Source organism: Eurosta solidaginis, chromosome 1 (genome assembly GCF_040869045.1).
Source record: "Eurosta solidaginis isolate ZX-2024a chromosome 1, ASM4086904v1, whole genome shotgun sequence".
NCBI classification, from domain to species: domain Eukaryota; kingdom Metazoa; phylum Arthropoda; class Insecta; order Diptera; family Tephritidae; genus Eurosta; species Eurosta solidaginis.
Genome location: NC_090319.1, coordinates 337,650,454 through 337,713,686, shown reverse-complemented (window position 1 = coordinate 337,713,686; position 63,233 = coordinate 337,650,454). Strand labels below are relative to the sequence as shown.

Genomic DNA, 63,233 nt, shown 5'->3' with positions numbered 1-63,233 from the left:
TGAAATCGTGATTGCATTTGAAGATATTGTTTGTTATAAAAAAAAAAAAACATAAAATAGTAGTTGTATACATATTTTAGACGTCTCTTATTAGCACAACCTGGACAGTTAGTTATTTTAATATTTCTCTCATGGTTTCGAAACAATAATCTCCAAAAAATAACAAGCACAAAGAAATTGGGATGCAGAATTTATATTTAAATTACAGATAACATTAATTATCATAAAATAATAACGATAATTACATATAACACCTACAAGTATGTTTGTGTATTACAAATTATATTAGCAAAAAACTTATATGGTAAACGATGAAACCGGTTAATTATTCACAATTATTTTACAGATCAAAAAGCGTGCGAACAATTATATATATTATTTATCGTTGGTGCATATGCAATACCACCTATCTACCAACTGCAAAACCTCCCAACTGACGAAAGTGGCAAAAATGAGATTTGGTAACCCTTCATTCCAGGGATCGAGTTTCATCTATAAAAATAAAAAATTTCGTATTCCAACAGAAAATTCCATAAAAAAAACGGTAAATGCAAAACCGCATGTAAAGTGTGTAGTCAAATTTTATTTGCAAAACCAACCATCATTTAGTTCTGCTCAGCAAGTTGATCAACCAAGTGTCAATACTACGGACATGGAGTAGGCTAATTTCTTTTTGTTCTTTGCTTTTCAATTTTCTTCAAATTTTAACTTTTTGTGAATATAATATGTGTACACACATACCAAAAATGGCTTGAAATGAAGGATCTGATATAATTATGGAAAAGTTTTTGAAAGGTAACGAAAAAAGAGATAATGTGCTTTATATACATATATAATATCAAAGTGTTTGCATGTATGTACATTAAAATATAAATTTAGATGTTTGGGCGACTCCACCAAGTTCCCCTGGAACTTCCTATTCAGAGTTGGAATTGTCGCCGTACACGTATGGGATACGCATCTCAATAGAGAATGATGAGGAATTTTTCAATTTTCCCAGTATGTTCAATTCTCCTGTTAAAAAAGGTATAAGCAAAACCAAAACTATTTGCAAAGAGGCCAGAATATACATAAGAGGAACCTACGCAATTCAGAAGGTCGTGGGTAAGGAATTCACCGCGTTGTAAGGAAATTCCTCCAACTCCATAAGAAACACACTATGCGGCGAATTCCTTACCCGCGAGGTGCTAAGTTGCGCTGGATCCTCTTATATTCTAGCCTCTTTGCTATTTGGTTACATGTAAAGAAATGTTGTATGTGTTTCTTTCCGCTACGGCAAGAGCGAAGAGCGACACAGATAACAATGCGGCGGAATCAAAAAAACACAGCAACGATTCTATCAAAGGTGACTGTGATATTCATACTTCCCCCAGCAATGAACACCTTCCAGAAATAAAAATTTTGGAAGAAAACAAAAATAAAAGACGAAAACGGAACACAGACAATTAGAAAAGAGAGATCAACAAAAAGAAAAGAATGCTTGGAGAAGAGTACATAGGGTTTCGCAAAACACAAAACAAAATAGTCCAAGATGTGCCACGAATGAAGAGAGTGCTTAATAAGACAACTTGTGCTAAAGCTTGCAAAAAGAGTAAACCATTTGATTGTAAAAGGTTTAGTGAGCAGCAAAGAGAACACATTTTTGCAAACTTTTGGAAAACCATTAATTGGCAGCAGAAACAAAAATATGTTTGCTCGTTGGTTCACGTTCAAAATACAAAAGCAACTAAGCGCAGCAAATTAAAGAAATCAAATTCTTTCGCGTATTTTCTCAAAGATGGTACCGAAAGGCGAAGGGTTTGCAAAAATATGTTTTTATCGACCTTAGGACTAAAGGCATGGATTGTACGTTCGTGGCTCACTAATACACAGGTTTCGTGCAGCTCTAGAAAGAAACGTAATTCCACGAAAAATTCCAAAAAAAAACTTGTAAAAAATGTATTGGCATCTTTGCCAAAGCTACCGTCACATTACTGCAGGTCAACATCAAGCAAACTCTATTTAGATCCAGTCATTTAAACAAAATCACAGTTGTACTCTCTTTATAAGGATTACGCTCTCGAACTTTCTCCACCCGTAAACTCAAGATGTTATTTTGATAATATCTTCTCCGAAGAAAATATATCTCTTTTTAAACCTAAAAAAGATGAGTGCGATATTTGAATTGCTTTTAAGACCGGAAATATATCCGAAGTGGAATATAAATGTCACATCGACCTCAAAAATTCAGCACGATTAGAAAAAAAATAATGATACCATTCTTGCCAATTCTGGAGAAATTCATTTAATTAGCGTTGACCTACAGGCTGTTAAACTATGCCCAAAATTAAACGCCAGCGCTACTTATTATAGAACTAAGCTTTCTGTGCATAACTTCACAGCTTACAACTTAGTTACTAAAGAAGTTGTTTGCTATTGGTTTGATGAAACCATAGCCAACTTAAAGTCTTTAACGTTTGCCAACTTTTGTGTGTACTATATATGATCAATTCTACGTAAAGACGTAAAACCTGTGGTGATTTATTCCTATGGTTGCACATATCAGAATCGAAATTCTGTTGTCGCCAATGCACTCCTAAGGCTTGCCATTGAATACAATCTTGACATAACTCAAACATTTTTAGTAAAGGGGCATACACAGATGGAGGTAGATTCGGTTCACTCTGTAATTGAGCGGAAATTAAAGAATCGGCAAATGTATTTACCTAGCCAATATATTTCGGCAACACAGGAATCCAGATGCAATCCCTTTCCATATATCGCACGAGAGTTGGCCTAAACATTTTTTCAAAACTATGATAATAAAGTATATCAATTATATGAATCCATACGCCCAGGTCGCAAAAAAGGGGATAAAGTCGTTCTCGATTTACGTGTCTTGAAATACTCTTCCGATGCATCAATCAATTATAAGTTGGCTTTCGAAAGCACTTTTCTAGAGCTTCCACACCGACCTAAACGTAAATGGAATAAAAACACTCCTCACGCTCTTTATTTGTCTCGTATACCAATATAAAAATTTAATACCAGCACTTACAAGAATTGAAACATGTAATTCCTTCAGACTGTCACTACTTTTATGACAATTTACCTTACAACCAATAGATACTAAGATTTATGTCTGTAAAGCTAATTATAAAACGATAAAAAGAAAGAATTTGTTTTTTATGCGATATGCGGGTTGGAAATATTTACGTGTAAAAATAAGAGGAAAATTTATTTGCAAAACCATCTAAAAAAAATAAAACTTACAGAAACACACAATTATGATAAACTTCAGTTCAATACTGGTTTACTGAGGTAAGTTGCACCTAAGTTGCACCTAAAAAAAGATTTCAGTCCCAACTTTATAATTAAGATTAAAAGAAAACTCGTTTTTTTCATCTCCTGTAAAATTTGGTTGCCGTCAGATAGGTGGTTTTCAGTTGGTAGATAGGTGGTATTGCATATGCATCAACGTTATTATATACTATATTAATATTTAACAAATTTATTTAAACTGCAGCAAGTTATTATCATGTTTGGTAGGTCATTCAAAGTTAACAACAATACAATAGATAAGTGGTAGGTACATTAGACCAGACGCTTGTCATCAAATGAATTATTCCATTATACTGAAAAAGAGAAGATTTGTTTTTGAGATGCGAATAAACTTTTGATCTCTTGAAAAGTGAAGTTATGAATATAGATATTTTCGGTGCTGATATCAGCCCTCAAGACTAATATTGTGACCTCGTTGACTGGCTCAATTCAGGCTGGTGAAGTACTGTTTGCTGTAGTTCATAAATTGATCGATTTGATTTCACGCTTTTTCATCACGAGAAAATCAGGTATATTTGTTTATTTACTTATGCTGCTCATTATTTTATTAATCAACTTGCCACACTTTTCTCACTTCCCAAAATATAAGTCTTATCTAAAAATATTAGAAAAGTAATCAAAACTCTAGCATTGTTTCACTTTCTTCCCCTTTTTTTGCCCAGCGCGTATTTTTACACAAGGTAGCAGCACAGTGATGAACCGAAATCCTAATATTTGCCACAGTATGGTTCTTGGTATTATATATATGGCACCAAGCTCACTTAAAAAAATTGCTTAAAGGTTTAACGTAAAAAAATTTGCAATATATTAATAGTACGTAGCCACATAATCAGTAGTGATATGCTAGTGCGAAGTAACAATTTAAAAAAATTAAAAACAAGTAAGGAAGGCTAAGTTCGGGTGTAACCGAACATAACATACTCAGTTGAGAGCTATGGAGACAAAATAAGGAAAATCAATCTGGGGTAACCCTGGAATGTGGTTGTATAACATGTGTATCAAATGAAAGGTATTAAAGAGTATTTTAAGAGAGAGTAGGCCATAGTTCTATGGATGAACGCCATTTAGGGATATCGCCATAAAGGTAGACCAGGGCTGACTCTAGAATGTGTTTGTACGATATGTGCATCAAACGAAAGGTGTTACTGAGCATTTTAAGAGGGAGTGGGCATTAGGTCTATAGGTGGACGCCCTTTCGAGATATCGCCATTAGGGTGGGCCAGGGGTGACTCTAGAATGTTTGTACGATATGGGTATCAAACGAAAGGTGTTACTGAGCATTTTAAGAGGGAGTGGGCATTAGGTCTATAGGTGGACGCCTTTTCGAGATATCGCCATTAGGGTGGGCCAGGGGTGACTCTAGAATGTGTTTGTACGATATGGGTATCAAATGAAAGGTGGTTAGGAGTATTTTAAAAGAGAGTAATCCTTAGTTCTATAGGTGGACGCCTTTTCGAGATATCGCCATAAAGGTGGACCAAGGGTGACTCTAGAATGTTTGTACGATATGGGTATCAAACGAAAGGTGTTACTGAGCATTTTAAGAGGGAGTGGGCATTAGGTCTATAGGTGGACGCCTTTTCGAGATATCGCCATTAGGGTGGGCCAGGGGTGACTCTAGAATGTTTGTACGATATGGGTATCAAACGAAATTTGTTACTGAGCATTTTAAGAGGGAGTGGACATTAGATCTATAGGTGGACGCCTTTTCGAGATATCGCCATTAGGGTGGGCCAGGGGTGACTCTAGAATGTTTGTACGATATGGGTATCAAACGAAAGGTGTTACTGAGCATTTTAAGAGGGAGTGGACATTAGGTCTATAGGTGGACGCCTTTTCGAGATATCGCCATTAGGGTGGGCCAGGGTGACTCTAGAATGTGTTTGTACGATATGGGTATCAAATGAAAGGTGGTAATGAGTATTTTAAAAGGGAGTAATCCTTAGTTCTATAGGTGGACGCCTTTTCGAAATATCGCCATTAGGGTGGGCCAGGTGTGACTCTAGAATGTTTGTACGATATGGGTATCAAACGAAAGCTGTTACTGAGCATTTTAAGAGGGAGTGGGCATTAGGTCTATAGGTGGACGCCTTTTCGAGATATCGCCATTAGGGTGGGCCAGGGGTGACTCTAGAATGTTTGTACGATATGGGTATCAAACGAAAGGTGTTACTGAGCATTTTAAGAGGGAGTGGACATTAGGTCTATAGGTGGACGCCTTTTCGAGATATCGCCATTAGGGTGGGCCAGGGTGACTCTAGAATGTGTTTGTACGATATGGGTATCAAATGAAAGGTGGTAATGAGTATTTTAAAAGGAAGTAATCCTTAGTTCTATAGGTGGACGCCTTTTCGAGATATCGCCATTAGGGTGGGCCAGGTGTGACTCTAGAATGTTTGTACGATATGGTTATCAAACGAAAGGTGTTACTGAGCATTTTAAGAGGGAGTGGGCATTAGGTCTATAGGTGGACGCCTTTTCGAGATATCGCCATTAGGGTGGGACAGGGGTGACTCTAGAATGTTTGTACGATATGGGTATCAAACGAAAGGTGTTACTGAGCATTTTAAGAGGGAGTGGACATTAGGTCTATAGGTGGACGCCTTTTCGAGATATCGCCATTAGGGTGGGCCAGGGGTGACTCTAGAATGTTTGTACGATATGGGTATCAAACGAAAGGTGTTACTGAGCATTTTAAGAGGGAGTGTACATTAGGTCTATAGGTGGACGCCTTTTCGAGATATCGCCATTAGGGTGGGCCAGGGTGACTCTAGAATGTGTTTGTACGATATGGGTATCAAATGAAAGGTGGTAATGAGTATTTTAAAAGGGAGTAATCCTTAGTTCTATAGGTGGACGCCTTTTCGAAATATCGCCATTAGGGTGGGCCAGGTGTGACTCTAGAATGTTTGTACGATATGGGTATCAAACGAAAGCTGTTACTGAGCATTTTAAGAGGGAGTGGGCATTAGGTCTATAGGTGGGCGCCTTTTCGAGATATCGCCATTAGGGTGGGCCAGGGGTGAATCTAGAATGTTTGTACGATATGGGTATCAAACGAAAGGTGTTACTGAGCATTTTAAGAGGGAGTGGGCATTAGGTCTATAGGTGCACGCCTTTTCGAGATATCGCCATTAGGGTGGGCCAGGGTGACTCTAGAATGTGTTTGTACGATATGGGTATCAAATGAAAGGTGGTAATGAGTATTTTAAAAGGGAGTAATCCTTAGTTCTATAGGTGGACGCCTTTTCGAAATATCGCCATTAGGGTGGGCCAGGTGTGACTCTAGAATGTTTGTACGATATGGGTATCAAACGAAAGCTGTTACTGAGCATTTTAAGAGGGAGTGGGCATTAGGTCTATAGGTGGACGCCTTTTCGAGATATCGCCTTTAGGGTGGGCCAGGGTGACTCTAGAATGTGTTTGTACGATATGGGTATCAAATGAAAGGTGGTAATGAGTATTTTAAAAGGGAGTAATCCTTAGTTCTATAGGTGGACGCCTTTTCGAAATATCGCCATTAGGGTGGGCCAGGTGTGACTCTAGAATGTTTGTACGATATGGGTATCAAACGAAAGCTGTTACTGAGCATTTTAAGAGGGAGTGGGCATTAGGTCTATAGGTGGACGCCTTTTCGAGATATCGCCATTAGGGTGGGCCAGGGGTGACTCTAGAATGTTTGTACGATATGGGTATCAAACGAAAGGTGTTACTGAGCATTTTAAGAGGGAGTGGACACTAGGTCTATAGGTGGACGCCTTTTCGAGATATCGCCTTTAGGGTGGGCCAGGGTGACTCTAGAATGTGTTTGTACGATATGGGTATCAAATGAAAGGTGGTAATGAGTATTTTAAAAGGGAGTAATCCTTAGTTCTATAGGTGGACGCCTTTTCGAAATATCGCCATTAGGGTGGGCCAGGTGTGACTCTAGAATGTTTGTACGATATGGGTATCAAACGAAAGCTGTTACTGAGCATTTTAAGAGGGAGTGGGCATTAGGTCTATAGGTGGACGCCTTTTCGAGATATCGCCATTAGGGTGGGCCAGGGGTGACTCTAGAATGTTTGTACGATATGGGTATCAAACGAAAGGTGTTACTGAGCATTTTAAGAGGGAGTGGACACTAGGTCTATAGGTGGACGCCTTTTCGAGATATCGCCATTAGGGTGGGCCAGGGGTGACTCTAGAATGTTTGTACGATATGGGTATCAAACGAAAGGTGTTACTGAGCATTTTAAGAGGGAGGGGGCATTAGGTCTATAGGTGGACGCCTTTTCGAGATATCGCCATTAGGGTGGGACAGGGGTGACTCTGGTATGTTTTTGTACGATATGGATATCAAATTAAAGGTATTAATGAGGGTTTTAAAAGCGAGTGGCCCTTAGATGTATATGTGAAGGCGTTCTCGCGATATCGACCAAAATGTGGACCAGGTGATCCAGAAAATCATCTGTCGGGTACTGCTAATTTATTTATATATGCAATACCACTAACAGTATTCCTGCCAAGATTCCAAGGGCTGTTGATTTCGCCTTGTAGATTTTTTCATTTTCTTCTACTTAATATGGTAGGTGTCACACCCATTTTACAAAGTTTTTTCCAAAGTTATATTTTGCGTCAATAAACCAATCCCTTTACCATGTTTCATCCCTTTTTTCGTATTTGGTATAGAATTATGGCATTTTTTTCATTTTTCGTAATTTTCGATATCGATAAAGTGGGCGTGGTTATGGTCAGATTTCGCCCATTTTTTATACCAAGAAAAAGTGAGCTCAGGTAAGTACGTTGGCTAAGTTTAGTAAAGATATATCGGATTTTGTTCAAGTTATTGTGTTAATGGCCGAGCGGAAGGACAGACGGTGGACTGTGTATAAAAACTGGGCGTGGCTTCCACCGATTTCGCCCATTTTCACAGAGACAGTTACCGTCATAGAATCTATGCTCCTACCAAATTTGAGAAGGATTGGTAAATTTTTGTTCGACTTATGGCAATAAAAGTATTCTAGACAAACTAAATGAAAATGGGCGGAGCCACGCCCATTTTGAAATTTTCTTTTATTTTTGTATTTTGTTGCATCATATCAATACTGGAGTTGAATTTTGACTTAATTTACTTATATACAGTAAAGATATTAAATTTTTTGTTAAAATTTTAATTTAAAAAAATTTTTTTTTAAAAAGTGGGCGTGTTCTTCATCCAATTTTGCTAATTTTTATTTAACACATATAGAGTAATAGTAGTAACGTTCCTGCCAAATTTCATCATGATATCTTCAACGACTGCCAAATTACAGCTTGCAAAACTTTTAAATTACCTTCTTGTAAAAGTGGGCGGTGCCACGCCCATTGTACAAAATCTTACTAATTTTCTATTCTGCGTCATAACGTCAACCCATCTACCAAGTTTCGTCGCTTTATCTGTCGTTTGTAATGAGTTATCGCACTTTTTCGGTTTTTCGAAATTTTCGATATCGAAAAAGTGGGCGTGGTTATAGTCCGATATCGTTCATTTTAAATAGCGATCTGAGATGAGTGCTCAGGAACCTACATACCAAATTTCATCAAGATACCTCAAAATTTACTCAAGTTATCGTGTTAACGGACGGACGGACGGACGGACGGACGGACGGACGGACGGACATGGCTCAATCAAATTTTTTTTCGATCCTGTTTATTTTGATATATGGAAGTCTATATCTATCTCGATTCCTTTATATATGTACAACCAACCGTTATCCAATCAAACTTAATATACTCTGTGAGCTCTGCTCAACTGAGTATAAAAAATCGTTGATATAAGACAGAACCAATAATTAATACTTGGGGGTAGTGCACTTTATTTTGATTGTATGCATTAAACTTAAATTAGCATTACACTACTTTTTTCAGCTTAATGATGGTGCTGCCTTTCTCCACTCCAAAAGGATCTTGCTACCCTGTAAGAGGTGCTGCCGTCTAGCGCTTGTTGAGCTGACTTGAGACCCACGTATGAAGGAGCAGACCATAGGTGGTAAGCGGAGTCCCAAAATCCCTACAGCCATCTTCATCCGGCTTAGTTGTACCGACGCGGGCTAAGATATTCACATGTCTGTGTCCCAGTTAGAGTTGCATCCAATAGAACCAATTTAAAACTTTACAATTGATATATTTTTTTAACAATTAATGTAAAAAAATCCTGAAATTTTCTTTCTGCACCTTTATACTAGCCTAGTAATAAGCTTCTTGTAACCGGTTGCGAAAACTACAAGCCACTTTTCGTGTTCGGTTTGGGGACAATAGAGTTACCATTATGTCAGGTTGTAATGTCTTTTTACCTTGCGTCTTTTTGGAGTATTATGTAACCGAAAATCGTTACCAGTTACCGGAACAGCGATACTGGCCCCTACGGTCAAAAAACAAAAATTCAAAAATAAGAATAAAATGAAAATGAGAACCAAATATAACACATTCTGTTGGTTTTTCTTTTCAAACATTTTAAAAAAATTTTCGGTAACATTTGACTCATTAAATGTGTGCATGAGAAAATCTAAAAATTTGAGTTTCATTATGTTTGTTGAGAATAGCGGTTAACTGAACTGATAACGATTTTCGGTCATATAGTCCAATTACAAATTTATTGGAAGCATTTTTATTTGTTCAAGTTGTGCATTTTAAATTCAGTATTACAGGCAGGAAAATGATAAAAATTCAGAAAAAAATCAGTTAAGCGGGGTGCATATAAGCGAGAAATGTATTTATTCTAGCTTTTTCAATCGATATTTCCTTTTCCGGCATCTTTCCTCTATCTTTTTTCCGACCTTATCTACGTTATACACGAAAAGAAATAAAGTTAGTAAAATCAACATAACAGGTATGTTGTTCTTGAAGAACAAGTTATTCAGTAAAATTGATCGTACCATTGTTAGTTCAGCAAATTTTTTTGTCAAAAGAATAAATTTGTTTGGTAATTTCAACAGAAGAGAAACTTTTGAACTCAAGTTAATAATATTTTGTAAAATTGACAGATTCTTAATTAATCTAACTATTTACTGTTGAAATTGAAGTCTCTGTAATTCTACAGCCACTGACATATTTTAATAGCCTTGGTGAATGACTACACAAAATGTGTTAAATATTTCTTAACAGAGCTGCGGCTTACGTTTGATCAATTTTTTATTTTCTTGATTTGACTGTTAAAACGGTTAGCTCAGAATTAACAATTTGTGAAAAGTTGGTTCGACAGCTAAATGCGATGGATAAAAATTAACATAAATATCGATTGAATTGGCAAGTAATTCGGTTGATTTCACCAGTTTTCAATTTCATTTCTAAACCGTTAAATACCTCTTTACCTGCCTTTTCTTTTCTTACCACTCTCAAAGCTATACAAAAATGTCCTGGAACAGGTTTTTTTACTTTTAACAACACGAGGTATCATAATTTTGACGTACAGCCTCTGATATCGCCCGGCCTAATGTACACACCAGTGAACTGTATAACCTGCTTCATTTAAATTTTGAAGCGAGTTGATAAAATAAAAATTCAGACACGGTATGAATAATTTTACTTCATGATTTCTCTGGCAAACACTTACAATATGTAACTATATTTAAATAAATCTCATAGCGATAAATGGAATCTATTAAAAATTAAATCTCGTTTAATTGGTAAGACTCGCAGTACGTTGAAGTATCATTGCAACAAGTAAATAATTGAAAATACATATTTTAAACTAAATTAAAAACTAGTATTGCAAATAAATAATTAAAAATCCGCAAACGCACGACACGAAACAGTCAATGCAAATAAAGCTAAGCCAGAGTAAATCACTCTTTGAAGAAACGTTGACGACAGTGGCTGCAATTAGCACTTTGTTAAACCATTTAACAAAGAAAAAATGCAATTCTCGGATAATAAAAATGGAGGTCGTCAACCTATCGGAATGAGTATTTCACAAGATACAAGTGCCGTTAATGTTACGGGTGTTAGTGATAGCAGCGGATTAGATTATGAATATGTCTTGGCGCGTATTGGTATGTTTATAGTGGATAGCTATTTACAAAAAAAAAAAAAACAAAAAAAAAAAATAAAAAAATATATCCTGAATGGCAATAAAAATTCATTAGTTATGATGTAAAATAATTATATCATTTTAAACAAAAAAATCATAATTAAGAATTGAACCCTAAAGAATGAAACGAAATGCAATAGTACAGATTGTGTTGAAACTTTGATTTTTTTTAATCAAGTAAAAAATGCAAATATCAGTTAAAAATATGAACAAAGCCAACAAAATAAGTTATAAGTTTACAAAATCTTTTTAGTTATATACACGCAGTGTTGTGCAAAACAAAAGTAACAAACGCAGTCTGTAGCATCAAGCAATAATAGACAAGAAATTCCAGGCTATGTTATCCTTACCAAACAAACCCGCGAATGTTACATTTCAGTCAAAAATTTGAGGACTGTCTTCGCGTGTTAACTAAAAAGTCCGATACAAAATTTTTTGTAAACAAGGTTTATGTTTATTAGATACATATATTTTAAAGTTGAGTTTTAGATAACGCGATAGTTATACATAAAATCCAATCGTCAGATATTCTCTCTTCCAACCTTATTTTGCATAGAATTTGATTCATGCGCCTTGAAAAGTCCTCTCCGCGGTGACTTTGTTGTTTTTGATATGTCAACATGTTTCTTCACGGTATTGACGGAGGCGTAAGAAAGTTATCGATTTAATATCGAAAAGTTATCGATATGTTATCGAAATGTTACCCATTAGTTTTCGGAGCTGTTGTTGTAGCGATAAAGCTACTCCCCGAAGGTTTTGGGGAGTGTTACCGATATTGATGGTCCTTTCCCAGATATAGATCTGGTACCTTCCGGTAGCAAGCACTATTAAGATATAAGTCCGAACATTTCGGAAACGAGCACTAGCGTCCCCTTGCAAGTATTGCGCTAAGCAAGCATCCGAATCAAGTGCTATTGAAAAGGTCTCGAAAACTTATACGTTAAAAAAAATTATAGCAAATTTTCGATGTGGTATCAAAAATTAATCGATTCTTCATCGCAAATCAAATACAATCAATCGTTAATTAAATACAGATGATAATATTGATATAATTGTGAGCAGCGGAAGTACTGCTAACAAAAGCAATTTTATAAAAAACCAATGTTACTAAGCTCTTAAGCGCGCCACACAATTAGGATTAAAAAAAGCATATAGAATTAGTATGTACCTAAGTGGTGAATAAAGGAATAGCAAAAAAAAGGCAATACTTAGAGACCAATTGCACAGCGAGCAGCGGGGCATTCATATAGTTGAGTGGTTAAAGGCATCTGTCTGTCTTTACACTAGTATAAAGTATGAATGTTGGAGATTTCGAGTTCAATACTCAGCTCCCGAAGAGCTAACTGATGAAAAAGTGAAATACAGAATCATATCCTAGTAACCATTGCCGTTTGTAAATTTTGCAATATTTCTTTTATTTCAATACAAAAAAATAATTGTATAAAGCAATATGAGCATGTATCGCTAATGAAATACCGAAAAATTATACATTAAAAAAATTATTGACTTTATTAATCGATTCTTCATCGATTCATAATAGAAAATTTATCTATCTTTATATATAAAAACCACGTGTTACATTGTTTGTCCGCGATGGACTCCTAAACTACTGAACCGATTTTGAATTTGTTTTGTACTCCGTGTGTAGTTTGGCCTAACTTGAAATACAGGACAGGTCATATCTCAGTTTATGGTCGCAATATTATTTTATTGCAATTTTTTTAAATGTTTATTTGTTATAATAAAATGTTACGTATACACACTGGCACTCACAATTACCCCCGGGCCAGGGGTTTCTGAGGGGGCCCGCGGTTTAGAGGTACTAAGAAATTTTTTTTTAATTCAGGAGAGTCTTTAGTTGTTCCATGTACAATTTTTAAGCCGAATTTCAAAAGCAACGAATATCTGCATTTCGTTTTAATATTATAGTGAAGTGTGAAAAATAAAAATCTATATATCGTTAGCTTAATGTGAAAATGTGCTAAGTCACTTTTTTTGAAAAATTGTATTTCAATGCAGTTTTAAAACTGAATTCAAAATACATCGATCACAAGAAAAAAATATTTAAATTTTTAATTTTTACGTGCTGTTTGCAATGATGTGTAAATGTGCTAAGTCGCCAACTGTTAAAAAAAAATGTGCTAAGTCAATCACTCTGAAAGTACATGCTTTGTTGTTGTTGTTGTTGTATTAACGATAAAGACACTCCGCGAAGGCTATGGGCCGATGTTGATGGTCCTTTGCCGCATATAGATCCGGTACGTTCCGGTAACAAAGCACTATTAAGGTACTAGTCCGACCATCTCGGGAACGATTTATATGACCACATTAAACATTCTAGGCCATCCCGTCCTCCCAACCCCCCAGTTCCATGAAGAACTTGGGGTCGCCAGAGTCTCGGTTGTCAATGAAACAGAATTCGCCATGGATAGGTGAGGTTGAAAATTGGGTTAGATAATCTATATATTGCGCTGGGAACCCCTTGAGAGAGTTGCCTAAACAACCCCTTTAAATTGGATTCACCCAATTGAGACATCCTTTGGTGTTTGATAAATGCTTTGCACTGACCATAATCTACTTCAATTTTTGCATGTCGATAACTACATACTTTGTTAAAGACTAGTTAGAAATAGAAAACAATTCAAGCTTAAACCTATATAAGCTGTTATTAAAATTAAGAACATTACTGAATCGATTTGCTAGATGTATAGTCCTAGTTATAGGTTCATTCATAGCATAATTCGTTTTATGAGTTATTTCGATCTATTTGCCGAAGATCACGCAGTGGAATATATCGAATGAACAAAGTAGATAAATCAGAGCAATTCGTGCCAAAGTTTATTACATTATAGGCAAGCATGAGTGAGATAAAAGTTCGTCTGTCATGCAAAGCCTGTGCAATTTGTGACTGCTGGTATATGATGGGAGGCCGTATGGCCAGTGAAGCATACGTAAAGCAATTTTTGTAAAAAATGTTTGAATTCTCTCAATTTTATAGGAGTTATATTCATAGGATTCCATATTATTGAGCAATATTCGGGATGACTTCTGACCAAGGATATAAAGTGCCTTCAACGTCATAGGGTCCTTAAAGTCACTGGTTTTACGTCTACTGAACCCAACCATTGCAACAAATTTTGAAACAACGAAGTCAATCTGACTAGAAATGGAGAGTTTGGTGTCAAAAATTAGACCCAAGTCTTTATTCTCTTGACAACGATTAAGAGATTTAGCATTTAGTTTGTAGATAAAGTATGCGGCAGTTGTCTTTTTGGAATAAGACACAGCACAGTATTTGTTTGAATTTAAATATAAACAAGTAGGGAAGGTTAAGTTCGGGTGCAATCGAACATTACATACTCAGTTGAGAGCTATGGTGACAACATAAGGGAAAATAACCATGTAGGAAAATGAACCGAGGGAAACCCTGGAATGTGTTTGTATGACATGTGTATCAAATGAAAGGCATTAAAGAGTATTTTATGAGGGAGTGGGCCATAGTTTTATAGGTGGCCGCCATTTAGAGATATCGCCATAAAGGTGGATCAGGGTTGACTCTAGAATTTGTTTGTACGATATGGGTATCAAATGAAAGGTGTTAATGAGTATTTTAAAAGGGAGTGATCCTTAGTTCCATAGGTGGACGCCGTTTCGAGATATCGCCATAAAGGTGGACCAGGAGTGACCCTAGAATTTGTTTGTACGATATGGGTATCAAATTAAAGGTATTAATGAGGGTTTTAAAAGGGAGTGGTGGTAGTTGTATAGGTAGGTGGTCGCCTTTTCGAGATATCGCCATAAAGGTGGACCAGGGGTGACTCTAGAATGCGTTTGTACGTTACGGTTATCAAATTAAAGGTATTAATGAGGGTTTTAAAAGGGAGTGGTGGTAGTTGTATAGGTGGCGCCTTTTCAAGATATCGCCATAAAGGTGGACCAGGGGTGACTCTAGAATACGTTTGTACAATATGGGTATCAAACGAAAGGTGTTAATGAGTATTTTAAAAGGGAGTGGGTCTTAGTTCTATAGGTGGACGCCGTTTCGAAATATCGCCATAAAGGTGGACCAGGGGTGACTCTAGAATTTGTTTGTAAGTTATGGGTATCAAATTAAAGGTATTAATGAGGGTTTTAAAAGGGAGTGGTGGTAGTTGTATAGGTGGCGCCTTTTCGAGATATCGCCATAAAGGTGGACCAGGGGTGACTCTAGAATACGTTTGTACAATATGGGTATCAAACGAAAGGTGTTAATGAGTATGTTAAAAGGGAGTGGGCCTTAGTTCTATAGGTGGACGCCGTTTCGAAATATCGCCATAAAGGTGGACCAGGGGTGACTCTAGAATTTGTTTGTAAGTTATGGGTATCAAATTAAAGGTATTAATGAGGGTTTTAAAAGGGAGTGGTGGTAGTTGTATAGGTGGTCGCCTTTTCGAGATATCGCCATAAAGGTGGACCAGGGGTGACTCTAGAATGCGTTTGTAAGTTATGGTTATCAAATTAAAGGTATTAATGAGGGTTTTAAAAGGGAGTGGTGGTAGTTGTATAGGTGGCGCCTTTTCGAGATATCGCCATAAAGGTGGACCAGGGGTGACTCTAGAATACGTTTGTACAATATGGGTATCAAACGAAAGGTGTTAATGAGTATTTTAAAAGGGAGTGGGTCTTAGTTCTATAGGTGGACGCCGTTTCGAAATATCGCCATAAAGGTGGACCAGGGGTGACTCTAGAATACGTTTGTACGTTATGGGTATCAAACGAAAGGTGTTAATGAGTATTTTGAAAGGGAGTGGGCCTTAGTTCTATAGGTGGACACCGTTTCGAAATATCGCCATAAAGGTGGACCAGGGGTGACTCTAGAATGTGTTTGTACGTTATGGGTATCAAATTAAAGGTATTAATGAGGGTTTTAAAAGGGAGTGGTGGTAGTTGTATAGGTGGTCGCCTTTTCGAGATATCGCCATAAAGGTGGACCAGGGGTGACTCTAGAATACGTTTGTACGTTATGGGCATCAAACGAAAGGTGTAAATGAGTATTTTAAAAGGGAGTGGGCCTTAGTTCTATAGGTGGACGCCGTTTCGAAATATCACCATAAAGGTGGACCAGGTTTGGTGGTTAACCAAATATTTAAATATATATTTTTTAAAAATATTATGTTATTTATTTGAAGTATAAAAATTTATTTTTGTTTATTTTTGAGTTTAGATATTTTCCAACTAATTAGAATTTTCTTTTTTTGAAGTTATTCAAAATTTTAAGTTAACACGAAAACTCAATTAAAATTATTTTAAAAATTAAAGTAAAGAGTACAAAGTAGTTAACACTATACCAGGGGTGACTCTAGAATGTGTTTGTACATTATGGGTATCAAATTAAAGGTATTAATGAGGGTTTTAAAAGGGAGTGGTGGTAGTTGTATAGGTGGCGCCTTTTCGAGATATCGCCATAAAGGTGGACCAGGGGTGACTCTAGAATATGTTTGTACAATATGGGTATCAAACGAAAGGTGTTAATGAGTATGTTAAAAGGGAGTGGGCCTTAGTTCTATAGGTGGACGCCGTTTCGAAATATCGCCATAAAGGTGGACCAGGGGTGACTCTAGAATTTGTTTGTAAGTTATGGGTATCAAATTAAAGGTATTAATGAGGGTTTTAAAAGGGAGTGGTGGTAGTTGTATAGGTAGGTGGTCGCCTTTTCGAGATATCGCCATAAAGGTGGACCAGGGGTGACTCTAGAATGCGTTTGTAAGTTATGGTTATCAAATTAAAGGTATTAATGAGGGTTTTAAAAGGGAGTGGTGGTAGTTGTATAGGTGGCGCCTTTTCGAGATATCGCCATAAAGGTGGACCAGGGGTGACTCTAGAATACGTTTGTACAATATGGGTATCAAACGAAAGGTGTTAATGAGTATTTTAAAAGGGAGTGGGTCTTAGTTCTATAGGTGGACGCCGTTTCGAAATATCGCCATAAAGGTGGACCAGGGGTGACTCTAGAATGTGTTTGTACGTTATGGGTATCAAATTAAAGGTATTAATGAGGGTTTTATAAGGGAGTGGTGGTAGTTGTATAGGTGGCTCCTTTTCGAGATATCGCCATAAAGGTGGACCAGGGGTGACTCTAGAATACGTTTGTACAATATGGGTATCAAACGAAAGGTGTTAATGAGTATTTTAAAAGGGAGTGGGTCTTAGTTCTATAGGTGGACGCCGTTTCGAAATATCGCCATAAAGGTGGACCAGGGGTGACTCTAGAATGTGTTTGTACGTTATGGGTATCAAATTAAAGGTATTAATGAGGGTTTTAAAAGGGAGTGGTGGTAGTTGTATAGGTGGTCGCCTTTTCGAGATATCGCCATAAAGGTGGACCAGGGGTGACTCTAGAATACGTTTGTACGTTATGGGCATCAAACGAAAGGTGTAAATGAGTATTTTAAAAGGGAGTGGGCCTTAGTTCTATAGGTGGACGCCGTTTCGAAATATCACCATAAAGGTGGACCAGGTTTGGTGGTTAACCAAATATTTAAATATATATTTTTTAAAAATATTATGTTATTTATTTGAAGTATAAAAATTTATTTTTGTTTATTTTTGAGTTTAGATATTTTCCAACTAATTAGAATTTTCTTTTTTTGAAGTTATTCAAAATTTTAAGTTAACACGAAAACTCAATTAAAATTATTTTAAAAATTAAAGTAAAGAGTACAAAGTAGTTAACACTATATTTACTCCCCCTCCAAGAAAATTTGAAACAAACAAATTATTAATTAATATTAAAAGTAACCTTTTTTTTTTTTTGTTGTTTAATGTATTTGTATTTAAATTAGTGTTAATAAGTATGTTTGCTGGTTTAAGTAAATCAATTGAAATATTTTTAATAGTATTTTTGTATTGAATTGTAAATGTTTTATTTTTCTTAGAGATAACTTTAAAAGGTCCTTCATAAGGTGATTCTAAATTAGATTTACGAAGAACTTTAACAAAAACATACTCACAATTTTCTAATTGTTTAGGAACGAAAAAAATTTCTTTATTATGATGAAACACTTTAGAACGAACAAGCGAAAAATATTCTCTTATTTTATGAAGAGCGTCATTAGAAAAATCATGTTCTTTATTACTATTTGAAATAATTAATTCACCAGGTATTCTAAGTGTTTGGCCATAAACAAGTTCAGCAGATGAACATTTTAATTCTTCTTTAATAGAAGTTCGTAAACCAAGTAGAATGAATGGTAAAATGTCAGACCAATGAACCGAGTCGTTTGATGCTATAATTGCTGCTTTTAAAGTTCGATGAAATCTCTCTATCATGCCATTTGCTTGGGGATGGTAAGGAGATGTATGAATTTTATGAGAACCTAAAAGTTTAGTTAATTCCGTAAAAAATTTTGAGGTGAATTGTGAACCTTGATCTACTGTAATATTCAATGGTATACCAAATCGTGGTATATAATTTTGAATAAAAGTTTTTACTATAGTATTTGTTGAAATATCTTTAAGTGGATAAGCTTCAGGCCAACGTGAAAATCTGTCAATAATTGTTAAAATATAACAATTTCAATTTGAAACTGGAAGAGGTCCAACAATATCCATATGAATATGTTCAAAACGGCCTGATGGTATTTGAGTTTTTTGGATAGGAGATTTAGTATGTCTTGAAATTTTGGATTTTTGACAATTGATGCAAGATGAAGTCCAATCATTAATCTCTTTACGCATGTTAGGCCAATAATATTTATTTTGAATTAATTTTCTAGTTGTTCTTATACTTGGATGAGATAATGAGTGAATTTTGTCAAATATAATTCTTCTCATAGAATGTGGAACATAAGGTCGAAAAGGTTGTAGAGAAACATCACACCATATGTTTAAATTAATAATTGGAAAATGAATTTCTTTTAAATTATTTTTAGAATTTGGATCAGAAATGGTTTTTTGTAAAAATGTATCAGTTTGCTGTTCTTTATATAAAGTTTCTAAATTTATATCTTGAGTTGAAATTGCATTTATTTCTGGAATACGGGAAAGTGTGTCGGCAACTATGTTGTCTTTTCCATGTATATATTGAATATCATTTGTAAATTGAGCAATATATTCAAGATGACGTAGTTGACGAGGAGATCTATCTACTTTAGAATTTAGAACATGAATTAAAGGTTTATGATCAGTATAAATTGTAAAAGTTCTACCTTCAAGAAAATGTTTAAAATGTTTAATTGAATTATAAATTGCCAAAAGTTCACGATCAAATGTTGAATATTTAGTTTCTGTTGTAGTTAGTTTTCTTGAAAAATAAGCTAAGGGTTCTAGTATATTATTGCTAGTTTGTTGAAGAACTGCTCCAATAGCAACATTTGATGCATCTACTGCTAATGATAAAGTACCATTTTTGTCGAAATGTGTAAGTAAAGTATTTTTAGCAAAAAGTTTTTTAACATTTTCGAAAGCTGTTGTGGTTTCATTTGTCCAATTTAATTGTTTGAGTTTGTTTTTAATTGCATGTGTTAACATTTCATGCAGAGGACTAAGTTCTGTTGCTAACATTTTAATATATCTGTGATAGTAATTTATCATACCTAAAAATTTTTGTAATTTATTTATAGAAATTGGTTTTTCAAAATTTGTTATGATTTCAATTCTATCTAAAGATGGTTTAATACCTTCGCCTGAAATTTCGTAACTTAAAAAATTTAATTTATTTACACCGAGAGTACATTTTGAAGGTTTGATATTTAAATTATATTCTTCAAGTCTTTTGAAAACTGATTTTAAATGATTTATATGTTGATCTTCATTATCACTGGCAATAAGAATGTCATCAATGTATGTAAATACAAAATCGAAATCAGAAAATACTTCATTAATAAAGCGTTGGAAAGTTTGAGCACTGTTTCGTAAACCGAAAGGCATTCTTACGAATTCAAACATTCCAAAAGGGGTAGTTATTGCAGTTTTATGAATGTCTTCTTCTGCCATTGGAATTTGGTGGTAAGCACGCACAAGATCAATTTTGGAAAAAAATTGTTTGTTTTTTAAATCAATTGTTAAATCGTGAATATGTGGTAAAGGATACCGATCTGGTGTAGTAATAAAATTAAGTCTTCGATAGTCTCCGCAAGGTCTCCAATCATTTGGTTCTTTTTTAGGAACGAGATGAAGTGGAGATGCAATAGAAGAATTTGAGGGTCTGCATATACCCGTTTTAACTAAAAATTCAAATTCAGCTTTAGCAATTTTAAGTTTGATTGGATCAAGACGTCTGGGTTTCGAAAATGGTAAAATACCTTTTGTTTCTATCCTGTGAACCGTATGGTGTTTAACTTTTTTAGTATAATCTGGTTCACAGGTAATAGACGGAAATTCATTAAGTAATTTTGAAAACTTATTTTCGACAATAGGAATTTTTAGTGAGAAAATATCAGAAAATCCAAAAGATCCAGTAACTTTAATTTTTGTAGTAGAATCCATTATTTCTTTATTTTTAATATTGACAATAATTCCGAATTTTTCTAAAAAGTTTGCTCCTAAAATTGGTGTATCAATATTCGCAATAATGAATGGAAATTCAAAATCTCTTCTTAAACCTAAATCAATTTTAAGTAGTTTTGTACCGAAAGTTTCAATTGAAGAACCGTTTGCTGCAGTCAAAGTAAGATCCGAATTTCTTTTATAAATTTTAAATTTAGAAAAAGGAATAACTGATACAACTGCACCGGTATCGATAAGAAAATTAAGTTTATTGAATTTATCAAATATGAATAGGCGACGAGTAGGTTTAATAATAGTTCCATTATCCGTCACCGTCATAATGGATCGTTTCAGTTTAAATTTTGTTCGGAATTTGAATTGTGATTTTGATTAAAATTGCATGGGGGTATACATTTAAGAGCGTTATTCTTAAATTTTTTGTGATACCAACAAATATTTGTTTGTGAAGTAAAATTACGATTGTTTGAAAAATTTCTTGATTTTGAAAAATTTCGAGATTTAAATCTATTTCTATCTTTAGATCTTGAACGGATTTGTAATTGATTAATATCATTAGAAATTTTATTTAAATTTTGAAAAATAGTCGTAGTTAATTCAGTTAAATTTTTAACGCATTGTTCTAAAATATTATTATTTATACTTGAGACTACAGGAGATTTGGAAGAATGAGGTTTATTGATTAAATCAAAAAGTTTGTCAGCTAAAATAATAATTTCATCTCTGTTTTGATTATTATTGGAAGTCAAATGAATTTGTATTTCTTGTGGTAATTTACGAATCCACAATTTAAAGAGTAATTCTTGGCTAACTATGGAGGCAGAACCTATAAGTGATTTCATAAATCTGAATAATTCAGATGGTGAACGATCACCAAGTTCAGTTTTTGAAAATAATTGTTCTAATCGTTTTTCTTCGCTAAGAGAAAATCTTTCACATAGAACTTTTTTGATTGTATCATATTTATTAAAAAGAGGAGGAGGGTTAATAACATCTAAAATTTTAGATATAGTATCTCGTTGAAGAGTAATTAGAACATTTTGAAATTTTAAATTGTCATCATTGATATTGTTAATTTCAAATTGTCCTTCAACAAGCAAAAACCAGGCATCAGGACAATCTTGCCAAAATTGTGGTAATTTAATAGATTTAGTAGAAGGAAAATTGGCGGCCACCGTGGTGTGATGGGTAGCGTGCTCCGCCTATCACACCGTATGCCCTGGGTTCAACTCCCGGGCAAAGCAACATCAAAATTTTAGAAATAAGATTTTTCAATTAGAAGAAAATTTTTCTAAGCGGGGTCGCCCCTCGGCAGTGTTTGGCAAGCACTCCGGGTGTATTTCTGCCATGAAAAGCTCTCAGTGAAAACTCATCTGCTTTGCAGATGCCGTTCGGAGTCGGCATAAAACATGTAGGTCCCGTCCGGCCAATTTGTAGGGAAAATCAAGAGGAGCACGACGCAAATTGGAAGAGAAGCTCGGCCTTAGATCTCTTCGGAGGTTATCGCGCCTTACATTTTTTTTTTTTTTAGAAGGAAAATTTGTAAAGTTATCTTGTGTTGAAGTATTTTGTGTTGTATTAGAGATGTTGTTTTGTGTTGTATTAATGTTAGAATTTTGAGTTGTATTGTGAGTCATGATGTTATTTGTATGGTTGATATTTTGATTTTCTGCATTTGTAAATTTACGAGTTCGTATTGGTGAACGTAGAACCATATGAAAAAAAAAAAAAAAATAAAATAAAATGAAAAATTTGAAAATTAGGAAATATTTAAGATTTTTTTTGGAAAGGGAGTTAACAATTTAAATAAAATATTTAATTTTATATAAAAAATAAGTAAATTTAAATAATTGTTAAAATATAAAAATAATCTTAAAATAAATTTGAAAGTTAAAAGGTTTAAAATTTTAATTTAAATTATAATTGAAAAATTTTAAATTTAATATTAGAATAAAAATTGTACTTACATAAAATTAAATTTAATAAAAAAATATTAAAATTAATAAGTAGTTGATTGATGATTGGCAATGGCATTTACGTTATTCGAGAAATTTTGATTGTTGATAAATATTTTCGTTTTGATTGTAGTTGGAAGTCTGGCCAGTCTGGTGACTAGAAGGTCTATTGAGTTATGTATATCGATTTCTCTGATGAGCAAATAGCTTTCATACATGTAGAATGCACAAATTGTAAAAAATTTCATTACTTTAACATTTTTTTGCTTTCGCAAATCGCAAATCAGTTCGTGCACTTAAAAATGTTGTATGTACATAAATAGCTGGTTGTTTGGTTACAAAGCAATTTTGTGTATTGCATAAAATGTTCTAGTTTACGAGTTACACTGGATTGTTTTCATTTTTCTTCATATATTTTTAAGTTGCGTTAAACAATTCATGATAACTTGAACCACACGTGTCTTTTATATTTTAAGTTTTGCATTTAATATTGGCAAGATGACGGTTGAAGACGGTTGAAACTTCGTATGAGCTTCTGTTGGTAGCTACTTTCAGCTAGATGAGAAAAATTGGTTGCGCGGAAGTACTACACCACTTTTGTCAAACGAAAATTATATCGTTCTTGAACTTATTGGGGTTTAATTGATTCGATTGCAGGATCGTTGGTAAGATCGCCAATATATTTGGTGGTTAACCAAATATTTAAATATATATTTTTTAAAAATATTATGTTATTTATTTGAAGTATAAAAATTTATTTTTGTTTATTTTTGAGTTTAGATATTTTCCAACTAATTAGAATTTTCTTTTTTTGAAGTTATTCAAAATTTTAAGTTAACACGAAAACTCAATTAAAATTATTTTAAAAATTAAAGTAAAGAGTACAAAGTAGTTAACACTATACCAGGGGTGACTCTAGAATGTGTTTGTACATTATGGGTATCAAATTAAAGGTATTAATGAGGGTTTTAAAAGGGAGTGGTGGTAGTTGTATAGGTGGCGCCTTTTCGAGATATCGCCATAAAGGTGGACCAGGGGTGACTCTAGAATATGTTTGTACAATATGGGTATCAAACGAAAGGTGTTAATGAGTATGTTAAAAGGGAGTGGGCCTTAGTTCTATAGGTGGACGCCGTTTCGAAATATCGCCATAAAGGTGGACCAGGGGTGACTCTAGAATTTGTTTGTAAGTTATGGGTATCAAATTAAAGGTATTAATGAGGGTTTTAAAAGGGAGTGGTGGTAGTTGTATAGGTAGGTGGTCGCCTTTTCGAGATATCGCCATAAAGGTGGACCAGGGGTGACTCTAGAATGCGTTTGTAAGTTATGGTTATCAAATTAAAGGTATTAATGAGGGTTTTAAAAGGGAGTGGTGGTAGTTGTATAGGTGGCGCCTTTTCGAGATATCGCCATAAAGGTGGACCAGGGGTGACTCTAGAATACGTTTGTACAATATGGGTATCAAACGAAAGGTGTTAATGAGTATTTTAAAAGGGAGTGGGTCTTAGTTCTATAGGTGGACGCCGTTTCGAAATATCGCCATAAAGGTGGACCAGGGGTGACTCTAGAATGTGTTTGTACGTTATGGGTATCAAATTAAAGGTATTAATGAGGGTTTTATAAGGGAGTGGTGGTAGTTGTATAGGTGGCTCCTTTTCGAGATATCGCCATAAAGGTGGACCAGGGGTGACTCTAGAATACGTTTGTACAATATGGGTATCAAACGAAACGTGTTAATGAGTATTTTAAAAGGGAGTGGGCCTTAGTTCTATAGGTGGACGCCGTTTCGAGATATCGCCATAAAGGTGGACAGGGGTGACCCTAGAATTTGTTTGTACAATATGGGCATCAAACGAAAGGTGTAAATGAGTATTTTCAAAGGGAGTGGGCCTTAGTTCTATAGGTGGACGCCGTTTCGAAATATCGCCATAAAGGAGGACCAGGGGTGACTCTAGAATGTGTTTGTACGTTATGGGTATCAAATTAAAGGTATTAATGAGGGTTTTAAAAGGGAGTGGTGGTAGTTGTATAGGTGGCGCCTTTTCGAGATATCGCCATAAAGGTGGACCAGGGGTGACTCTAGAATACGTTTGTACAATATGGGTATCACACGAAAGGTGTTAATGAGTATTTTAAAGGGAGTGGGCCTTAGTTCTATAGGTGGACGCCGTTTCGAAATATCGCCATAAAGGTGGACCAGGGGTGACTCTAGAATTTGTTTGTACGATATGGGTATCAAATTAAAGGTATTAATGAGGGTTTTAAAAGGGAGTGGTGGTAGTTGTATAGGTAGGTGGTCGCCTTTTCGAGATATCGCCATAAAGGTGGACCAGGGGTGACTCTAGAATGCGTTTGTACGTTATGGTTATCAAATTAAAGGTATTAATGAGGGTTGTAAAAGGGAGTGGTGGTAGTTGTATAGGTGGTCGCCTTTTCGAGATATCGCAATAAGGGTGGACCAGGGGTGACTCTAGAATACGTTTGTACAATATGGGTATCAAACGAAAGGTGTTAATGAGTATTTTGAAAGGGAGTGTGCCTTAGTTCTATAGGTGGACGCCTTTTCGGGGTATCGCAATAAAGGTGGACCAGGGGTGACTCTAGAATTTGTTTGTACTATATGGGTATCAAAGGAAAGGTGTTAATGAGTATTTTAAAAGTGAGTGGGCCTTAGTTCTATAGGTGGGCGCCGTTTCGAGATATCGCCATAAAGGTGGTCAAACGAAAGGTGTTAATGAGTATTTTGAAAGGGAGTGGGCCTTAGTTCTATAGGTGGACGCCTTTTCGAGGTATCGCAATAAAGGTGGACCAGGGGTGACTCTAGGCTTTGTTTGTACGATATGGGTGTCAAATGAAAGGTGTTAATGAGTATTATAGGTGGTCGCCTTTTCGAGATATCGCCATAAAGGTGGACCAGGGGTGACTCTAGAATATGTTTGTACGGTATGGGTATCAAATGAAAGGTGTTAATGAGTATTTTAAAAGGGCATGGGTCTTAGTTCTATAGGTGGACCCGTTTTCGAGATATCGCCATAAAGGTGGACCAGGGGTGACTCTAGAATTTGTTTATACGACATTGGTATCAAATTAAAGGTATTAATGAGAGTTTTAAAAGGGAGTGGTGGTAGTTGTATATGTGAAGGCGTTTTCCAGATATCGACCAAAATATGGACCAGGGTGACCCAGAACATCATCTGTTGGATACCGCTAATTTATTTATATATATAATACCTTCCAAGATTTCAAGGGTTTTTATTTCGGCCTGCAGAACTTATTCATTTTCGTATGTTTGTTTAATGGTGTGTTCTGTTTATACTTATATTTAAGAATTCATGAGCTTAACACCGGCTTATTCATTTTCTTCTACTTAATATGGTAGGTGTCACACATATTTTACAAAGTTTTTTCTAAAGTTATATTTCGCGTCAATAAACCAATCCAATTACCATGTTTCATCCCTTTTTCGTGTTTGGTATAGAATTATGACATTTTTTGCATTTTTCATAATTTTCGATATCGAAAAAGTGGGCGTGGTCATAGTCGGATTTCATTCATTTTTTATACCAAGATAAAGTGCGTTCAGATAAGTACGTGAACTAAGTTCAGTAAAGATATGTCGATTTTTGCTCTAGTTATCGTGTTAACGGCCATGCGGAAGGACAGACGGACGACTGTGTATAAAAACTGGGCGTGGCTTCAACCGATTGCGCCCATTTTCACAGAAAACAGTTACCGTCATAAAATCTATGCCCCTACCAAATTTCAAAAGGATTGGTAAATTTTTGTTCGACTTATGGCATTAAAAGTATCCTAGACAAATTAAATGAAAAGGGCGGAGCCACGCCCATTTTGAAATTTTCTTTTATTTTTGTATTTTGTTGCACCATATCTTTATTGGAGTTGAATGTTGACATAATTTACTTATATACTGTAAAGATATTAAATTTTTTGTTAAAATTTTACTTAAAAAAAATTTTTTTTTAAAAGTGGGCGTGGTCCTTCTCCGATTTTGCAAATTTTTATTAAGCGTACATATAGTAATAGGGGTAACGTTCCTGCCAAATTTCATCATGATATCTTGAACGACTGCCAAATTACAGCTTGCAAATTTTTAATTTACCTTCTTTTAAAAGTGGGCGGTGCCACGCCCGTTGGCCAAAATTTTACTAATTTTCTATTCTGCGTCATAAGTTCAACTCACCTACCAAATTTCATCGCTTTATCTGTCTTTGGTAATGAATTATTGCACTTTTTCGGTTTTTCGAAATTTTCGATATCGAAAAAGTGGGCGTGGTTATAGTCCCATATTGTTCATTTTAAATAGCGATCTGAGATGAGTGCTCAGGAACCTACATACCAAATTTCATCAAGATACCTCAAAATTTACTCAAGTTATCGTGTTAACGGACGGACGGACGGACATGGCTCAATCAAATTTTTTTTCGATCCTGATGATTTTGATATATGGAAGTCTATATCTATCTCGATTCTTTTATACCTGTACAACCAACCGTTATCCAATCAAACTTAATATACTCTGTGAGCTCTGCTCAACTGAGTATAATTATTGTCTGCGCACCATCCGGCAAAAGAGTCCAGATCAGAACCGTTAGAAATAGTTTGACAAATAAATAGTATTTTTTGTGAAATATATAGTTTTAGTGTTTTATTTCAATCACTAAAGATGAGGAGTGATTAGAAAACATATTGAGTAAAAAGTGCTAAGTCAGGAGAAAAAATTTGTTATGAGTGCGGAAATTGTGCTAAGTCATAAAATAACTGCTGGGTTGGCATACATGATTTTTATTTATCTTTTTCAAAGCTTCTGCACTCAAAAGTATTGCAATTAAGGTATCGTCATTCACAGTTTTAAAGAAAGAAGTTTATTTTAAAAGTTATTAATTTTTTTCGTCTCTTGTAAAATTCGTAAAAGTTGACTTAGCACATTTTCACATTAAGCTAACGATATATAAAAAGAAAGGATAAATGTGTGTTAGTTGGTCGCCGGTGTTTGAAGAGATGCGTCGGTCGATTTTGTTCAAGTTTTCACACAAGTTGCGTACACCTCACGCGGTGGTTATTACATAGCTTTGGTTGCGATCGACGTATAGGGTCTAGAGATATAAGCCGAAGAATGGACCCGGGTACCCCTAGCATGTGTGGGTAATATGGATATGAATGAGAGCCGTTGCTGAGAGCTCTAAAGCAATTTTCATTGTGATATTTGATTTCGTATCAACCTGGCAAAACTGATAAATATACACGCGAAGCCGAAATAAAGACATGAATAAATAATACCCACCTATTTACATACGTCCTATGCGATTTGTCTGAAATTTGGTATAAAAATTTGCCTATATTAGTATTTACGACTCTTTTTTCCGGGAAGAAGACCAGAAACGAACTGGGACTGAGACTCGGAGTGGGACTGGGACTAGGACTAGAACAAAATACAAACCAACCTCTGGGACAGGTAATATGGGATGAAGAAGAATGAGAAGAGGGGAGAGAGGAGAGGAGTGAATAAAAGGATTAGGAAAAAGTGAAGAGGGGGGGGGGGGGAGGGTAGAGTTAGGCAGAAAAAGCTTATTAAAATGTATGCATATAGGCCAAATTTAGGGCAGAACAACGTCTGCCGGGTCTGCTAGTATATTATAAAGATTGTCGATTTTTCATTGAAAAATTATCGGGAAGTTGTCGGAGTTTTACCAATTTGTCACCGATATGTTATCGATTTGTTCTTGAAAATCTTATGTTATTAAAAAGTTGTCGATTTGTTTTCAAAAAGTTATTGGATTGTTCCTTAATTATCAATTAGTTATCGACTTGTTTTCAAAAAGTTATCGGAGTGTTCTTCAATTATCAATAAGATATCGATTTCCTGCCAAAAACTACGAACTCTTTATCGATTTTTTATCTAAAAGCTATCGACTTTATTTTCGAAAAGTTATACAATTCTTGTCGAAGTGCTCCTAATTTTTTTGTCAGCGTATTATCGATTTGTTAAAGATGACTAATCGGTTTGTTATGAAGCAGATACGGATAAAATTTTAATATGATTTGATTTTGAGAAGAAATCTGTAAACCGTTGATATCAAGCCGTTTGTTATCGATAATAAGGTGTAAATGCAACAAAATGCAACAATAACTTGTCGGTATCGATTTTTACCGACAAGAAGCCGACGAATCTCTTCACAAAAAGTACGAAATTATTAGTTATTGGTAAACTGACGTCGGTGTTGGTTTTACTACACCCTCTGGGCGAGCAGGGGATAATTTTGTTCCATACAGTTACGGAGCTGTAATTTAGAAACAGGTGGTCTCATGTTTGTAGAGATTAAGTAGTTCGAAACTGAAATATTTAATTTTGAAGTGAAGTAATTGAGTAAAAGTAAAAAGTAATCATTGCCATGGAAGGATTGAGGAAGCACAAAACATTAAGTTTGCTAATATAGTCTCATTAACTTCATAACCAGAATTTCATTTTTTTTAGTAAGTAATGATTGACCAATTTTGCGTTTTATTATTCAATTTCATTCCTCAGGCTTTGGTAAAACACAATGGCTCGTACTCTTAATGTGTGGACTATTGACGCTCTTCTCAATGGCCACGCAAACTTCAGTGGGTATTATGGCCATAGCATCGCAATGTGAATTTGGTATGAGCCAAAGTGAAAAGGGCCTAATGATGGCGGCATGTGTTACTGGAATTTTTTTATCAACATATTTATGGGGTTATGCCAGTGATGCTTTTGGAAGGCGATGGGTTCTTCTCTGTGGAACGCTTATTACAAATTTACTACAATTCATCTCAATGTTCATAACCAATATATGGGCTTTCAATGTAGTCAACTTAATAATGGGTATAAGGTAAGAATAATTACATACCTATTTACAAGTTAACTAAACAATTTCCAGTTTCCTTATAAAAATGTCAATTATGTTTATTATTATTTGCAGTTTAGGTGCTGTTTCGGCCGCCGTTTATCCATATCTCAGCGAATTCAATACAGATAAACATCGTGCTGTTGTTATAAATTATGCAACAATGTTTGTTAGTATTGCAGCCATTTATATGCCAGGTATGTAGACAGCTTTGTAATGTAACATCATTACTACATATATCTGTGGTCATAGGCAATAAACGCATAATTAGCACGCAAAAATATTGAACTTAGGCTGTTATTGCTTGTGACCAAAGATATATTTTATATGCATATGAGTTAAGCATGCATATCTCTGTTATATAAATATCCGGATATTTATTGTATTATATTTTATTTGTATATATTTTATCTATGTAAATTAAATAATTTCATTACATTCAAGTATATTGGGTATCTATCAGCTGCCAGGTGTATTTAATTGTTTCGTTCAATTATACTTAGCTATATTAACATAGAATCGATACACGGAAAGAAATTCAGCTATTAAAATCAACATATCTGGTTTGTTGTTTTTGAATTAACGGTTATTCAGTAAAATTGATCGCAAATTGGTTAATTGAAAAGAGTTTTCTTGCCACAGTAACTATAATATTATTGTTTTTACCGAAACATGGCTGAAACCCAATGTTTTAAATTCCGAAATTTTTTGCGGTGAGTATGAGACCTATAGAAATGATCGCTTAAATAGGACCGGAGGTGGTGTCTTGCTAGCTGTACATTCTGCAATTCCATCTGAAGATGTTAATTTAGCCGAAGTTTACTCCATCGAGTTTAAATGCATCCGAATCTTACTAGGCCGGGGTCATATTTACTTAGCCGTTTCCTATATTCCACCGTCTTCTGATCTATCAGTGTATATGCACATTATTTCACTGTTACAATCAGTCAATTCGATGATAAAGCCGACGAACTCAATGATTGTTTTAGGCGACTTTAACCTGCCGCATATATCTTGGAATACCGTTGATCACAATATTGTCCCCGTATCATCCAAGATGCATAACAATGACTTTTTGGATGGAATTACTGATCTTTGCCTTAATCAGATCAACTTCTTTCCGAATAAGTATGGAAAATTCTTAGACTTAGCATTTGTTGACGACATATCTAAATTCTCTATAAATCGGTGTTAACCTCTTGTTTTGCCAGAAGACGTTTACCACCCTTCTCTTGAGATAACTTACGAAATCATAAGCAACGAAGTCGGCTGCACTAACAAAACACGTGTCTCTACCAGATGCTTTAATTTTTCCAAAACTAATTTCAACAATTTAAATAAAGAGCTTTCTGAGATAACGTGGCTCCGATATAAAGAGGATGTAGGGGAAAACGTTTTACATTTTAATAAAACCATTTATATTTTATTTGAAAAACATGTGCCCAAACGCACATGCTCGTACATTGAACCAGTGCAAGCCTGGTTTAAAGATTTAAAAGCTTTATTCAAATTATATATGAGAACTGGTTTACATTCTCATTATGCACAGTACGCTATTTTCCGTCATATGTATTTTGAACTTAATAAAAAGTGTTATAAAACTTACATATGTAAAATTAAAAGAAACATTATTTGCCACCCGAAGTCTTTTTATGATTTCGTAAATTCTAAACGCAGAACTAACGGGTTTCCTTCTGCCATGAAGTTTAGAAATAGCATTTTCAGCGACGATCAAGAGATTGCAAACTTCTTCGCTCAATTCTTTCACTCTAATTACTCTGCTGTGGTTGATTCATCACCTACAAATTATCCGTATGAGCTCATTTCTAGTAACTCAATATATGCCCCACATTTGCTGCTTGAAGATGTTCTACTACATCTAAAGACCCGAAAAGAATCCTTCAAATACGGTCCCGATTTGATCCCACATGTTTTCTTAAAAAATGTGCGGAATACATTTACCAGCCCTTACTGATCTGTTTAACCTCTCTTTAAAAAATGGCATTTTCCCGACGGCTTGGAAGGAATCTTTTCTTATCCCACTCCATAAAAAAGGAAGCAAGTTGTCTATTGAAAACTATCGTGGAATAGCAAAGCTCTCCGCTATCCCTAAGCTTTTCGAAACAATCGTTACTAATCACCTTACATTTTCGATTTCTACAATGATAGATAGTTCTCGGCATGGCTTTTGTAGAGCCAAATCAGCCACAATCAATTTGCTTGAATTTACAACTCACGTCTTTAATGGGTTTAGAAACAATCATCATATCGACGTTATATACACTGATTTGAGCAAAGCATTCAACAAAGTACGCCACTCATTACTTGTTTATAAACTTGAATTGCTTGGTTTTCAACCTGGCCTAACTAGCTGGATCTCCTCCTACCTTTGCGGTAGAACTCAAAGAGTCATTTTTAAAAACATTTATTCGAATGTCATCGAAGTTCCCTCCGGTGTGCCTCAGGGCAGCCATCTCGGTCCTATTCTGTTTTTGATCTTTATAAACGATGTTTTCACAACTATAAAATATTCTAAAATTTTAATGTATGCCGACGACGTAAAACTTTTTAAGTCATACGCGTCGGTTGAAGAACGTTCCGTACTCCAGGCGGATTTAAATCGTTTAGTTACTTGGTGTAATGCGAATTGTATGCCTCTCAACATAGAGAAATATAAATCCATGTGTTTTTCACGTGGGAACATACAACCAGCTTCCTACACAATTAATGGCCAAACTCTGGAAAGCGTTGATGTTTTTGTCGACTTGGAAGTTACAATGAATTGCAAACTTAATTTCAACCCTCATATTAATGCCACAGTCAATAAAGCGAGAGGAGTTTTAGCATTAGTGAAAAGATGGGCAAAGGAGTTTAGTGATCCTTACGTTACAAAAACCCTTTTTACATCATTGATGAGGCCGATATTAGAATATGGATCGATAATTTGGAATCCGCGCTATCAAGTTCATGTGGATAGACTCGAATCAATTCAAAAACAGTTTTTACTTTTCGCCTTGAGAAATCTTCAATGGGACTCTCCGTATAATCTTTCTCCTTACACTAATCGATTAAAACTAATAAATCTTTCTACACTTGCAAGTCGTAGAGAAATGCTAGGTGTACTATTTATGGCTAGACTTTTAAATGGATCGATTTCAAGCCCATTTCTTTTGAACGAAGTAAACTTGAATGTTCCATGCCGAGTTTCAAGGCATTATAAACCTATAATTCTTAACCAATGCAGAATCAATTTCCAACTACACGAATCTTTTCTATGTTTGTGTGAAGATTATAACTCTCACTCGAGAATAATTGATGTTTCGGACTCGCTCTTTGCCATAAAAAAGATGGTTCTATCTTCTCTTAATAATTAAAAAATTATATTTATACTTTTAGTCTATTGTATTTTGTGAATCTATATTTCTCAGCTGATGAGTTTCTCTGTAGCTGAGCGGTTTTAGATCTCGGCGCCTAAGAAGCCACTGCCTCTCAAAGACTCGGTAACAAAAAAGATAAAAACAAAGGATAAAAGAAAAATACAAAAAAATAAAAGTATGTATGAATAAAAAAAAAAAAACAAGAACAGGATTAGCCTGGTTTCATCGGGCCACTTGAGGGCAGTGCGCTGCCACAACGTCCGAGAAAAAAACAAAGAGCATAAACTTGTATGGTCATTTCAACAGAAGAAAAACTGTTATTCTCAAGTTAACAATATTCCGTATAAATGACGGATTCTCAATCAATATGACTAACATTTAAGTTGAAATATAAATGCCTGCAATATCAACAGCCACTGTTGTATTTTAACAGTTTACATTGGTATTTTAAGGGTGCCATTTATATTAGTTAGTAAATCCATCATGACTAAGCGCCCATTGAATATTCAATTATTATTTTTGTTTATGAGGATAAACTAAAAAGCAAAACAAAGTTTAATGGCTTTCATTTGGTGAACTATTTTTTTGTTGATTTTACTGTTAAAACGGTTTTTTCAACAATTTGTTCTAAGCTGAATCACCACGCCTTTGCAATGCATACAGTTTTTTCTTTCAGTGTATATGAACGTTTATAAAAGTGTTTCTCCAATCACACTGCTCCTAAACGAACGATAGATTGCTAAGAAATGGCACCGAAAAATTACAGCGCCATTCGGGATTCTTCCTAGTTGTGAAAATGTTGGAATGAAAATCATGCGAATTATAGAAAAAAAAAATAAGTAAAACAATATAAAAAATAAATAAAAAAATAAAAAAATCAAATAAGTTAAAATAAAATAAAATTAAAAAAAGTAAAAGAAATAAAATAACACAACAAAAATAAAATAAAATAATATTAAACAAAACAAAATAAAAATAATATGAAATTAAATTAAATAAAATAATCGAAAACAAAATAAAATAAAATAAAATAATATAAAATAAAATAAAATAAAAATTACAAAATTGGAAAAAATAATAAAATAAAATAAAAAAAAATAAAGTAAAATAATATAAAATAAAATTTAAAAAAGAAAATAAAAAAAAATAAAATCAAATAATATAAAATAAAATAAAATAATATAAAATAAAATAAAATGTACTAAATTAAAAAAAATAATAAAAAATAAAATAAAAAAAAAATAAAGTAAAAAAAAATTAAAAATGGAAAAAAATTTAAATAAAATAAAATAAAATAAAATAAAATAAAGTAAAATAATATAAAATAAAATTTAAAAAAGTAAAATAAAAAAATGAAATAAAGTAAAATAATATAATATAAAATTAAAAAAAGTAAAATAAAATAAAATATAATAAAAAAACTAAAAGAAATAAAATAAAATATAAGTAAGCGGAATGATTTATAGTTAACATATTGCCGGAAGGAAATACTTGCACAATCCAGTGAACTTAATAGCGAAAGAGTGTGGTCGAATTTAAAGGGAAATTACTGTTACTATCACTTATTTTTCTGGGCTGCAGCTCGATTAGGAAATGAAACTGGATCTTCGCTTTTCTGCAACCAAAAACCAAGCAAGCTGAAGAAGAACCGCTCTTCTTGCCGTCCATCAGTCAGAGCTGAGCGAGCGACAAAAGAAAGGCGAGAAATCCCCTTCCACACGTGTTAGTGTGACCATTCACTGTACTAAATGTTGTATTGCCCATTAGTTCCGCAAGCGCCTTCCAGCTGTTGGCTGGAAATTTTGAATGTAAGAGGCTTGTTTCCTGTGAGTTACGCATTTATTTTGGAGCGATAGTGGCTAATGCAAAGAGTGACAGGGAAAATGTAGACGTTTGTGATTACAAGAATGGTATTGCCTGAACGAACGGAACTAACTTCTCGTTTTATTTTACTGTCACTACCGCTTATGTGAGGATCACATAGGCTACGTACATATAATGCACGGTATGATGAGTGATGCTTGCGAAACCGCCGGTCTCCTTGCCCAATCTCTCTGTGCAACTTGAACCCATTACTCTCTTGTAGCGAATATTTTGCCTTTTCCTAAAATCGGGTATCTCTATGATCTTTTACCTTATGTTCTTACAGTACAGTTGCAGGCCTTTGAAATAAAACAGGAAGGCCATCGTTACTCCGGGGGTCAAAAACGTGTGAGTGCGTCTTGTTTGGATAAAGCTAGATATGTGGCCAGAGAGAAATATTTAGAAAACAACCATGGTCCGGGGTAGAAATTGCACTAAACAATCGTATATATTCTAATCTGGCATAAAAAGCGCATGGTTGGCCCAGTCTTACACGTGCTGTAAATGAGCACGGCCAGGGCGGTAACTCGGTCTTGCTTTTGTTGCTAGAATTGAAGTTATGGAAAGAAACGATTGTTGGGAGCAACAGCTCATCCACTGAGCAGCATTGGTTAAAAAAGGGGTTACAAAAAATGTTACCGTAGGTTTCAAACTTCTTGAAGAAAGCGAGCATCAAACAGTCCAACATCAAGTCCAGTCAAATAAACTTCCGCTAAAATGAAATACGCAGGTGGAACGCGATAGATTAAATGAGAATACATGTAAATTATAGTCCTCGATCGGGGACAAAACCGGCTCTGAATGGTAGATGAACTCTTAGTGCGAAGCCTTTTATGCCAAAACTATACCAATCCACTGCGGACGATATGGTGTAGAAAAAATGTATGATAAAGTATTTTGACATCACTTTACATTTCAAGTGGGGCCCCAATTATCCTGTAGGTCTCTTTTTACCAAAAGTAAACACGTTTCGCTCAAATAGTCATATATATGAACTATATTTACATTTAAAGAGTCTGCGGATAACCGAACCCTTAGACCCAAAAAATCCCTCACAACATCAATAAAAATACACATTTTCCATTAATTTTCAGCTACTTGTTGGTTGGTGCTATCCAGTGAGTGGTCGCTGCATATAACCGACAGCTATATATTTCGCCCCTGGCGTTTGATCATTTTGCTAAATTTGTTACCCGGTTTAGTTGGCGCCTTGATGTTATATGCCTTACCGGAGAGCCCAAAATTACTATTGGCACATGAAAAGGACTACGAAGCAGTTTCAGCCTTGCAATGGATTTGTAAATTTAATCGTGGTCAATCATTGGCAACCGTCTTTGATGAAGCAAATTTTAAGCTTAAACCTGAACAGATTGCCACTGAAGATTTACGTAGCAGTGGTGGCGGCATTTGGGGTATCCTAGTAACTATTTGGAGAGCCACAGTGCCGTTATTTCACAAACCTCATCGTAAAAATTTCTTATTGAGTGTTGTGGCATTGTTTTGCTTGTTTCTAAGTTCGGCGGGTATGCAAATTTGGTATCCTGAAATAGTAAATCGTTCATCGGGTGAAAATTCCACGAATTCGTCATCCGTGTGTGAGATATTGGAGGCTTCTTTCGTAAAGCAGCGATTCAATGCAACCGACGTCGAAGGGGAGGTAAGAAAATAATTTCATAATTTAACTTTAAACTCCCACACGCGTATTAAGTTAAAAAAAATTGGTGACTGTACTTACGTAAGCGCGTGAGAAGTTATATTTCTTTGGCATTAAAAAAGTGTTTAATTAATTACAATAAAATGATAAAAGGACTGGAAAAATATAGCAAATAAAGTTTAGTTTAAATTTGAAATATTAAATAATATTTATAATCGGAAGATCAATTATCAGTGGCTTATGATAAAAACGACTACCTATACTCTTGTTAAGAATTTTTATCAAACGTTTAAAATTTTAAATGAAAGAGCATTTTTCAAACCATTTATGCATCCTAAACCAGTAAAAATATTAACACACATAAATATGTATGTATGTAACGCTGATATGAATTGAATATACATACATGCATACATCCATACACATCCAATAATTGCACTGGCGAAGTTAAATACGCTATGAAATGCTTTTTTCACCATTCAATCTAATTCAACATGTATATATGTGACGCATAATGTGGTGTGGTGAAAGTCCCACTCAAACCAAGTTTACTCGTACAGTTAACAACGAACTGCGAACAGTCCTATCTGTGACGATAAAACACGTAAAATTTTCAGTAACATTTTTTAAGAACATCGGGAACTTTTGCGACTATTCCATTCCTTATCGTACGTATTTATGTGATTGCCCACATTGCTCACACATATAGGGCTAACGTACACAAACTATAGGGCTGTACTGTTCGTACAACTTTTTTGGGGAACAAGGTGGGATTTTTTGTTGTTGGCCAACATTTTCGGTCACTAGATTTTTGCTGGGTTTTGTGTTACATTTTTTAAAATTTCACTCTCATCATTTTTTCATAAGGCGCCTAAAGAAGCATAACTTCAAATGTGTATTATTTTACATGTGAATCCAACATCGCTTATTGTTAAGTTTTGTATTTAAATAATATTAAATCTGCAAACATTTTCTTCTTAACCACACTACCAATAAAATAATTAAAAAAAAAAAAATTTGTTAAACGGTTTTATTGAAAACAATACTTACATGAAGTAAGAATAACACTAAAAGCTAGAAAATAATTAGGTAGGTCCTAGGTACTAGTCATCACACTCCTCATCAATATAGGGAGTTGATCAGACAATTAAATAAAAAGCGTTGGGCGCGTGAAATTTCTAAAAATGTGAGGCGTAGCATAACCTGATTAAGGTTCAGTTCGCCTTACTTATGACTATCAATAGATCTGACGCGTCCAACGCTTTTATTTAATTGTCTGATCAACGCCCTATATTGATGAGGAGTGTGATGACTAGTACCTAGGACCTACTTAATTATTTTCTAGCTTTTAGTATTATTCTTCCTTCATGTAAGTATTGTTTTCAATAAAACCGTTTAACTAAACATTTTTTTTAAATTATGTTATTTTCAAGCTTTTAGTATTTATTTAATTGCCTATTATTTCTCATTCTATTTAGTTCATTTAGTGAATCATTATTATAAGGACTCTTCCTGACAATTTGTTACAATTTAAGTCCCCAATACATAATCCTTCCAAAGACTTTACTCGACTCTGCGCCACGTATGCTTGTCCCTCCTCGAACTCCAAAATATTTTGATGTCACTTCTACCGGACTGTATGTAATATTTGTTCCAAATATGAGCCAAACCGTACATCATAGGGCGCTTTCTGTTCATGTATGTATTATGTGTTCCAAATATGGACCAAATCGGACCACAAATACGATTTTTTTTGAATATCTCGATCCTTGCACCACCTAGCGGCGCTTTGTTTTCATAGGTCGCTTTCTATTCATGTATAAATTATGTTTTCCAAATATGGACCAAATCGGACCACAAATGCGATTTTTTGAAATATTTCGATCCGTGCGCCACTTATCGCAGTTTTTTTCTTATTATTGCATTGTCATCGGGTTCTGAACTATATTCCAAGTTTCAAGCTTGTAGCTTATCGGGATGTTACTTAAATTTCAATTACAAAATTCGTACCGACCAGTCAGCCTGTCAAGTCAAGCTAAATAAAACCGTTTAAAAATATAATTATGGCTTCTTAGTTGCTTCCTTTTATGGTAACTATAGTTATGCAAGTTTTTTAAAATTTAGAAAAAATTGCCGGGCACCCTCTCTAATTCCCCGCTTTTAAAGCCGCTCGGAGTGTTTTTGACCTAGACCAATACCATCTGGCATATGATTTATATAGATGATCTACTATTTAAGCAAGTTTGTAAATTTCGATAGAGCTCTCGGATACGATTGATCCCTGCGTGTCTTTTTGGGAGCACTTCGAAATTGTTTTGGGATTGCTTAAAGAGATGAATGCCTGAAAAATTTGGGATCATTACTTCGGCATTGCTTTTATGACTTTTTTTGATATAATTTTGGTATAAAGTCGGGTTTATTTCGGGACTATCTACTGGGCTATTTGGCCTTGCATTTTCTTTATACTGGGAATGTTACTTAATAATACTAAACGGTTGTTGGATAAAATTCTTCTGCTTTGCATTCTGTAACGTGGCGATTCTAAAGTCTAGCTTGGAACCCAGAAACTGAATTGCAAACGATTCTTACCTATTTATATTTGAACAGCCGGCAATAAAAATTGTTCTTATTTCGATAGTGATTTCATGAAAAGCTCATAAACATATCATGGAAAAACCAATAAAAACATAAAACAAAAATTCATTAAAATGAGACTCCCATTTAACTTTCATTTAAGGTTTCAATTAAAATAAAAACTAAATGTATTGCGCGAATAAGAGATTTTAGGTCGAACTTCTCTTCCAAATAGGCGGGACGGGACCGACTCCTAACGGAATCCGCTAGACAGATGAGTCTTCACTGAGTGCTTTTCATGGTAGAAATATACTCTGAGAGTTTGCCAAGTACTGCCGAGGGGCGACGCCGCTTAGAAAAAATTCCTTCTAAAATTTTGATGTTGCTGTGAACACAGGATTTTCGGTGTGGTAGGCGGAGCACGCTACCATCACACCACGGCGGCCCCGTTCAATAAGCTGCCCCATTTCTACTGCACTTTATTTTGCATTTCGTTTTTATGAATATGCTTATAATTTTTTGTTTTAAATTAAAAAAATTATTTTTATTGCCAGTCGTTCAGATATGATAAGACTTAAACCCCTATTTTTTGATAAACTAATTTTGCTAATCTGCGTATACTAATTTAATTAAGCTCATGCTCTTTCAAAAATGGTCAAATTTAAAGCCAAAATTTAAGATATTTAATGGGTTCAAATAAACCCAAATCATTTTTTATACCTTCACCAAAGTTACATTCTTATTGGATAAACGTCTAAAGAGCTGCTGTGGGAAGAAACAGGCAGTCGCCGTTGTGTGATGGTAGCTTGCTCCGCCATCTATTCCGAAGATCCTGTGTTCACAACCCGGGGAAAGCAACATCAAAATGTTAGAAACAAGGTTTTTCAATTAGAAGAAAATTTGTCTAAGCGGGGTCGCCCCTCGGCAGTATTTAGCAAGTACTCCGAGTGTATTTTTGCCATAAAAAGCTCTCAGTGAAAACTCGTATGCCTTGCAGAAGCCGTTCGAATTCTGCATAAAAACAACTAGGTCCTGTCCCGCCAATTTGTAGGAAAAATTAAAAGGAGCGCAGCGCAAATTTGAAGTAAAATCGGCCTAAAATCTCTTCGGAGGTTATCGCGCCTTACTTTAGTTTTTTTTATTTTAGGAAGAAATATATTTTATAAATTCTTGCCCCTTTTTTCTTTCCCTGTTTCTATCCCTTGGCGGCCGTCGTAGTGGTAGCGTGCTCCACCAATCACGATGGAGCTCCTGGGTTCAAGCCCTGGGCAAGGTAATATAAAAAAATATAAGAAAAAGGTTTTTCCTATTAAAAACAAGTTTTTCTTTGGTTAGGGTTGCCATTTAGGGTTGCCACATATTCGAAATAAAAAAAAATTGCATGAGATATGCCGATATGGGTATCAAACGAAAGGTATTTCACTCCGCATTGCAATAGGGACATTTTTGAGCAGGACTGCCATTTAGGGTTGCCACCTATTCGAAATTAAAAAAAAATGCATGAAATATGCCGATATGGTTATCAAACGAAAGGTATTTCACTCCGCATTACAATAGGGACTTTTTTGAGTAGGGTTGCCATTTAGGGTTGGGGTAGTTAGACGAAATAGTACTCTACTTACTCATATTCTATTAAAGCTTTAACGGAGAACATTAAAGTTAAAAATATTCGTAAAAAATCTTACACATGATTCGACTTAATTTTAAATAATTTTCTTTTAAATGAATAATTGCAATTTGTCACAGATTACTATTAGAAAAATTTCTCAGCACTACGAAATGTTGCCGAGCAAAGCTCGGTCGCCCAGGTACTATATGTAATACCAGTATTCTTGCTAAGATTCCAAGGGCTTTTGATTTCGCCCTGCAGAACTTTTTCATTTTCTTCTACTTAATATGGTAGGTGTCACGCCCATTTTACAAAGTTTTTTCCAAAGTTATATTTTGCGTCAATAAATCAATCCAATTACCATGTTTCATCCCTTTTTTCGTATTTGGTATAGAATAATGGCATTTTTTGCATTTTTGTAATTTTCGATATCGAAAAAGTGGGCGTGGTCATAGTCGGATTTCGGCCATTTTTTATCCCAATATAAAGTGAGTTAAGATAAGTACGTGAACTGAGTTTAGTAAAGATATACCGATTTTTGCTCAAGTTATCGTGTTAACGGCCGAGCGGAAGGACATACGCTCGACTGTGTATAAAAACTGGGCGTGGCTTCAACCGATTTCGGCATTTTCACAGAAAACAGTTATCGTCATAGGATCTATGATCCTACCAAATTTTACAAGGATTGGTAAATTTTTGTTCGACTAATGGCATTAAAAGTATCCTAGACAAATTAAATGAAAAAGGGCGGAGCCACGCCCATTTATAAATTTTCTTTTATTTTTGTGTGTTGTTGCACCATATCATTACTGGAGTTGAATCTTGACATAATTTACTTATATACTGTAAAATATTAAATTTTTTGTTAAAATTTTACCTTAAAAAAAAATTTTTTTTAAAAGGTGTTCTTCATCCGATTTTGCTAATTTTTATTTACCACATATATAGTTACGGTAGTAACGTTCCTGCCAAATTTCATCATGATATCTTCAACGACTGCCAAATTACAGTTTGCAAAACTTTTAAATTACCTTCTTTTAAAAGTGGGCGGTGCCACGCCCATTGTCCAAAATTTTACTAATTTTCTATTCTGCGTCATAAGATCAACCCATCTACCAAGTTTCATCGGTTTACCCGCATTTAGTTATGAATTATCGCGTTTTTCGGTTTTTCGAAATTTTCGATATCGAAGAAGTGGGCGTGGTATAGTCCGATATCGTTCATTTTAAATAGCAATCTGAGATGAGTGCCCAGGAACCTACGTACCAAATTTCATCAAGATACCTCAAAATTTACTCAAGTTATCGTGTTAACGGACAGACGAACGGACGGACGGACGGACATGGCTCAATCAAATTTGTTTACGATACTAATGATTTTGATATATGGAAGTTCATATCTATCTCGATTCCTTTATACCTGTACCACCAACCGTTATCTAATCAAAGTTAATATACTCTGTGTGCAAAGCACGCTGAGTATAAAAACGAAGCAAAAGCTTGAGCTAAACCTACTTGCAGGTGAATTATGTCAAGTATACATATGTATATACATACATTTTTCTATCCCTTACCTTTCTCTAATTATTTCCATCTCACTTTTCTTTTCCCATATAAATTCCCACTCTATCCTTCTTTTTAATGAAATTATATAATTTTTGTCTAGAATCGATTCGATTTTGACTCGATTCCTAGAAAATCTATAGAAGGTTAAAAATTTGACCCAAAATAAACCATTCATCGGCTTAAGCAATTTTTTATTTACATTTAAAACCTTTGAGTTAACTACTCTGCTCTGTTTTAAAATTTTTGTCCGTTTAAATTGTAAACTTAACAGACCAATAAATCTAAAATCTCAAAACTGTTTTAAAACAAAACCAAAAATTTAAAAAAAATATTCAAGCAGAAATTTGTAGACCCCTGGGGGTTTTAAACAAAACCACAAGGTTTAAAAAAGATTTAAAATTAAAACTTGTATATACCTTTGGCTTTAAAGCAAAACATAAAAGTTTAAACTTAGTTCTGAAAAGTTTAAAATAAAAAAATTTTATATTTGAAAGTTGATAGAAGTCATAATTTCTTCTTCACAACATTACGTGAAACCTATGAAGTGTTGCGATATGTTGTACAAGTATGGTAGATTTGTGGATAACGCACACGACATTGATCGTGAGCAGTTGAACTCGAAATTTATCGACGTACTGCACAATTTTTTTTGTTTAAGCAGGAGTAAACTTCTCTAGTTTAAAATTGAAACCAAGCTCTCCTTGCTCTTTTAATCAATCTTAAACCAAATTTGGCTTGATCGTACATGCGGTAGAAAAAAGTTCTTGATCTAGGCTTATACTTTTTACTGTGTAAACTATTTAACTAAAGCAGGTTTTTTGTTTTATTGGAGTTTATAACCGTTTTATATTTCATTCTTTGTAGATTTGTGATGATACCATCTCTACAAAAACCTACATTGACAACATGATTGTGGGCTGTGCATTTCTTGTTGGATTTTCAATACAAGGCGTACTCTTAAATCCATTGGGACGTAAAAATGTTTTATTAGCTGCTCTTGCTTTTGGCACACTTAGTGGAGTTTTGTTGCATTTTGTTGTTAATACGCAAGCAGTATTGGTGCTTTTCTGTTTGTATATACTTCTACCAGGATTATCAATATCTGTATTATGTGGCGCAATGGTGGATTTGGTACCTACACATTTAAGGTAATTTAAAATTTTGACTTTAAACTGAAGGAGTGCTGCGAAAAGGAAGTGCATACTTTCAATTAATTTTTTTTCGAAGTGTACTTGTCTGATCTTTATGGGTAAGGCCCTGTTAAAGAGTGTGGTCTAAGTTGCCGCCAAAGTCCAACCAACGTTACTACTCCATCGCCAGCATATATGTGCGATTTTGGTACTTTTCTTCCTTTTTCACTGAGGTTAAAATTCACAACTCCGCCCACAACATTTGGTACACTTTCATTAACCCACATATAATTTTCAAGTTACTTATGTATATGGAAATCTTACCACAAAAATTGCTCAGTCAATAAAATGTAGCAGACCAATGACATTTCATAATAAGAAAAGTCATGGATATAAGGGCAAACACATTACACGGACTTATCAGAAAAATTCTTGTTTTAGTATCAAGATATTTGGATCGGTTATCAAACACTTTTCGTGATAGATTTTTTTCACTAGTTGAGCTAAGAAAATTTTTTTCAAATGCACGTGTGCCTCTAACAAATTTGGCAGGGCTTTCGGCAGTTAGATGAATTTGATTTGAAAACTAAGTAAAATAATGCAAATAATTGGTTTTATGTTTGGTAACACTTTCAAAATTTTTTACAAAGAAATCCTATTTAAAAATTGCAGGAGTATTGTGGTGTTCCAGGAGTATTGTGGTGTTGAGGCACGACGAATACTTGAAAACTAAGTAGCTTGGCATAAGAAATATTTTAACTGTATGTAAGGCAGGAATAGTTCTTGAAAGCGGTAACTTTATAAATGAATAACGAATCGCGATTGAACAAATTTACTTTTATATTCAGATTTTGAAGCAAATGTAAAAAAGATTTGTTTTCGAAAGACGTGTTTTGTGGTTTATTCTCGTCGGTACAGAACTCCATAAACTTCAATAACAACGCTGTTAACTAATTTCTAGTACCTACCTAAATGTAATCAGGTTCCGTTATTGCACAGTTGAAACTTTTAAGACGTTTGATTTTTAACCTCAACGTTCAGGGGAAAAAGTAAGCATCATTTATGATTTACTGAGTTTGCTCATAGTTCGGCTACACCAAAACGCAAATTTTTGAGCTAGTTTGCATAATTTTCGCTTTAACGCGAATTGAAAAACAAGAGCAGGAAAAAAGTGTACAGCTTCCTTAGTAAAAACAAACATTTTTATTTACAATTCGCTAAAAATGCCAAAATGATTATTATGGTAGTTAAGAAGACTTGTGAGCGTGAAGTTTTTCCAAAAAATGAAGAAAAAATTTCTTTCAATGATTAAAAACGTGAAGGATAGGGACCTAAATGTATAGTAAAGATCCAATATCAGTGCAAAATGCGAAATGTTGAGATATACTGGCACGAAGATAGAATTATTTAATAAATAACACAATTTTAAGTCCGTAAAAAGATGGAAGTATCAAAGCAAAGAAAATAGCGGTTGAATTCGGCTGGTAAAAAAACTACTTTTGTTGTAAGCTATTTGTGCTAAAGGCTGAAGGATAACCTGTTACTGTTACATAGTAACACTTTATCCATGAAATTAAAAAAAAGAAGGCTGCTTTCTAATGCGGAATATTATAATAACAGTAAAAAATCCAACGGATGAATACCTTCCAAAGCCCGCCCAACAGATACGAGGGGCGAATCTGAATGATGCACGTATTATTTTTTGCCGAGTTGTTGATAGGCTCACGTTTGTTAAGCGTCGATATCTAAAACTGCTTGACTACAGAATAAAAATCATCAGCTGAGTATTATACATAACAGTTAGAAATTAAACATATACTACATTGTTGAATAAGTGTTAATATAAATTAACCAGTTCCACATCAATAATTGCCGCTAGATGGGTTAAACTCTCCTTTGCGCCTAGCCTAGAGAGTTACAAACATGCATACAAACAAGTGAAGCGTGAATCCGTTATATCAAATGACATCGAATGAGAGTTGAAATTATGACACAAACAACGAAAAGGTTCATTTAATTCCAAATTAGTTCTACACAGCCTCAAAAGAAGAGGGTGGTAATGTCTTGACGCTCTTGAAGCAAGATTGAAGTTTACTTCGTTCAAAATAAAGGAACCAGAAGCCATTCATCCATTCAGCGGTTTAGCTATGAATACTACGTCTAGAGTTTCTCTACGACTTGCAAGAGTTGGAAGATTAATATGTCAACCGAATAGAATAAGGTATACGATTATGCGCAGAGTCCCACTGAAAATTCCTTGAAGATAAAAGTAAAAATTGGCTTGGTATTGATTCTAGTCTATCTGCGCGAACTTGACATCTCGTATTCTAGACTATTAATCCGTATTCTAGTATTGGTCTAACTAATGTGATAAAAAGGGCTTTAGTTACATGAGGGTTACCAAATTTTTTGGACCACGGTTCACGAATTATAGAACACTGCCAGCCTTATTTACAGTAGCATTAATATGAAGGTTGAAACTAAGTTTATAATTTACTAATACAAGACAAAAATTGTGCAAGCGGCTGTTGGCAAAGAACTCCGAGAGGGGCACATGAATTTACATTTATTGAGGTTCAGCGGTATTGAACTTAGGTTGCTCTAAGGAACTAAGCAGTTTAAATCCACTTGAAGCAAGGGACGTTCTTCAATAGAGGCATAAGCCGTAAAAAGTTTTATCATTAGCACACTTTAAGATTTTGTAACATCTTTAATAAATAACCAGAACAGAATTGGACCGAGATGACTCCCTGTAGGAGGGACATCAATGACATTTAAAAGAAGATGACGGTTCTTTCTGTTAAAATGGGGCAGAAGGTACCAAAAATTTCTTATCTGAACAATCGGTTGTATGGCATACATACCGTATATAAATACGATCTCTATAATTCTTTCAGACAGCAATGTATGCTATATACGTAAGCATTTGGTGAAATTTGAAGCTTCTAACTCTTAAAATGGGGCAGAAATTACGAACAGTTTCTTATCTGAACAATCGGTTTTATGGGATATACACTGTATATACCGAAGATCTATACAATTTTTTCAGACAACATTGAATATCTTATACGTAAGCATTCGGTGAAATTTGAAGCTTCTAGCTCTTAAAATAGGGCAGCAATTACGAAAAGCTTCTTAATTGAACAATCGGTTGTGTGGGATATATGCTATATATATGACTGATCTCATAAATTTTTTCATACAACAATATGTACAATATACGAAAGCATGTGGTGAAGTTTGAAGCTTCAATCTGATAAATTGAGGAAGATATGACCAAAATTCTCTTTTCTGAAAAATCGGTTGTATAGGGGATATATATGCTATAGTGGTCCGATCTGGCCGGTTCCGACAAATGTCTAATCGGACACTCAAATATACCCGATCACCAAATATTATGAAGATATCTCAAAAATTGACGGACTAGTTTGCATACAAACAGACAGGCGGAAATGGCTAACTCAACTCAGCTCTTCATCCTGATCATTTCGGTATACTTATTGATGGGTCTATCTATTTTTTAAGGACTTACAGTTTTGAGATTCATGACAAAGTTAATATACAATTTCATTTTCATGAAAGGTGTAAAAAGTGGAAGGAAAAAATTTCAAACTCGTCGAATTACAAGCAAAATAAAGTGTGCACTTTCTTTTCGAAAAAGTTCTTAAAAGCATATATATTTAATTTCTATACAATTTTCATATAATAACAACGCGCACAGAGGTAAAGCCATAAGTATTGGTTTGACTTTGGGTCGTTTGGGAATAATAGTTGCTTCAAATATGATTGCCGTTATGCTGGAGCCGCTTTGTAATACAACATTTGCCATACTTACGGTATCAATATTGTGTAAGTGAATCATTGAATCATACATTTGTTCATTTACTTAATATGGAGTCAGTATTAATCGATACTTTTCTTTTTTATAGTTAGCGGATTTTTGGTGCACTTTTTACCAGTTTAACGCTAAATATCATCATAAAATGTTGTTGTTATTGTAATCAACAATTTTGCTTTATTTTTAAACATATTTTTTTTTTATAACATTTACTGTGTGTTAAGACGAATCGTTGTAACAATTTACTTTTTGTATAAAAAAATCGTGTGCTCTTATTTAACTAAGTATGTAAGTACATAGTAAAATAATAAAAAAGATAGAAAATGTAAATACATCCACTATGGTTAACTTTAGAGTTTACGATTTCTTCTCGAACACAAGCGAGAATTTCGAGTCTCGAGAAATCGATAACCCGGCTTCTCGCGAGATTTTGAATCTCAAAATACTCGCAAAGCTGGCGAGCTACTCGACATTCAATTCAGTCGCTGCGTTAGCAATATTCTATGCATCTGGATGATTTTGGCTAGTGGTTTTGTGAAAATTCTCGCTTGTGTTCCAGAAGAAATTGTAAGCTCTATATAATACTGCAATGCAGTGATTAAATTCTCTGTCGAGAAGCATGCGAGTTTAGCGAGCATTTCGAGATTTGAGAATTTCGCGAGAAATCGAGACTCGTGAAAAATTTCTTCTCGAACATTTTCGAGGAAATCGTAAGCTCTAGTTTACATGTCTAGGAGAGTAGTATTTGTAAGTGTATCTATCACATATAATAGTAATTTTAACACTTATTAGAAATTCATAAATTTTGAGCGAACTTAGCAGGTGCGGCCCCCTTATTGGATTTTCAATTCAACATCGTATGTATGTAGTTTGACATAATTTTGAAAATAGCATTTGATTTATTTGGTTTTAAAATGGCTCATCAGCTGATGGATTTTCTATAGCGCGTGCCTTCATAGAATAACTAAAACATTAATATTCAGAATTTAAAATTAGTTCAACGATCATCTACTCACCAGGTCAGGACTATCTAGCATGCGCTGATGCAAAAGTTGTAATAGTGGCGAACGTTTACCAAATCTATTCGTACAAATGTGTAAAGTATTTTTTAAGTCTTTTATTCCCACGAAATTTTGTGAGTTTTTCCAAATTTTAAAGTTACCTTGCTCTTGCTCGATCCCCATAATATGTGTCCAAATCTTGCAAATATTTAAGTGCATCCGCCATATTGCTGATATCATTATTTCGTGGTGGCCGAGAATTAGCACTGGTGGTATGTGCTGTCAGAAGTGCAAATACAATGACAGTAATGACTCCCAGGCGAATTGTGGGTAGCATGTCTAATATGTGTCAGCATAAAGTTAGAAGAAGAATTGTATGAATAATAATATGTACTAGAGTTCGCCCAGTGGTTGAAATTCAACCACAGGAAAGGAAAGGACAGGAAAGGAAAGGAAAGGAAAGGAAAGGAAAGGAAAGGAAGGAATATCAATGGAAGGGAAATGAAAATAAAAGAAATATAATTTGTCATTTTGATATAATAATAGGAATATTCGATGGGTAATATAATGAATAAATAAGCTCAAAATAGGGAAATTTTATATTGCTCTGGCAGGAAGGGTATGATTTAATCAATCTGCTTCTCGTAAACAAAAGGTAGGAAAAGGAAAGGTAAGGAAATGAAAAGAAAGGAAAAGAAAGGAAGGAACCTCAATGGAAGGGAAATGAAAATAAAAGAAATGAAAGAAATGAAAGAAAAGAAAAGTAGAGGAATGGAATGGAAAGAAAAGGAAAGGAATGGAAAGGAAAGGAAAGGAAGGAATATGAATGGAAGAGAAATGAAAGTAAAAGAAAGGAAATAAAAAGAAAATTAAAAGAAAGGTAAGGAAAGGAAAATAAAGAAAAGGTAAGGAAAGGTAAGGAAAGGAAAGGAAAGTAAAGGAAAAGAAAGGAAACGAAAGGAAAGGAAATGAAAAGAAAGGAAAAGAAAGGAAAGGAAAGGAAAGGGAAGGAAAGGAAAGGAAAGCAAAGAAAAAAAAACAAAGGAAAGGAAAATAAAAGAATAGAATGGAAAAGAAAGGAAATCAAAGGAAAGAAAAGAAATAGACTAGATGCATGATCAGCTATGTATTTTTGTTTAATTTTTATTGTGTACAAAGCAACTCCTCGGCCATGCTCACGATTCAGCATAGTACACAAAAAGCAAGCACACATACACAGCCTGTCTATAGTATGAATAAGTGCATGTGTAGTGGTGTGACATTTATGTTAAATTTTTTATATTAAAATGTTTTTTCAAATTTTTTTTTTATTTATGGATAACAGTGCAGCTCAAAATTTCCTATCAATACCCATATAATTTGTATACCTTAGAATTATAGTTTGGTAGAAAACGGTTCCACAGTTTTTCATCTTGTCTATTTATATATAAGATAACAAGTAACGAAGGCTAAGTTCGGATTAATCCGAACATTACACACTCAGCTGAGAGCTTTGGAGACAAAATAAGGGAAAAACACCATGTAGGAGAATGAACGGAGGGAAACCCTGGAATGTGTTTGTATGACATGTGTATCAAATGAAAGGCATTAAAGAGTATTTTATGAGGGAGTGGGCCATAGTTCTATAGGTGGACGCTATTTAGGGATATAGCCATAAAGATGGATCAGGGTTGACTCTAGAATGTGTTTGTACGATATGGGTATCAAATGAAAGATGTTAATGAGTATTTTAAAAGGGAGTGGGCCTTAGTTCTACAGGTGGACGTCTTTTCGAGATATCGCCATAAAGGTGGACCAGGGGTGACTCTAGAATGTGTTTGTACGATATGTGTTTCTAATTAAAGGTATTAATGAGGATTTTAAAAAGGAGTGGCCCTTAGTTGTATATGTGAAGGCGTTTTCGATATCGACCAAAATGTGGACTAGGGTGACCCAGAACACCTTCTGTCGGGTACCGCTTATTTATATATATATATAATACTACGAACAGTATTCCTGCCATGATTCCAAGGGCTTTTGATTTCGCTCTGCAGAACTATTTCATTTTCTTCTACTTAATATGGTAGGTGTCACACATATTTTACAAAGTTTTTTCTAAAGTTTTATTTTGTGTCAAAAAACCAACCAATTCAATCACCATGTTTCACCCCTTTTTTCGTATTTGTTATAGAATTATGGCATTTTTTCATTTTTCGAAATTTTCGATATAGAAAAAGTGGGCGTGGTCATAGTCGGATTTCGCCCATTTTTAATACCAAGATGAAGTGAGTTCAGATAAGTATGCGGACTAAGTTTAGTAAAGATATACCGATTTTTGCTCAAGTTACCGTGTTAACGGCCGAGCGGAAGGACAGACGGTCGACTGTGTATAAAAATTGGGCGTGGCTTCAATCGATTTCGCCCATTTTCTTAGAAAACAGTTATTGTCAAAGGAGCTATGCACTTACCAAATTTCACAAGGATTGGTAAATTTTTCTTCGACATATGTCATTAAAAGTATTCTAGACAAAATAAATGAAAAAGGGCATAGCCATGCCCATTTTAAAATTTTCTTTTATTTTTGTATTTTGTTGCACATTATTATTACTGGAGTTGAATGTTGACATAATTTATTTATATGATGTAAAGATATTAAATTTTTTGTTAAAATTTGATTTAAAAAATTTTTTTTAAAAAGTGGGCGTGTTCTTCATCCGATTTTGCTAATTTTTATTTAGCACACATATAGTAATAGGAGCAACGTTACTGCCAAATTTAATAATGATATCTTGAACGACTGCCAAACTACAGCTTTCAAAATTTTGAAATTACTTTCTTTTAAAAGTGGACGGTGCCACGCCCATTTTACAAAATTTTACTAATTTTCTATTCTGCGTCATAAGGTCAACCCAACTACCAAGCTTCCACGCTTTATCCATCTTTGGTAATAATTATCGCACTTTTTCGGTCTTTCGAAATTTTAAATATATTTCGTTCATTTTTAATTGCGATCTGAGATAAGTGTCCAGGAACTTACATACCAAATTTCATTAAGATACCTCAAAATTTTATCGTGTTTAGGACCGACGCACGGACATGGCTAAATGAATTTCTTTTTTCGCCCAGATTATTTTGATGTATAGAAGTCCATATATACTTCGATTTGTTTATGCCGTTACGGGGTACCGTTATGCGAACAAAATTAATATACTCTGCGAGCCCTGCTCAGCTGAGTATAAAAATGAATGCATTTTTTGTTATAGGTGTTATAGAAAAATTAAAAAATTTACACACGGCAAAGGTTGCTGCGACATGTTTCTGAATTCCACTTTTTCATCAGCTAGTTTTTCGGAAGCTGCGTTTTGGACTCGATATCTTCATCATACTGCATAAAAAAAAGAAGATGCTTCTATCCTCACCCTGGCCCACTTGATTATTGGTATCTAAGTAATGCCTTTTTGTTGCTATTTCTTGTATACAAAATTGGGTGCATACATATATACACTATATTGTAACGAATTTACTACAAATCCTCGTATTTGCAACCCTCTACCAAGTTCGAATCACTAAACTGTTGAATAAATAACTCCAATATTTAATAATGCAAAATGGGCTTTATTAAAGCACTTCACAATAAATAGCTCTACTATTGCCCGACAGATTGCGTGCTTAATCAAACCTGAATCTAGCGCCTCTATCTGTCGCTGCCTTTTATACTCTCTGATTTCCTCGTTCGCATCTTCTAGGCGCTTCCATTTCCAGAATCGACTAGTTGACCATCAGCTATCAAATTTCTCAGCTGTAACTACAATTGCACGATTTTATAGCCTCTCTCTAATTGCATACTTTCGGGAGTATCTCAGATATATGCATGTAGTTGTGCGTTGATTCTCTGCTGCGTATACGTACATATGTGTAGATATAATGATTGATTCGTTTGTGTAGATACATAATGATTGATTTATGGATGTGCATGCAAGGCGCTGCTTAGCATCGGCTTAGAGATGGCAGTTCCCCTTAGTGTTGCTAATATTCGTAACAATATATATGTTTTGTTTTATACAAACTGTTTGGAATATTTTCAGGCGCGTTCAATAGAAGTGATAGTATAACATTGGACTTTTAGAAGTTAAAACTCAGCTCCCGAAAAGCTAGCTGATGAAGAAGTAAAATTCAGAAACATGTCCTAGTAACCATCGCCGTATACAAATTTTATTATTTTTCTCTAATATCGAAAAGTAAAAAATTGTATAAAGCTATATGAGACTGACTTGTCAATAAAAAAATTCATAAATTAAGGCTCAACTCCAAATAACTGGATAGTAAGCACTGTGTTTCATAGATTCACAGCTAGCTACACAGTTTTGTAAATCGGTTTGCCAACCTTACTAACGGAAAATTGGAGCACTTATAAGTTTAAATCAAATATTTAAGTAATGCTGTATTTTGAAAAAAAAAATTACCAAATTATTTTTTTGCAAAAAGCCTTGAAGAAAATAGTTTCCACCATTTTTTAAAGTTTAGATGTTAGTTATCTGATGGACGGTTTTGAAAATCCATTAACGATCTACCACAAACACTGAAAACTTAGAATAACGGGTAAAACATGCACCTGCACTTCTTTCAGTTTTGTTTCGTATTGAGCCGTTTGCCGGGGCGTATGAGTAACATATTTTCCTGGAAATTTCAGACAATATTCTTTTAAAGTGCTGATGGACACCATGCTTACCACGTTACTGCAAAAGAACCTCAGAAGAAGCATCGCTGTAAGCTCAAGAGATCTGTATACCAAACCGCAGTTCTTAGAGTAGATCAGCTTATCGCACTTAAACTAGCGTTTACCTCGTAATTATAGAACTTCGAAAATTAAATAATTTTTTGCAAAATTATGCGAGGTTTGCACGGCTTCTGAGCTTTGTAGGGGTTTTTGAGAGCATTCAAGAGTTGCCCATTTATAAAAACATTGAATTATGGTGAACGGAAAGTAAATCTTTAGCAAAGTCTATACCAAATTTATGCGTATTGGTTCATTTACTCATAACTTTAAAACGGTTAAAATACGTAAGGTTCCGCATTGTTAATCTTGCATTCGAGGTTTTGAGTACCCCTCCAATTAACAAGTGGGCGCAAATTTAAGACGCCCCATAAACTGCGCAAATACACTACATTTGCCAATATTATTTATATTATATTAAATTTTCTGTGATTCTTGTTAAACTTTGTTTTTGTGTGCTTGTGGAATTAATTTAAATGGAATTCAAATTTTTTCGTCAGCTATTTTAAGACCAGAACTCAATATTCTAAAAATATATCACTTTTTAGGTAGAATATCTTCAAGACAAAAACTGTGCGGAGTTTCACAAAACAAAAATTCCCCCTGGCTTTTGTTCCGGAAGCCAATCTATGAGCGAAGTGCAATATTTATTATTTTTGAAGCATTTTATGTGGCAACTAAAAATTGCCAAAATTACAAAAAAATAAACACAATTTGGCAGGATCGCCAAAGCAAAATTTTCAAAAATACAGTAGCCGATATTTGAACTGAGTAATCGCTACATAAGAACATACTTGTATGAGGTAATGGACTACGAAAAGGACGCGGTACTTGAGCAAAGTACTCGTAGTTACTCGTATCGAAGAAACACCAACTGTATCTGGACCAGCTGTTGAAGTTAATCAGAGGAGGAAGGCAAAAAAGAGACGTGTGGGCGGTGAATACGATGGGAAAATGAACAACGACTCAGATGGGAGCGACATGAATCACAATTGTTAAAGTCTGGTTTACCAGAATATCGTGTGATCTAAATTAATCAGTTTTCCAAATGCTCTCCGGACATAGGTCTTTTAAAAAAAGTGCACACAATAAAAAAGCGTAGTTACTAATTGCGTTAACGGCGATGTAGACGAGGACAAATAATACTACCAATGGAGCCAAAACCAACAAATGTTCGAGAAAAGAGTCACCAGAATGAATGTCGATAATGCCCACAACAAAAATATTTTGCTACGTCTAAGAGCCAGGAACTTCTTAGAAGCCATACTCAAAACAAAAAAAGTGGAAGGTTTGTCGTGCCTTATATTTATTATACTCAGTTGAGCAGAGCTCACAGAGTATATTAAGTTTGATTGGATAACGGTTGGTTGTACATATATAAAGGAATCGAGATAGAAATAGACTTCCATATATCAAAATAGTCAGGATCGAAAAAAAATTTGATTGAGCCATGTCCGTCCGTCCGTCCGTCCGTTAACACGATAACTTGAGTAAATTTTGAGGTATCTTGATGAAATTTCGTATGTAGGTTCCTGAGCACCCATCTCAGATCGCTATTTAAAATGAACGATATCGGACTATAACCACGCCCACTTTTTCGATATCGAAAATTTCGAAAAACGGAAAAATTGCGATAATTCATTACAAAAGAGAGATAAAGCGATGAAACTTGGTAGATGAGTTGAACTTATGACGCAGAATAGAAAATTAGTAAAATTTTGGACAATGGGCGTGGCACCGCCCACTTTTAAAAGAAGGTAATTTTAAATTTTGCAAGCTGTAATTTGGCAGTTGTTGAAGATATCATGATGAAATTTGGCAGGAACGTTACTCCTATTACTATATGTACGCTTAATAAAAATTAGCATAATCGGAGAAGGACCACACCCAGTTTTAAAAAAAAAATTTTTTAAAGTAAAATTTTAACAAAAAATTTAATAGCTTTACAGTATATAAGTAAATTATGTCAAGATTCAACTCCAGTAATGATATGGTGCAACAAAATACAAAAATAAAAGAAAATTTCAAAATGGCGTGGCTTCGCCCTTTTTCATTTAATTTGTCTAGGATACTTTTAACGCCATAAGTCGAACAAAAATTAACCAATCCTTTTGAAATTTGGTAGGGGCATAGATTTTATGACGTCAATTCTTTTCTGTGAAAATGGGCGAAATCGGTTGATGCCACGCCCAGTTTTTATTCACAGTCGTCCGTCTGTCCTTCCGTATGGCCGTTAACACGATAACGTGAGCAAAAATCGGCATATCTTTACTAAACTCAGTTCACGTACTTATCTGAACTCACTTTATCTTGGTATGAAAAATGAAAGAAACCCGATTATGACCACGCCCACTTTTTCGATATCGAAAATTACGAAAAATGAAAAAAAATGCCATAATTCTATACCAAATACGAAAAAAGGGATGAAACATGGTAAGGTAATTGGATTGTTTTATTGACGCGAAATATAAATATAGAAAAACTTTATAAAATGGTTGTGACACCTACCATATTAAGTAGGAGAAAATGAAAAAGTTCTGCAGGGCGAAATAAAAAACCCTTAAAATCTTGGCAGGTATTACATATATAAATAAATTAGCGGTATCCAACAGATGATGTTCTGGGTCACCCTGGTCCACATTTTGGTCGATATCTGGAAAACGCCTCCACATATACAACTACCACCACTCCCTTTTAAAACTCTCATTAATACCTTTAATTTGATACCCATATCGTACAAACTCATTCTAGAGTCACCCCTGGTCCACCTTTATGGCGATATCTCGAAAAGGCGTCCACCTGTAGAACTAAGGCCCACTCCCTTTTAAAATACTCATTAAATCCTTTCGTTTGATACTCATATCGTACAAACATATTCTAAAGTCACCCCTGGTCCACCTTTATGGCGATATCTCGAAAAGGCGAACACCTATAGAACGAAGGCCCACTCCCTTTTAAAAATACTCATTAACACCTTTCATTTGATACCCATATCGCACTAACAAAGTCTAGAGTCACCCCTGGTCCACCTTTATTGCGATACCTCGAAAAGGCGTCCACCTATAGAACTAAGGCCCACTCCCTTTTAAAATACTCATTAACTCCTTTCGTTTGATACCCATATTGCACAAACGAATTCTAGAGTCACCCCTGGCCCACCTTTATGGCGATATCTCGAAACAGCGTCCACCTATGGAACTAAGGATTACTCCCTTTTAAAATACTCATTAGCACCTTTCTTCTGATACCCATATTGTACAAACAAATTCTAGAGTCACCCCTGGTCCACCTTTATGGCGATATTTCGAAAATGCGACCACCTATACAACAACCACCACTCCCTTTTAAAATACTCATTAACTCATTTCGTTTGATACCCATATTGCAAAAACGAATTATAGAGTCACCCCTGGCCCACCTTTATGGCGATATCTCGAAACGGCGTCCACCTATGGAACTAAGGATTACTCCTTTTTAAAATACTCATTACCTTTCATTTGATACCCATATCGTACAAACATATTCTAAAGTCACCCCTGGTCCACCTTTATGGCGATATCTCGAAAAGGCGAACACCTATAGAACGAAGGCCCACTCCCTTTTAAAAATACTCATTAACACCTTTCATTTGATACCCATATCGTACTAACAAAGTCTAGAGTAACCCCTGGTCACACCTTTATTGCGATAACTCGAAAAGGCGTCCACCTATAGAACTAAGGTCCACTCCTTTTTAAAATACTCATTAACTCCTTTCGTTTGATACCCATATTGCACAAACGAATTCTAGAGTCACCCCTGGCCCACCTTTATGGCGATATCTCGAAACGGCGTCCACCTATGGAACTAAGGATTACTCCCTTTTAAAATACTCATTAACACCTTTCTTTTGATACCCATATCGTAAAAACACATTCTAGAGTCACCCCTGGTCCACCTTTATGGCGATATTTCGAAACGGCGTCCACCTATAGAACTAAGGCCCACTCCCTTTTAAAATACTCATTAACACCTTTCGTTTGATGCCCATATTGTACAAACAAATTCTAGGGTCACCCCTGGTCCACCTTTATGGCGATATCTCGAAACGGCGTCCACCTATGGGACTAAGGCCCACTCCCTTTTAAAATACTCATTAACTCATTTCGTTTGATACCCATATTGCACAAACGAATTCTAGAGTCACCCCTGGCCCACCTTTATGGCGATATCTCGAAACGGCATCCACCTATGGAACTAAGGATTACTCCCTTTAAAATACTTATTAACACCTTTCATTTGATACCCATATCGTACAAACATATTCTAAAGTCACCCCTGGTCCACCTTTATGGCGATATCTCGAAAAGGCGAACACCTATAGAACGAAAGCCCACTCCCTTTTAAAAATACTCATTAACACCTTTCATTTGATACCCATATCGTACTAACAAAGTCTAGAGTCACCCCTGGTCACACCTTTATGGCGATATTTCGAAACGGCGTCCACCTATAGAACTAAGGCCCACTCCATTTTAAAATACTCATTAACACCTTTCGTTTGATGCCCATATTGTACAAACAAATTCTAGGGTCACCCCTGGTCCACCTTTATGGCGATATTTCGAAACGGCATCCACCTATAGAACTAAGGCCCACTCCCTTTTAAAATACTCATTAACACCATTCGTTTGATGCCCATATTGTACAAACAAATTCTAGGGTCACCCCTGTTCCACCTTTGTGGCGATATCTCGAAACGGCGTCCACCTATGGAACTAAGGATTACTCCCTTTTAAAATACTCATTAACACCTTTAATCTGATACCCATATCGTACAAACGCATTCTAGAGTCAACCCTGATCCACCTTTATGGCTATATCCCTAAATGGTGTCCACCTATAGAACTATGGCCCACTCCCTCATAAAATACTCTTTAATGCCTTTCGTTTGATACACATGTCATACAAACACATTCCAGGGTTTCCCTCGGTTCATTTTCCTACATGGTTATTTTCCCTTATGTTGTCACCATAGCTCTCAACTGAGTATGTAATGTTCGGTTACACCCGAACTTAACCTTCCTTACTTGTTTTTATACTCAGCTGAGCAGACCTCACAGAGTATATTAATTTTGTTCGCATAACGGTAATCGAGATAGATATAGACTTCTATATATCAAAATGATCTGAACGAAAAACGAAATTCATTTAGCCATGTCCGTCCGTCCGTAAACACGATAAATTTAGTAAATTTTGAGGTATCTCAATGAAACTTGGTATGTAAGTTCTTGAGCACTCATCTCAGATCGCTATTTAAAATGAACGATATCGGACTATAACCACGCCCACCTTTTCGATGTCGAAAATTTCGAAAAACCGAAAAGGTGCGATAATTCATTACAAACGACCGATACAGCGACGAAACTTGGTAGATGAGTTGAACTTATGACGCAGAATAGAAAATTAGTAAAATCTTGGACAATGGGCGTGGCACCGCCCACTTTTAAAAGAAGGTAATTTAAAAGTTTTGCTAGCTGTAATTTGGCAGTCGTTGCAGATATCATAATGAAATTTGGCAGGAACTTTACTCCTATTACTATATGTATGCTTAATAAAAATTAGCAAACACAGAGAACGACCACGCCCACTTAAAAAATTTTTTTTTTAAAGTCAAATTTTAACAAAAAAATTAATATCTGTACATTATATAAGTAAATTATGTCAACATACAACTCCAGTAATGATATGGTGCAACAAAATACAAAAATAAAAGAAAATTTCAAAATGGACGCGGGTTCGCCCTTTTTCATTTCATTTGTCTAGAATACTTTTCATGCCATAAGTCGAACAAATATTTACCAATTCTATTTAAATTTGATAAGGGCATAGCTTCTGTGAAGATAACTGTTCTCTGTGAAAATGGGCGAAATCGCTTGAAGTCACGCCCATTTTTTATACACCGTGCACCGTTTATACTTGAGCGAAAATATATATATCTTTACTAAACTTAGTTCACGTACTTATCTAAACTCACTTTATCTTGGTATTAAAAATGGGCGAAATACGGCTATGACCACGCCCACTTTTTCGATATCGAAAATTTGGAAAAATGAAAAATGCCATAGTTCTATGCGAAATAGGAAAAAAGGAATGAAACATGGTGATTGGATTCTTTTTTTACGCAAAACACAACTTTAGAAAAAACTTTGAAAATAGGTGTGACACCTACCATATTAAGTAGAAGAAAATGAAAAAGTTCTGCAGGGCGAAATCAAAAGCCCTTGGAATCATGGCAGGAATACTGTTCGTGGTATTACATATATAAATAATACCTGAGAGATGGTGTTCTGGGTCACCCAGGTCCACATTTTGGTTGATATCTCGAAAACCCCTTCACACATACAACTACCACCACTCCCTTTTAAAACTCTCATTAATACCTTTAATTTGATACCCATATCGTACAAACTCATTCTAGAGTCACCCCTGGTCCACCTTTATGGCGATATCTCGAAAAGGCGTCCACCTGTAGAACTAAGGCCCACTCCCTTTTAAAATACTCATTAAATCCTTTCGTTTGACACGCATATAGTACACATTCTAGTATCACTCCTGGTCCACCTTTATGGCGATATCTCGAAAAGGTGTCCACCTATAGAACTAAGGCCCACTCCATTTTAAAATACTCTTTAATACCTTTCATTTGATACCCATGTCATACAAACACATTCCAGGGTTACTTTAGGTTCATTTTCCTACATGGTGATTTTCCCTTATTTGACATAGAATGAAGGAAAAGCGTTCCAAAAAACGTCACCCTTGGTCTACAATTTGGTCGATATTTCCCAAACGTATATGATATGGAATTAAAAACCACTTATAAACCATCTACGAAACCCTGCGAAACCAACGCATCTAAGCTCTCAGCTGAGTAAGTAATGTTCGGTTACACCCAAACTTTGCTTTCCTTACTTGTTTTTTGGTATTTTTTGCCTTTTTCAACTTCTGAAGCTACTATCCATAATAGGGTTTTAAGCCTAGCTTTTAATAATGCTCTCTAGTATACTAAACTTTTACGGCACTTATCAATAAGATGTCAGTCTAGTGAGGTCTCAAAACGTGAAAGATATCATTTGTTTACGCTAAATAATTTATCACACATTAAACTTCATTCTCACCATAAACACCACTGGCTTTTAAGAACTTTGGACACAAATTTCGGCATTAGGACACTTTGTGAAGCAATTGGCTATCACCTCTATGGAATTGAATTTAAAGATTAATTACCTGTAGATTGATGTGTGACTAAAGTCAAACTAACTGTAAATGTGCACCGTTACTTCTAGATATTATTACTGATAGGCATTATCTGCTACTGCTCCTTTTTATACTTTTAGTCCGAAGTTATTGTTGCTATTGCAGAAGAATCCGATCGCATGTAGGCCTATGCAAAAATATTTTTATGATAACAACCACAATACCATTCGGAAAATGCTGTCACGGTAGCACGGAAATACATTTAGGGTTGAAATTAGCTAGTGATGTCAAAATTGAACATAATTATTAGATGCTGTACCGAAATGACGGGATCACAAAATCGTATATCATTGTAATAAATATTTTCTTATTTAGATGTAAAAACTGATGTGAATATTTATACTAACTAGAAAACTTTATTATATGGTGCACATTAGCGAGTTAGGGCAGCCGCCGTCTTGTGGTGGTAGCGTGCTCCGCCTACTACACTAAAGGTTCTGTGTTCAAATGCCGAGCAAAGTAACCAACTACAATAATTTAAAGTACGTTTTTTCAGAGAAAAGTTTTTCGAAGCGGAGTCATCCTTCGGCAGTGGTTTGGCAACACTCCGGGTGGAATTCCACCATTAAACGCTCGATATGAGTTTCCTCGGCGGTAAATCGCGCTAAGTATATTAGGGTCCATCGAAAATAAATGTTTCTTTTAGACAAACTGCCCTTTTATTTCTTTCAATAGTTTAGGTCAAGCATGTTTTGGTTAAGCGTATTGAGTGATAGATCGGTGAAATTCATTTGGATTTTGCTTAGGTGAACGTATCGTATTATGAGTGACAGGTATGCCGTTTCCTCAAATATAACACCGATATGTAATGCCTAATAAAAAAATGCAGTCCGTCAAAACATTTATTAATTCATATTTTTTATATTTGGGTTAAAAAAGTACACATTTGTGTTTCTCGCTCGGTATCATCACCTTTATATGTTGTTTGAAACGTCCTGAAAAGTGTTTTCGTTGGTCCATTTTCACTTTATATTGCTGGATCCGGCTTAATATGGCTAATGGCTACGAGTGTGCCGTGTTTGCGGCAATAATTCTAAAGATATCTTCCCTTTACCTATTAGCAGATGCTCTGTTCTCTTACTATAGTATGTTGACCATGTTTGTTTGCTTGCCCTGCAGATGTGCGAACACTATCTCCTGCGATCTGCCATGAATGTTTTTTTTGCTAAATCTGAGTGGATGATGCATTTCACCTGGCTCACTGGAGCTCAGAAAAGACTCTGCCTTGCGCGTCAGGCAGACTATTCGTTGGCCTCAATATGCCTGTGACCAGGAACCCATATTATCGTGATGTTTAATTTATCTTTAAAGGGGTTACCGTGATAGAATGACTGAAATTTACTTAATTTTGCAGGTACTCACGTTTCCCAAATTAATCATTTTCTCAACATTGGAATACAATATGGGGGAAGATATTGCGTGTATATGTTACGTTTATATCATGAACAGATCACAGTATTTATACCGCTAAGGTCCGGGTTTGATATTTGCCAGCTATGCTACAATCGACTTCTAACCAAAAAAGTAAAAAAAAGTATCCTACATATCATTGGATCCTAAAAGTCTCCAGAATAACCTCTGATGAAACTAATCATAACAAACGATTTTCGAAACAATGAAGTCAAGCTGACTAGAGAACAGGAGTTTGGAGTCAAAATGACATTTAAAACATTTACCTCATTTTATCAACTTAAAGATTCTGCATATATATTGAAGTGGAAAAGAGTTTTGGATGGCTTTTTTCAATAAAACTGTCTGACGTCTTTGTTTATATTTGTTGATATCATTGCGGTATCTAGTCTTAAGTATTCAATCAATTAAACATAGTTACACAAATTTAAGAAGGTTCTCAGTGTAACCATTCTTGAAAGAAATGTGAAGATTGTTTTGAACACTGCATTCGGACAAGTTTTGAAAACTATCGGAGAAAATCTTTCAACATCAGATTTCATACTCCTTAACACTTTTGAGATTCACAGATCAGATGAAAATTTTCTGCAACAGACGCAGAACGATATGCAGAGTTTCGTATCGTAATCCGTACCTGAATAAATAAATAAATGTAAGGCACGACAACCTCCGAGAGATTTTAGGCCGAGCTTCTCTTCCAATTAGCATCCTGCTCATTTTAATTTTTCACTGAGCAGCTTTTCATGCCACTTCCGAGGGGTGAAAATTTTACAAAAAAATTCGGCGACAGACGGAAGGTTTTAAGACCGGGGCAAACTCCTGTAAGAACGAAAACGGCGACCTTGTAACTGATGTCCAGAGAGTACTTAGATTATGGGGGGAACACTTCTCTTCTCTCCTAGGTAGGTTGGTTAAACTGGCTGGTTCATGAGGACCTCACATAGACTGATTGAGTCCGTAGTGTTACCAGAAGTTTGTTTTAACGACCAAACTGAAAAACCCTATCAAAAACCAGGACCTATGTTATAAAATAACTCCGTCCTCTTGGCAAACACTAAAAGCTTCCGAGGACTTAAGCCACTTGCTGCTTCCAGATCTGACAGCTGTATCACTCCTAATAGCTGGAGTCTTAGCCTGGCAAGTGCAGGGCACGAGCACAGAACGTGCTCGATCGTTTCCTCCTCCAACCCGCACTTCCTACATCTGCTATCACTGACCAAGCCTAGTTTAAAGGCATGTGATGCCAGAAGGCAGTGTCCAGTCAGAATACCCGTCATGAGTCTACAGTCCTCTCTTTTTAATGATAGGAGCAACTGTGTTAGTCAAAGGTTGTAAGACATACACATAATCTTCGACACTTTACAGCCCCGCCCTTGAACCCACGCCTTTCCCGCTTGATCGATCATGTGCACCGCTCGACTTCGCTTAATCTCGCCCAAACTAATTGGGACATCTATGGAGCAAGCT

The 63,233-nt window shown here is 35.1% G+C and overlaps 2 protein-coding genes across 2 annotated transcripts; one reads left to right on the top strand and one right to left on the bottom strand.

Annotated features, from left to right (window-relative positions):
- The first annotated feature begins 11,077 nt into the window (after positions 1–11,077).
- Positions 11,078–47,637, top strand: LOC137237917 (synaptic vesicle glycoprotein 2A-like). The gene is made up of 7 exons (XM_067762286.1): positions 11,078–11,333; positions 29,354–29,678; positions 29,769–29,890; positions 36,028–36,590; positions 43,200–43,483; positions 47,187–47,314; positions 47,395–47,637. The coding sequence occupies exons 1-7, from the start codon at positions 11,198–11,200 to the stop codon at positions 47,427–47,429; spliced, it is 1,593 nt and encodes a 530-aa protein (XP_067618387.1). The 5' UTR covers positions 11,078–11,197; the 3' UTR covers positions 47,430–47,637.
- Positions 47,494–60,435, bottom strand: NPF (neuropeptide F). Its single transcript, XM_067762287.1, has 4 exons — positions 60,327–60,435; positions 48,466–48,643; positions 48,320–48,383; positions 47,494–48,254 (listed from the first exon to the last, which is right to left on the bottom strand). The coding sequence occupies exons 2-4, from the start codon at positions 48,639–48,641 to the stop codon at positions 48,213–48,215; spliced, it is 282 nt and encodes a 93-aa protein (XP_067618388.1). The 5' UTR covers positions 48,642–48,643; positions 60,327–60,435; the 3' UTR covers positions 47,494–48,212.
- Between the last annotated feature and the right edge of the window lie 2,798 nt (positions 60,436–63,233).

Coding starts and splice junctions, on each gene's coding strand:
- NPF (XM_067762287.1), bottom strand. CDS start 48,641: ATGCTACCCACAATTCGCCTGGGAGTCATTACTGTCATTGTATTTGCA. Junction 48,384..48,465: donor GGGGATCGAGCAAGAGCAAG/GTAACTTTAAAA, acceptor TTGTACGAATAG/ATTTGGTAAACGTTCGCCAC. Junction 48,255..48,319: donor TGCTAGATAGTCCTGACCTG/GTGAGTAGATGA, acceptor TATTCTATGAAG/GCACGCGCTATAGAAAATCC.
- LOC137237917 (XM_067762286.1), top strand. CDS start 11,198: ATGCAATTCTCGGATAATAAAAATGGAGGTCGTCAACCTATCGGAATG. Junction 11,334..29,353: donor ATATGTCTTGGCGCGTATTG/GTATGTTTATAG, acceptor TTCATTCCTCAG/GCTTTGGTAAAACACAATGG. Junction 29,679..29,768: donor AACTTAATAATGGGTATAAG/GTAAGAATAATT, acceptor TATTATTTGCAG/TTTAGGTGCTGTTTCGGCCG.